The sequence below is a fragment of the Lagopus leucura genome, unplaced genomic scaffold (genome assembly GCF_019238085.1).
Source record: "Lagopus leucura isolate 7727_CA_CO unplaced genomic scaffold, USGS_WTPT01 Super-Scaffold_100004, whole genome shotgun sequence".
NCBI lineage: Eukaryota > Metazoa > Chordata > Aves > Galliformes > Phasianidae > Lagopus > Lagopus leucura.
In genome coordinates, this window is record NW_024962264.1 from 46,456,014 (window position 1) to 46,518,400 (window position 62,387).

The following is a 62,387-nucleotide window of genomic DNA, read 5'->3' on the forward strand; positions in this document are numbered from 1 at the left end:
TGTGTTTGTATCACTTTCTGTTCCAAAAAAACTCTTTTTTCCTATTTCCTTGATATGCTAAAAAAAAAAAAAAAAAAAAAGGATATTAGCTTGCAAGAAAGAACAATCTTTTTAGATCTATTTCTATAAGGAAAAATGTTGCCTCAGTTTTCTGTTTGTTTTGCTCCTCAGCTCCTTGCTTCCCTCTTTCTGTTAAGAAAACATTTGCAAATGGAAAAAAAAAAAAAAAAAAGCTGGAAAGAAAAACAAAGGTCAAGCAGTAGAATCTCTCCAATTCAGCTCCTATCAATGTTTATGATATCCTATAGTGTATGTCAGCCCAAGGTGGACCACGGACCACACCAGTTTGTCTGCGGGCCTCCAAATTGAACTGACAAACCTAATGTTCACCCTCAACATTGTCCACATATTTATATTGGATGCACATGATACTGAGAATTTGCTTGTTTTAAAAGGAATAGAGAGGGTGAAGACAAAGCAAGCAATAAATTATCTTGTCTGTGCTGTGTCCTTAAAACTGTTCTATGATACTATCTCCAAAGGATGTAAAAGTCCCCTGTAGATTGCAGTGACTTTTTGCATTGACAGTTCTGTTAAACCTTTGTCAGGTTTCATGCCATACACTATAACCAAGAACTAACATGCTAAATTTAAATGTATTCCTCCTCCTAATAATAAAGAATTTATAAAAAGAAGTCAGAACCCTTTGCTAAGCAGATAACTATACTTTCCCTCTCTTAAATCTAATGTAATAAAACTTTTTTTATTATTATTATTATTTTGTTTGCTTCTTAGTATTTCAATAAAATGTTGTTCGTTGTTGGAACCAAAGATATCCATTTTCTTGTGTCTCGTGTAGATTATCTGCTGCCCATGGATTGAGATCATAACACATTGTGTGGCTCAGCATTTGCTTCTCTCTCTCTCTCTGGTCATCTATAGTTACAGAACATAATGTCCTCTTGAAATTACTGAAAAAATACTGAGATATAATTATAGACATAAAAGTATCAGAATATTTTTAAGGTGTTAAAGACAAGATATATTTTACTGTCTTTATGGTATTGAAGACAGTACCTTCAAGTGTCTACCTCTTATATCTGTCTGATAAATGGCAGTGGTTTCAAAAGTCAAGAGAAAGAGACATAGGCAAATATATATATTCACACACAGGCTTGAGTCCCTAGTAAATTAAGACATAATTTCCTTGAGGCAATGACCAAGCATGGGTAATTTCAGTTTGTCAGTTAAGCATAGCAAAATCTGTGACACAGCTTAATACAACCTTTTTTAATTTCAGCACTGAGCCTGTAAGTTCATCTGAAAAGACAGAAAGGCATATCTTAAAGAAATAATAGAAATACATGTTTAGGGGCACTAAATTGCATTTGCCATTGTTAGTTAATTTTCAGCTTGGGCATGTGCTCAGTAAAATGCATTGTCAAAACATAAAGACATAGACACAACTTCAGAGGGGGAAGAAGTTACTATGTGTGCATACAGAGCCTGCGATGTCTTTAATCTTAGGAATTACTGATTTTTTGGGGGCATGCTATCAAGAGCTGTTCATTAAACAGTTGTAAATTTTAATTTCTTTTTTTTCCCCCCTCATCTCTGATATTTAATTGAATGACAGGTGGCAATAGAAGTGTAAGGTACAGACTTTCTTGGAAGTCTTTTAGGGTTGCTGGAAGCTATGGTGAGGTGGAAAGTGTTATTCACTGCCATGACACAGGAGGTTCCTGCCTCTCTTATTCACAGTGCTTCACTGAAAATCCTGTTTCTTCTCCCTCAGGGTTTGGGATTAGCTAGTCAAAGAGCCTTTTTGCTGTGGAGGCTTAATAAATTTCTGCCTTTCCTCAGGGAGAAAATAATGTCAGGTGTGGGTGAAGAGACAAACATGTGAAATGTGAAGTCTTGGAAAGAATAAAGTGATTAGTTCCTCATTAAAGGGCCAGAGAGAGATGCTGTAACTATAGCAACCACTGCTATATGAACCTCTACCCACCTCCCTGTAACCCACTTAGTTACAAAGAGAATTTCAATCTGTTGTTATTTGTTTGTAGAACTCTTTCCCTAATGAAATGGTCACAGTGTAAATGATGTATAATATGCAAATATATGCATTTATATGTATTTGTATACACACATATCTAGATGCAGAAAAAAAATGAATTTGCTTGTGATTAGCCAGACAGATGGGTAAATCCACCCATATAAATACCCATCACCCCTCATTTTAATCTTTTTTTCTTCATGACTAATGGAAAAGAAATGCCTTAATGACTCAGAAACTACATTAATATTTAAGAATACGTGTATCTCTTTGCATATTTCCATTCTCTGAAGCACTACCTGTTTTACTTCAGCTACTTCTTTCTAATAAAATACAAATAATATTTAAAATTTGAATAAATGGAGTCTGTCTCTGAAATCCTGTTGTCTTTGTTAGAGTCAGTTTGTGATCTTTCTCAGGTCAGCAATGCCATTAACCTGCTCCCCTGTACTTATTCACATCCACTTAGCTGCATTAATGCACAATACTATGTTGCTGCTTGGAATGAAATGACTTAATATTTAACTAGATGATATGATCAAGAAAAAAATTGACAGACAAAATACTGGCAAGTATTCTCTCTTCTAAGGTCATATTGAGTCCTACAATATTCAGCTATCCAAATTCTTCTGGTATGAACTAAAAAGAAAGAAAAAAGAGCTCTATATGAGTTACACCTAGTCAGTGGATATTTTAAGGTTCCACATTTTAAGGTCCTACAAATCCTGAGAGCTCTTAGTCAGCAGAACTGAACATTTTATTTTGTTCAGAAAAGTCTTATTGCAAAAAAAATCAAGGCCTCACATTTATTGCTAATATTGAGACTACTTCAACATTTCTATCAGCAGTAATGAGCTAAATTTCAGCTAAAGTCCATCCATAAAGGGCCTTTTGCTCATGTCAGTGAAATGGTGTTATAGCAGCTGAAATACTATTAAGGTTCAAACACATCTCCACACACTTTTTTTTACAGCAGAGTAGTTGTAAGACCTACGAAATCCTACAGTGATGCTCATAATTCCAGTAATAGAGATGTGTGGGTTTTATGGATCATGCAATCTATTCTGATAGTTTACTTCGACTTTTACATTGATTCAATTGAGAAGGTAGAATCGCATTTTTGTGCTCAAAAAAGATCCTTTGTGTACTCTGCTTGTCTTCAAGTTTTAGAGAGGAAAAAATTTCTGCTTTCAATAAAACATCTTTATGAAGCACTGTGAAAGAACATATGGGACCCAAGTCTACTTCTCATCCGTGTATAACAGAAACAATCAGAGAAGCCCTCAAAAGATATGTTGCTTTAGGCAGTTGCAGCCAGTAACATAGAAAATGGGATTTTGTGACACACAGCTTTATTTCTCAGAATAGTGTTGATTTGTAACCTGTCAAAATTAAAAATCCACCTCATCTCTTCATTATATCTGCAGCACAGGAGGTCATAAGCATCTGAGGACATTTTTGTTTCTTTGTCATTTTTTATATAGATGTATTTTGAAACATCTTATGATGCGCTGTTTTATTTGTTTTCTCTTTTACCTCTGAAATGGAACAATATTTTTGTTGTGTTTCAGAATAAATAAATGACAGACATCCCCTATTTTCTGTTTTATCTTTCAGAGAGAACTTTTCAATACTTTCTTTTTTTTATACAATATGCATTTACTATTTTTTTCTTCTTCAGACCAGTTAATGAACAATTGAGCAACTTCTGCTCTGGCCAAAATCATACTGAATGTCTTGTTCTCTGGACATGTGAAGTAGTGTGCTTTTGTACAGTATTCTGGCAGATCTTTACCTTTTGCATATTCAGCCTAGCACCAAGAAAATGTATGTATTTCTGCAGTTTCATTCTCTTGAAGCCGGGAGTGGGAATGGCTTTTATTGTGAGCATGTTCATGTATAAAAGGAATACTTTAAGCAATGCTGTTATGGATCATCTAGTCAGCCCTGACATTTATAGTTACACCTCTGGGGCTGAATCATGCCATCTTTTTTCCACTAAGAAGAGAAATCTGCTGAATTTCTAAACTAATTTTACTGCCTATATTCCACAACTTAAATAGATGTGAAGACTACAATGTAGCTTGGTATTTACATCATCAAATACTCTTCAAAAATAAAGTCTTAACATTTTTGTTTCCTGGTCTCATTTTCTTTGAATTCCTTTTTTTTGTTTACAGCCAGACCAGTGTACAGTATGCTTACTGGGTTAACAGAAGCTATGGGGATGGCCCTTGTGCCTCGTAAATGTGCACTCAAAAAAAAAAAAAAAATGCTCGACAGACTGGTTCTCTCAATCTCCAAAGGGCATGTGGCAATAATGACACAGTAAATAGGACCCTAATACTTTTTACACCAATATCTTAAAGCCTTTATCCATGATTCTCTAGTGTAAATGTTTCAACAACATGTAAATATAAGACCTATTTTTGGTTTCTCTTGAGTAAAAGCACTATTCAGTCTCTAGTTCTTTATTTCTTCTCACCTTTAACCTCTTCTTTCAGTACTCTTCCAAACAGCAGTCAGTAAACTCTCACTCTTAAACCACCACATTCAACAGGAACTTGATGCAGTCAAGAGTTTAAAATACTATTCAAGAGGCTCATTTTTCTCACCGAAAGCACATAAATTGCTAGATGCTAGAGTGAATCTTGGCCATCAATCTTTTCCAGTGTTAAAACATCCCTCCATAGCTATTCTCAGCCATATTTTATGCTAGTTTGTGACTACTGCTATTTCTTAAATCAGAACATTTTGTCTGTGCTTTTCTCCGATTGCAGTCAGAGATCTTGAACAGCTATGAAATGCTCCAATTCTGGGCAAAATCTTGCCAACTATTTCAAGCCTTGGTTGTTATTTGCAGTCCCTCTGCCGTGCTGGAGTGCTCCTGTGTTTGCTATCACTGCAGTTCAGCTGCCTTCTCTGACTGCAGCTAAACTCCACCCTCATTAGGCTTCTTCATGAAGCAGAAGGCAGTGAGGTAGCACACACTCAAACCCAGGACTTCTGCCCATAGGAAACCACACTTCATGAGATTTTCTGCACAGTAATACCTTTTTCTCCACTTCCTGCTTTTACTGTTAGATGCCATTGTCTAAAATCTAAAATAACGCCTGTGCTTTAACTAGTAGCTCCTTTGTCAGGTGTATTCCACAGTGAATTTTCTGATAACTGTTTTATGAAGTAATGAAAATGTTGAGCTCTGATTGGCAAAACAGTGAACAGGCAGGAGCAGCACAAAGGCAGTGTCTTTGGAAACATGGGTTTCACAGCATGAAATCAAGATGTACTGGGGGGAAAAAAGCATTATCATCTGAAAAGATGCTGTAATAGGCCAAAAGTGAGTTTAAATGAAAGTTTTGAAAACTGGGAGTTGGGACATGCCTATTTCGGAGAAAGAAGGAAAATGAAGCAGTTTTATGTTGAGGGCCTGTGAAGGTTGCACAGGTTTATTGAGGAATAGTTTCAGAGGCAGTTTCCCTAGGCTTTTAGTAGTGCAAGTAACGATGCTGCATGCTGTTGCAGCTACAACAGTGATGGAACACTTTAAAATATATGGGAAAATTCATGGAGTGTTGTTCCTGAGTAGCAGTAAATGATGGATTACTCAAAGCAGAAGAATGTTCACTGTTTACCTACCCTTATTTTTAACTAAACTTCATAAACACACAACAGTGGAAGAGAGCTAAGTAAATTATAGTAAAAAAAAGGAATTAAAATCCAAGATAGAATGTATATGGAGAGGGAAACTAGGATCTGCCATTTTATTCTTTACCCAAAATCATTTCTAGGGTCCTCATTTGGGGAGTTTCAAGTTGGGACTGTACTTATAGAACCCAGCTCATGGGTGTGTGTGGAAAGGTTAGCTATTCATTTTTGTGACAAGATACAACTGGAAATTAAAAGAGTAAGCAGAGACAAGTTGTTATGCACCATCCCACAAAAACAAAAGAAAGTTTTATCACTTTGGTTCTGCTTTGATGCCCTCTTTGTGTGGAATCTGGCTTGGTTTTAGGTACATATTTCTATGACACTTTCTATATTAGAAGACTTGCCTCATATTACACATTAAAATATTGGAAAATAATTTCAAACCACAATTCCCTCTATGCACAGACCCAGATGTGAATGATCCAAATTGTTTATTACAAGTTCTCACATCACTTACATGCATTCACAAGTTTCCTTTTTTTAGCTTTCCTATTTGCCCTTACAACTTTCCCATCCACTTTTACATGTTAACAGAGTATGCCATAAGCGCTCCAAAACCGTGTATATGGGTGCTTATCCAATCAGAGCCATGAGCCATTCCATTTGCTTTTTCTCTTCTTCTAGAAGTGTCCTCCAGCTGGTTCTCTTGCTGTGTATCGTGTTTCACAGCTGCTGCTCTGAATAGCTTTTTCTTATATCCCCACACTTTTCTTATTTTTTTACAATTATTTTTACAATTTTGTTTCATATGATATGATGTGAAGCATATATTGTTTTGCTTTCTCATGTAAAATATGTAATTAACACCTTAACAATCCAATGAGATCTGATTGAAAAAGTGAAGAATTTCAAAAGTTTTCTCTTTCGCCTTATAAAGGAAAAAAAAGTAGAAAGCATGCAAATCATCACATATCTTGGAAGAATGTTTGATGGAAATTCAGATAGGCTAAAACACAGAAAATATGAGAAAACAGATAAAGTTTAGGAAAAAATAAAATATTGTGTAGCAGAGTGTATGGGAATTATTGAGTCACGGTCTGAAACTCTGATTGATCATTTGAGGCAAGTACTGAGACAGTCATGGGAGCACAGGTGAAAGCAATTCACCTCTGTGACTGGAAAGGATGTAACCTGGCTGCACCTCTTCTAGACCCCATTTAAGGGCTGACTGCCATTGGGGAAGGATCTCTTTCTGGAGATCCCTGCTTTTGGAGTGTTCTACTGTGAGCCTGGGACACGGGTGAGCATTTCATTTTGATTGTTTCTTTCCACCGCAATGCTTCTTTTAACTATAAACCTGTAAAATACCATCCTAACCTCTTGTATTCATTAATTGTATACAGTACTAAGTATAAAAGGAAGAAGTGGAAAAACTGGCAGATAATAATAAGATAAAAATGTAAAGATTTGAAAAGTAGTAATTCTGTAAAGCTAATATTTACTCTCTTAACACTAAAACTTCTGTGCTGTAGGAGGTATACTACTAGAAAACTGTAATGATGTGAAGATAACAATATTATTTTTAATATTTACCAATATTAGAAATAAGTATGAAAAAAACCTATAAAACAGTTGAACATGAGTCTTGCAGGTTAATAACAACAATACGTTTTAATCTTACTTTGTTTTTATGTATTAAATATTTATAAAATACATGACAAGAACATTCAAGATTCAAGCATTCTTCTAGAATATGGGTAAAGTCAAGCCAGAATACTTTCAATTGCATGTTTGTCATCTTGTCTTTTTGGAAGTATCGCTGATATACAAAAGGAATAAGTTTTAAGGCATCTGCTGACTCCTTTAACTACAGTGAGTAGCACAATCAGTATAGCTTGCAGCAAAAATATGTATATTTGTTTGACAATTAAATAATATTAAAAATAGGAACTAACTTGTCTAAGGGCTTACACTGCAGTATAAGAGAACTCATTCAGACAAACAGTAAACTTTTAAATTTAATTTTATACATATAAAGGCTTTAAATAGGTATTTTATTTAAATAGCTATTTTGAATTATTTGTTGCGTTCAGTATTCAAACTTATATCTCAAGGAAAATCAAGACATATCTTGGGCACTTAGGAGAAGCATGTTTTCCTACATCTGTGTACTCTATCATGATGTATCAAGAGGTATGAGATGTATACATAGTACGTTTATTTTCTCTATATACTCTTCTTTAAAACTAGATCAGGAGTATTTCTTTCTCATCCATAAGTATAGATGTGTCAATCCTATTTTCTTGCCTCTTGATTGTGCTAAAATTGTCATTTTATTTTATGTAATTGTACCACAATATAAGATTAAACTTAACTACATCAGCTACATTTAAAGAGATATCCATTTGAAGTGATAAAAAAGAATAACTCTTCTTTGTCATTGCAGCTTCATAATCATAGTCATGAGTTTTAAAATATATGTCATCAACATGTTGCTGTGATGAAGCACAGTATTATAGCTCTTACCATACTTAGTTACAGATTTTACCTATGATTGGTGAGAAAGCCTAGACCACAAATGGTTCATCTGCTCCTGATCAAAACTGAGCTTTTCACAGCAGAGCTTTGTTTCTGTAGACCTTAAACTGTTGCCTTACCATGTGTTTATATGCATTTTGTTTGCAGCCACCAGTGATAGCAAACTGCTTATTGCCTGTTTCAGTCTGATTTAAAGCATGGCACGCAGAATGAGTCACAGCACGAGTGAGGATTATTTCCAGTGGATGAAGAATTAATATGTTAGTGTTTCAGAGCTCTCCTGTTATTTGCAGGTGAAAAGCAGAACTCTTACTTCAAGTCTAAATAATTGAAAGCAGAAAAAAAACAGTGGTTAAATGGTGCTTGCAGTTCTTGCCTTGACATGCTCTATATTGCATCCTCTTCCACAAACAACACTGTTTAGATTGCCCTAAAAAAAAAAAATAAAAAAAAAAATTAGAAAGCATCCCTAATTATCTTTTGCTCATAGACATTGCCTGGCATTGCAACTATCATGCAGGCATGGGAGACGTGTATTTGTTAATTATCAGCTTAATGAACTACTCTCTCAGAAAGTTAACTAGGTCAGTCTCCTAGGTTACAGTCATTATTTTTAAAGCAAACAAACTGTTAATATCTCTGTCTGTCAGGGTTTAGATTTTAGGTGATGTCAGACTCAGTGCTGTGCACTTTTGCGAATGATAGCACAGGGTAAATGAAGACATGAGCAATTGCGAAGTTATCAGAGGAAAGAAATCGGCTGAACCAATGCTTGCAACAGTAATTAAACTGAATCCTGGGGTTAAAAAGAAAATTGTTGCAAATGAAGCAAGAAATTGTTCATTGTCCTGTTCACTTCTTTTTGACAGCAACATTTGTAGTATTAAACAGTCATGGAAATTTTCTCCTGTTTCCAAGCGCAAAGTATTACAGCCATTATACATACAGGGCTTATCATAATGGGAAGGGCTGAAATTTGGGATGAGTGAATTGATGAGGAAAAACAGTATAGCTGGTAATTATTCTTACTTGTCTCTGGTCAGAGTAAATTTCTCCCTTTCAGCATTGTTTTTTTTTTTGTTTGTTTGTTTTCTTTATTTTTTTAGATATTTCTGCTATTGTTTGATGCCCTGTAGTTTGTGATTTTTATTTTTTGATTCTATGGTTTGGCTGGTTTGGGTGATGAAGGTCATTATTATGCTTTTTTTTTTTTTTCCTTTATGTTTTAGCATTAAAACAGATTGAATGATGTAAAAGTGAGGTACCTGTATGCTGAGTAGGCTAGGACTACTTCAGCTTTTTTTTTTTTTTTTTTTTAGTCTTATGAAAGTCAGTTACCTTGCTACTGTCCTGTAATTCTTAGCTTGATTGCCAGGCTCGAATTACACCAATGCTACATAATGAAATTCATTCTGGCAGCATGTGGAGCAACCTAGCTCTGAGCATGAGGCTGGTTGACATTGTGGCTTTCCACATGTGGCAGCAATGCCTGCCTACTGATCTCAGGCTTATGGACAGAACATGCTCCTTGCTATTGTTCAGCTTTTTTTCCTCTGTATTTGTCTCACTACTTTAGATTTAGCTGAAATAGCCCTCTTTTCTTATAGTTGCTTTAAAATGAATTGTATTTCTGTGTGGGGCATCTCAAAGTTATTTCCAGGCCTCCTGTATTTTTGTGCATTTAAGTTGAATGCGTTGAAAATCTGAAGGCAACGTTATTTTTACTTATAAGGAGTAAACCTAGATAAGCACCTATGAACAGCCACTGAAAATCTGTATAGTGTTGATGCTACAATTTTCTTGTTTTTACAAGAAAACATTTTCAGCTCCTTTGTTGTTTGTCAAAAGCTTTTTAGCACATTTTATCTGAAAATATCCCAATGTATAATTTCTGTGAGAATCAATTGCTGCAAGATTGGTGCTGGATACAAGATCTTAGTGACAAGAAGAACTGGTATTTTTAAATAATTTAGTTTTCGAGAAATAAAATTTACTGTAAAATGCTGAAGAGGAACACAGCAATTATTCTAGACTGCTAATAAGGCAGATTTTCTTTTTGCTTTTACAGATAAATCCATTGTTTTACTCTGCTTATTTAATACATTTCATAAAATGAATCATGATAAATGCAGCAGACTTTAAAAGTTCAGCTCATACTGTTTGTAATGTCATATTATCGTAGATTTCTAGTGATGAATGATGCTTATAATGGTACATTCTCCCTAACCACAAGTCCTCCAGCACAATTTTTTGTACTGACCTTGCTGAGATAGAATATAAGAGATCTAAACCTATTTAAGGAAGAGGTCATTACCACCTGTCAGCTGGACTGGCAAGATATCTTTATTACCAATTTGTCTGTTAAGAATATTAGATCCATTTTTTTTTTTTTCCCTTCACTTTCCTAGTCCTCCAAAAGTCCTCTATGAAACTTTAGAAAAGATTCCTGAGTGGTTGCAGTGACTATTTCCCGCAGCCACACAGTCACTCTTGCTTGATACAGCTTGAGGTTTTGTTAAAAGTCGGTGTTATTAGCCCTTACCAACAAAGTTTATTCCTTCTACTTTGGCCTAGAATTATCCTTTTTTCCCATTTACACTTTCTTAGGAAACTTGGGTCTCTTAAAAAAAAAAAAAAGAACAAAAAAAAAAAAAAAAAACTTCAAACTTACTTGAAGATGTGGAAAATTCTGGCCTCTTGATTTCTATTGCTAGGCAGAACATCTTAGTGTAGCTGAATGGTCATCTGATCGTGGCTGATGCATACTAGATGCACAAAAGTTTCTTTCAGCAGAAATGCACAGAAGAAAAGGGACGGTTTTGCTCTGAAGCAAGCAAAACTTAAACTTGAAGTCAATGAAACGCTTTGTGGTTCAATGGGCCAAAGGCAGTAGTTCAAAGAGACAAAATGAGCTCTGAGGCAATTACTGGATGATATCCAGTGGTCTATTTGTGCTACTACATGTCACTGCAGAGGCTAATGGTATCTTGACTGTGAAATTTTATTGAAACTAAGAAATTGCACAGTCAATTTTTGAATTGGATACTTAATATTAATCTATGCTGGATTTATGCTGTTCCAAAGACAAACAAATGCTGAGATTACGCTATAATTTGCCACATAACTATTGCTAGACTCTTTAAATTGGAGTGGTTCATAAAATAAAATCCTGTCATAATTGTGCTTTGTTTTCCTTAATCACTTTGACAATGTAATTTATATGCTAAGTGTCAAAGTCCGGGGGAAAAAATTGCTAATCTTTTTAGTTCTAAGGCTTAATTTGATGCTAAAAAATCATGCCTACAACTTGCTTAGATTTAGCGAAGACATGAATCACAGTGCAATTATATTTAGTAAATTGGGGAATTTGTAAGCAAGCCAAAGTACTTAGCAGTTCCTGCTGTAAAATGGTGTAAGAATATGGTACAGTGATTCCAGATGCAAATCTATTACAAGCTGCACCAAGAGAAGTCAAGAGGATTTTTTTTTTTTTTTTTTTTTTTTTTTTTTATTAAAGAAAATAAGTTCTTAATGTAAGGGTGGACTTAGACACAAAATGGATCAGGTTTATTGAAGAGGAATGTAGCAGGTGAGGAAAGCTGTTGAGGCAGCAGAGGGAAAATTTGCATCTGCACTGTGTAGCCTTTGGGGAGTGACTCTGCAGGAAGTTATATAAATACACCTGCATGAAACGTGCTTTAAACTGCCCTGTGGAAAAAAATTAAAATAAATACACAGAAGGTTTTTAAACCTTCAAAAAGTTATGCCAAACAGAATGCTTAAGGATTTCCTAAATCTGCTTAATCAAAATCAATTTGCTGATATTCAGTGAGACCTGGACAGGCTGGAGAGCTGGGCAGTAAAAAAATGGATGAGGTTTAACAAAAGCAAGTGTAGAGTCTTGCATCTGGGCAGGAATAACTGCATGCACCAGTACAGATTGGGGGGTGACCTGCTGGAGAGGAGCTCTGCAGAGAGGGACCTGGGTGCCCTGGTGGACAACAGGTTGGCCATGAGCCAGCAGTGTGCCCTTGTGGCCAAGAAGGCCAATGGCATCCTGGGATGCATTAAAAAGAGCGTGTCCAGCAGGTCAAGGGAGGTGATCCTCCCCCTCTATGCTGCCCTGGTGAGGCCTCATCTGGAGTACTGTGTCCAGTTCTGGGCTCCCCAGTACAAAAAAGACAGGGATCTCTTGGAAAGAGTCCAGCGGAGGTCCACAAAGATGGTGAAGGGCCTGGAGCATCTCTCTTATGAAGAAAGGCTGAGTGAACTGGGTCTGTTCAGCCTTGAGAAGAGAAGACTGAGAGTAGACCTGATCCAGGTCTATAAATATCTAAGGTGTGGGGGGCAGAATGGCGAGGCCGGTCTGTTTTCAGTGGTGAGTGGAGACAGGACAAGGGGAAACGGCTGGAAACTGCAGCATAGGAAGTTCCACACAAATATGCGCAAGAACTTCTTTACAGTGAGGTGACGGAGCACTGGAACAGGCTGCCCAGGGAGGTGGTGGAGTCTCCTTCTCTGGAGATGTTCAAGACCTGCCTGGATGCCTACCTGTGCGACCTGCTGTAGGGAACCTGCTTTGGCAGGGGGTTGGACTCGATGATCTCTGGAGGTCCCTTCCAACCCCTACAGTTCTGTGATTCTGTGCCTCCAGTTTCCCTTCATCTAAAAACTGCTGGAAATAAGGCTAAAGAACCCAAGGAGCTTGTTCAGTCTGGTGCAGCTAAAATAATTTAGCTGCCTAACTGATCAGTTCCTGCCTGACTTTCCAGGCTAAGGAAAGGATGGGATCTTGCTCTATGCTCAGATCTTAAGAAAGAAACAGAGAAACTCTGATTTAGCCAATTCCTTTCCCTCAGGCAGAACTGATTGCATATAAATACTATCTACAGACATTTGTATGAAGTGCTCTTAAAAACTGCAAGTGATCGAGATTTTACTACTTTCACTAGGAAATCTATCACAGTGCTTAATGCTGGAAATATTTCTCTCGATTTCTAGCTCAAAGCTCTTTAGTTGCAGTTCATTATTTCTTGATTTTCCTTAGATGGATGCAGAAAACATATGAATGGCTTCTCATTACAAGGAGCTTTTGTCTGTTGCAAGACTTTTTGGTCCCTATTGCTTTCCTATAGCTGTCTTCTCTACAAACCAAGTAACTGCCATTGATTCAACCCATCCCTATAGGACATTTTGTAGCCCTCTGATTATTCTTTTCCACTGGATTGCTTCCAACCAATTCAGGATATTCTGTGGGATGCTGATCCATTAGCTGTGCTGAGCAGAAAAAGCTGGATGCCATGTATTCAACCCTTCTTTTAATTCACTGGAACATGAGACAGTTTTTCAAGCTTAGTGTTGTTGGTTAGATGTTCATATTTCTTCTTGTGTTTGGGGGAGCTGATCCCCCTAAGCACCAATAATTTCTCCCAAGTAATCATCTAACAAGCATGTTATTTATTTTGAGTGCTTAAGCATTAATCTAAAACAGAACAGTAACACATAACAAGCTTTAAGGAGAATAAAGATGGAAAAATGCCAGTATTTTATACCTGCTTAATTAAAATTATAATATATGCCCTTCCCTCCAACTTCCCTTACAGATAAAGTAGCCTAAAGAATTGATAACTACACAGTATATTCATTTGCAATGAGGGCAACAATCTACACTACTGACTTTAGTCAGTACTGACAGTAGTAGTAGTATAATTAATTTTGCATAACAGATACTATATTATGTTCTGGTATTAAAAGAGTTTTAATAAAAATGTCATCTTGCAATCAATTTCTCAGATGGTAAATGTTGAAATGTACATATATAGAGAATCCAGGTGGGAACTAAATTATTTTGAATACTTCTTAAGAAGATAAGAATAATTTGAACAAAACTCTGCCACCTTTTTCTATGCAAGTCTTTGTTCTCATGTTTGTAGGTAAATTCCTCAAGCTATGACAGATGTGACCTTTTTCTTCCTCCATTCTCTGGGCAGTTATTTTACTTCAAATGTTAGACAAAACTTCCAGCAGTCATATCTTGCCTGTCACTTTCTCTTTATGAATATTCTTTCATAACTTCCTTGAGTTTGCTGCTCTGTTTACTTCTGTCTCTATAATTCATCACAATTTTTTTCTGATGTTCTTTCAAATTTCAGGAAGCATCAGCACACTTTCAATCCTTTGTTCAACAACAGTTTGTTTGCCACTGAATTCAGATGATGTCTCTTCATCTCTGGCAATATTTCCATTACGTTAATCTCTGTTGTCACTATTTCTTTCCAGGTAGACTGCTGGTTACCCTAAGACCCTAAGCATTAGTTAATCACACCTAATACAATAATAATGATGTTGGAATGCATTTTCATTGTATTGTGAATCAGAGGAATCTAGGGAGACTTTCAAGACTGCAAGCTATGTGTGTTGTTTGTTTTGCTTTGTATAATGATAAACAGAATAATATTATGCTAGGATGGTTATGCATTCTTTGTTTTTCTGTGTGAACTAACATGGTATCAGTATTTTCTGCACTTCATTGCCAAAGATTCCTTAGGGGGTGGAGTTTTTGCAAGCATTTGTGTTAGCAAATATTGCCCTTTGCTCACCTTTGTTGCATGATACCTGTGTAAGGAGAAAAGAAGAAGTTATGGGAGTGGAACATGACTTGAAGTTGTGTAAGAACAAACAAGTTTAATTATGTTTGAGTGCCTCATCACTTTGTAACAACAAATTTTAATCTCCACTGCTAAATACGTAGTTAAGAAGAGTAACTGTAATGCCTACCCACGTTACCAGTGAAATAATTCAACAGAATCTTCTTATGCTCTACTTAAAACATAGCATACTCTTTAAAAATATCTAGAAAGTCATCACGTGTTGTAGAAAATCCCAAGTAGTAAAGTAAAAATATGCATCACAGGCATAAATGAACAATGGCCTTTTTTTATCCCTAATCTTATGGGCCTGATCATAACAAAGATATAGGTGGCTAGGCAGGAAATATGATGGAGGTGCTTGCATCCATCTTACACTCTGAAGCCCCTGTAGGATCCTCAGGTCTTTCCACCCTCTATCAGAATCATGCTGGTGGGCACATACTCTAAGAGCCAAACTACTTCCATGGTCTCATTAAATGCCTTGAGTTGTATGGAAGCAGACTTTTTATCCATTTTCTGTATAACTTTTTTTCCAGAGATATTGTGCTTGTTTTAGTTATAATACACATTAGACTATGAAGAGGATGGGATGCAAGCCTTCCTGTGTTCTGTAAACAATAACTCTGACAATTGTGGCTTGCTCATATGGAGTATTTTCTCAGCTGTCTTAGTTGTTATTATGCATTCAGTGTCTCTATTCTGTCTTCCAGGCATAGCATGAAAAAAAAAAAAAAAAGATATCAGATGACCTATATAATTTACAGCAAGCAATACACAATTCGGATGCCAGAGTGAACAAACCCTGGTTTGCAGGCAGTGTATAGCTTTTTCTTTTTGTCCAAATTCAATGTCTTGTCTGATAATATAGCTGAAATAAAACAGGCACGAATAACATAAACTAGAAATACAATAAGGATATGTAAAGCAGAAACACTTCGCATTGTTTTCATTCTTTAAATTTTTCCCAAAGATATAATAAACCATTAGCCTTTGGCCATTTGTCTGATACGAAAATCTTTCGTTTCAACAACAACAAAAAAATGAAATGTTTCCATGGAGATCAGCCAGAGATAGCCAAATGACGAACTTCTTGGCTGTACTTTCAGTTTGGTTTCTATGGTTTCCAGACAAGGAGGTGGAAAAAGTTGCTGAAGTTCTTTTTTTTTTTTTTTTTTTAAGCTTTCCTGCATGTAAAATGTTAGCGTAAACCAAGTGATGAAATTGCTAATCTTTGCCACCTTGTTCCTTGAAAAACCTTGCATAGGTATTACTTTACAGCTTTAGCTTCCCTTTATTTATAGGGGGGAAACTAACAACTAAGGATTAAAACTTTCTTAGTACTCTGAATAGGGGAAATATTTTTTACGTGAGTTTCCTTGACACTGCACAATGCCAAAATGGTAACGGGGAGGTTGCCACTTCATGTTAAAAATTCAAAAGCTGAAATGAAAAAGATGTGAAGAGCTTCACTAAAGGCAGTGGCAGAGGTCTTTCTCATCAGATGGAAAATTTTAAGCATTATAGCAGTAAGTGGGGAAGTTTGTGGATTTCTGTACTGGGTAAATGTAAGTCTATTATGCAAAATGAAACTGTGTTCTTGGCGTCTAAATTCTCATCTTTCCTCTCATCCAACATCTTACATAAAACTGGCATGTGCTTATTTGAAAGGGGGGAATACAACCTTTCCATGCTACTTCACCAGATGTTGCAAAGACCACATTCCTGCTTCATTGTTTTTGCAGCTTTGTTTTCCTTTCCATCTCACTTCTTTGCTTCTTCCTTCCCCAAGAATAGTGGGGATGTACTTATTTCCACTTTTCCTTATGTTTATAGGGCTAATTTCATTCTCTTATCAATTCTTGTGTTTCTGAGAATCCAGCTTTAGTTTCTCATGCCATTGACTTCATTTTCTAGCTTCCTGGCAGAGATAAATTTATGATATTGTTGAAAGAGCCTGAGTTCCATCTCAGAGCAGAGTAAATACTATGTTATTGCTGTGTGAAAGTAGCTGAAGAACAAGCAGAGCTTGGTGACTTGTGAAGCCTATTATATCTACCTCGTGTGTACGACTACGGAAAGTTAAATTTTCACACAGTCTCTAGGCAAGAAACTGGTGGAAAAGAAAGCTGTGTATACCAAAGTAATCACTATGAAACTTAAAATATATTTTTAAAATAAATTAGTAAAAATCTAATTTACCAATCTAAACTTTCAATTGAAAATCATGATTAAAAATTGGAGAAGATGGACCCAAAAATTATTTTGACCACTGCCAAGTTTAAAAGGAGAAGGAAAAAGGCCTTTTTATCAAAACACAGAACAAGTGAAAATGAATACATAAATAAAATAATACCAAAGAATAAAGGAAGGCCATAAGAAAGGGGACAGAACCTTTAGCAGAGATTTTTATGATTGGACATGAGAAAATCCAGAAAGGTAGATAGTGATAGGACTAGGGGCAATGGTCTTTAACTGAGACAGGGAGGTTTAGGTCAAATATTAGGAGGAAGTTTTTCACACAGAGGGTGCTGACACACTGGAACATGTTGCCCGTGGAGGTTTTGGATGCTCCATCCCTGGAGGCATTCAAGGCCAGGCTGGATGTGGCTCTATGCAGTCTGGGCTAGTGGTTAGCAACCCTGCCCATGGCATGGGGATTCTTTTCAACCCAGGCCATTCTATGATTCTAAAAAGGTTTCAAACTGCAAGATAGGAGATTTAGACTACATGTCTGAAAAATAACGTACAATAAGGGTAGTGAAGCATTGGAACAGGTTGTCCAGAGGGGTGGTGGAAGCTCCATTCCTGGAGATATTCAAGGTCAAGCTGGACGAGGCTCTGAACAACCTGACTGAGCTGTAGGTGTCCCTGTTCAATGCAGAGGAATTGGACCACATGGCCTTAAAGGGTCCCTTCCATCTCAAACAATTCTGTGGTTCTATGAATCCTGATTTGGAATAAGCTCTATTATTTCCCTAAACCATAGAAAAATATTTGAAAACTCTGGAGAAAGTGGATATTTGGTGCTATGAAAGTAACAAGTCTAGTAGTTTTCACCAGCTTGACCACCAAGGAGTACTAAGAGTAGACATGGCTACTTGACATGTAAAATGGGAAATATATTTTAACACAGGCTGAACATTATAGGGAACATCTCAAAGAAAAACTACCTGAGACCTAAGGCATTATAAATAATGTGCAGCAACTCAGGCTTTCTAATTAACTGGTTCAGCCTGGAGAAGAGAAGGCTGCGGGGTGACCTCATTGCAGCCTATCAATACCTGAAGGGAACCTACACCCAGGAGGGGAGTAAACTCTTCAAAAGGGCTGACAATAGCAGGACTAGGGGAAATGGATCCAAGTTGAAGGAGGGAAGATTTAGGTTGGATGTTAGGGGGAAGTTCTTTACAAGGAGAGTGGTTAGGCCCTGGAACGGGCTGCCCAGGGAGGTTGTGGATGCCCTGTCCTTGGACGTGTTCAAGGCCAGGTTGGACGGGGTCCTGGGCAACCTGATCTAAATGTGTATGTTTGGTGGCCCTGCTAGGCAGGGGGGTTGGAACTACATGATCCTTGAGGTCCCTTCCAACCCGGGTGATTCTGTGATTCAGTTATGCAGAAATGCTGATTATCTTGTGGTTTGTTTTTAAACATGGCTTCCTGTTTTCATTTTATATTACTTAAACAGGACTCACCTGTATGCATGATTGACTCATAACTGATTTATTATTAAAAAAAATAGAAAAAAGCTGCATTTTATATCTACCATTACTAACTTATAAATATTTGCTTCTTATTGTTTAGACTTCTTTATATTTTTGAAAATAATTTCCTTGTCTGTTTTACTGATCACTTCCTTCAGCTGGGGAACAGTATAAGTTTACAATCCTGTATTCCCATGTACTGCAGGACGATGACTAACATTAACGAAAAATAGTAACTGAATTACTAGAATGTATTGCATTATTACAAATGTATATTTGATTATTACAGAAGCTGCCTTTTGTTCTGCAACACTGGGAAAATGTGATAGTTCAAATACTAGATAGCTTAATACTTAATTATGAAATGTCAAATAGGAAAATTCCTTCAAAATGCTTTGTCTGCCGTTGTTCTTTCTATTGTTTGAAGGAAAAAATTGCCATCTCTATTTGCATAGAATTCTTTATGAAGCTTTATAATTTGCTTTGCTTTAATACTATGTTCACTTTCTGTTATATTGTGTTTTGAAAGAGATGTATAATTGTTGTTTATGGTAATTCAGGGCTGATACAAAGCTTTTGGCCACTTTTTATTGCATGTTGTAGATGCTGGATTTTATTCCCGAACAGTAAATTAATTCAAGAAATTACCTTTCCTTTTCTCCATCTTTCAGGAAAAAAATGGTTTTTCCTTGCTTTTTTTTTTTTTTTTTCCTGCTGTCACAAAAAGGACTGGACAGTTGCTCATTTTCAAATGTCTTTTAAGGGTAATCCAAAACTATCCATCTTCAAGGTCATTAAAAATATCTGAGATATAGAAATTCACTGTGGGAGATAATTGCTAGTCACCTTTCCTTTTCCATTAAAAATAAAAACTTGTGGGTGCTTTTTGTGTGTAGGATGACTTAATTCCTTTTTTTCCTGTAATATTTTAGGTGGCATACTTCTTACCCTTAAGATGTACAATCTGTGTGCAGTAACTGCCAGTGTTTTTATTAGATAAGTGAGGAACTGCTACAGGGGAAAAACATGGTAAAGATATATGATGTCAAAAGCTGTCTGAGCTCCAAACCTACCCAATGAGTGTACTGGAGAGAAACAGCCCTAGTAGAGCACTGATGATGTCCTGAAGACATTATAATAGCCATTCTGTAAACATCAACCTAGTAGTTCAGCTTGGCTTGATGTAGCACAGCTGAACAACTTTGGCTTGGGTATACTGAGGAAATGCACCTAGTGAGTGATGCTGCCACAGAGCAAGGAGATGGCTGTACTCTGGCTGTGTGCAAATAATCCTGACAGGAGAAGGCGATGCAGATTCTAGTGTGGCAGAAATAGATCTATGGCCACCCTCTGGCTGAAAGTGTGGGTGTTACTTCTCTCCTCTGCACATCTTTCAGTTGAGATAAAATAGTGTACCAAAAATTAACTTAGAAAAAATCCCTGTCTCCTCAGCCAAATATCTACACAGTAATCCCTATGGCCTAGAAGAGAATACACTAGAAAGCACAAGGCTCTTACCTCTGCTTGAAACCTTGGGCTACTCCACAGTTATCTGAACTTTGCAGGTGGGATGGTGGCTTTCACCATCCCAGGGAAACCATTTTCACCCAGGCTTGTGACTGTGCTTTACCTCTTTTAGCATAGCAGAAAGGGCTTCTCATCTTGAATTTTCTTACTGTGCTTTGAGATGCCTGTGTAAATGTCTGTTGTGCTTGTGGGTCTGCCAACGGTGAAAAGAAGAAAAAATTCTTGTGGTAAATCCAAGGGTTTGGCTTTCAGGTGAAGAACTAGAAGTAAGAGTCTGCAGGTAAAAAACTGATCTCACATAGACTCTGTCTTAAATTTAAAGACAAGTTGATTTATCTATTTGGTTGGGCTTAAAATACCTAACATATTTTTGAGGAACTGATTGTGGGCTACAAAGTCATAAGAGCCCACAAAACTGGAAGATTAAAAATATCATTGTGTGGAAAAGGCTGGATTTCCTCAAATGAATTATTTTCTTGAACCTGGGAGAGCTGAAGGTATGTTGAGGCACTCAGCCTCACCAATACAACCAGCGATTCACCAGCCTTCACCATAAAATCCTTCCTCAGAAAGTAATACCCAATATTCTTTCTTTTTTAATTACTTAAATATATGTAGCATGATGCAGGAAACAAAAGATCTTGCAGGTGATGATCTGAACCATTTTATTATAAACACTGAACAATTTAAGATATTTATAGACTTTTGGCTGAATTGTTTCAAATGCAGTTTTTCATTGGATGCTTTCTTTTCAGGAAGTTATGTTGAAATATCCTCTGTATCATAAATTCTAATACTCTGCTTTAATAGTTTCAAAGCTCAAGTATTTATACTTATGAATAGGCACATCTAAACATAGCATAAACTTTGTCCCAAGCAGTTCTGACACAGCATCTCTTTTTCTTTGGCTATAGTAGGGTTCAGTCATACTCAGTCCCATTTTGTGTGAGTGCTTGGAGGTCAGTGCTTCACTTGCATGATTCTAATAACCTGTGGAAGCCAGTGAGTTCATACTATGTAGGACTGGAAAGAGATTTGTTGGTGTGAAGACTTCTCACTGCAAGAGCAGGAGGAATTCAGAGGGAGGGGGAAAAGGTTGCATATGTGTGCTGTGTAGAAAGTCTATTTGGGACTAAGGAGATTTCTCTGAGAACAGAAAAGGGATAAAAGGGGGAAATTATGAGTAGGAGACTTAACAGATTTGAAAGCTTGGTCCAGGAAAAATGTTGGTGCTCAAGAGGGAGGGATAGAGTAATATTTCAACAACATTGAAAGAATTATCCTCGCTGGAAAAGAGGTGGTTTTTTAATATGAATCTGGATTCTGTTGTGTGCCTCCTGCCTAAAAACACAGGGAGATCAAATTGTGTATCAAGTTGTTGTTAAGGTCTCCTTGTCCACAGTTAAAATCATCATTGTTCTGGTGGAGATGATGTCCTGACCTGGTTTGGCTTCCACTTTCAGTGCTTGTTACACTTGTTTCTAGGATTTTATCCCATACCAATTTAAGTATGAATAAACTTGAGCGGAAATTGTATTTTAATTCCTGTTGTTGATGCATTCTTCAAATGTGTTGGTATGTTTTACTAAAGGGTCAACCCCATGTTGCTGTGTGGTACACAGAATCCTTGCTGAACAAATCATAATAGCAGCTGTTAACATTGCAAATTTGAACTTTCCTGGTCCTGTGTGCTTATGAGGCTGTGTCTTTCCTCCCTGACACTCAGAAAGAAGGAGCTTCTTGCTGCCATCTATTGATAAACCTGCGAAAAGGACAGGCTGAGTCAGGCTGTCTTCTTGTGGCTTTCAGCCACTAATCCTGGTGCAAATTTGTTGGGTAATACTGTTAACACTATTCTTAAGCTTCATTTAAAGAGGTAATGAAGTGATTATCCTTATTAATTGGATAAACAAATGAACTGAATTTGAAGGATGAGTAAGACCTCATCTTAACCAGGTTAAGACTATAGATTAACTTCAGACACTCCTGAGGTGCAGAGAAAGTAAAGGCAAGTCTGGGACTTTTGACAGAATTCATAGACAGAAATTCATAGTAAACTGTAATAAAATAAATGATACAGAGATCATAGAGCTTGTGAAGCAATGGTGGTTATACGGTTTGAAAGATTGTAAAAGCTCAGCTGGAGCAAATAAAGAGTATTTTGTGTAGGAGAAATGGACCAGCCAGGCTCAATACTGAGCAAGTAACAGGCACCAGTTTGTGAATGGACTGCCATGAGCTTATCTGGAACTTGTAGAGTCATTCCAGGGTCTGAAATGTCCCTGACCACTATTGGTGCACCAGATGTTTCCAGGAAGTGGGAGGGGCCATGGGACCGGAGGTATTTAATATTATATACTCACATCAGTAGATAGGGGTTAAAATACTCCGACCACTTTAAGAATGTGTATGCCACATTTTCTCTGCAAATGCTTCTGTGAACGGTTAGGGTTTATTTCCCTGAGTTGATGTCAAATTTCTTTTTCTTTTTCATATAGCTTTTGTTTCATACAGTGACTTCACAGAAGTCACTTCTATACACAGAAATATGCTGATTGCAGGAGGTTTTTGAAACTTATCCTTACATTTCATGAACTGTCTAAAAGCTGTTGTCTCCTTTGTATTAGGAAGAATCAACAATTTTTGAACCTTGTTATGCTTTCTGTGAAAGACATTTAAATATGATAGGTGAATTTCTTGATATTAAGTTAATATCCATGTGAAAATAGTAAAACTATCAAGATAATATAGAATCACTAACGTGCAAGATTCTAGCTTTAAAAAAAATCTAAAAAGCTGTCTGTGTAGTTCAGCTAAGTACAGTTATCTCTCTAGCAGATATTTTTTTCAGTATTTTTTAATTATAATTAAAATATCCTCAGTAGCTGGAGTATTGTGCATCTGGAGAAGGAGAATGTTAATGTCATTTAATTCCTAATATGCAGATTGTTAGGGTAGAGATGTACTGGCTATTGCACAGATTGTTATCATAATCTATTTATTATCAACAGAGAATGCACATAGGAAAAGTTCTTTTTTTTAAAAAAATCTATATTTTATTTCTACAAAATTACAGTTAATAAAAGCATTGGCATCTGTTCTCCTGATTTTTCAGTAGCATTGTATTATTCCTCAGTCTGCGATCACCTCAGCAGATGAATCTTGTCCTGTTACCTATATATACAGTGACAACTGCTGGAAAAATAAAGTTGGGGTACTGAGAAGAGAGGCTCTTTTCTACAGACTTCTTAAGCATTATCACAGGTGTCTCCAGCCAACAAGAGTAGAGGCTGTTTTTCATTCAGGTCACAGATGCTGCATCTTTAGTCTCTACCACTAACGAAAGGAGTTTTGTCAAGGTGGAGGTAAGTTTGTTTTCCCAAGTAACATTGATAGGATGAGAAGTAATGGCTTTTAAATTGTTCTGGGGGAGGTTTTGGGCAGGTATTAGGAAAAATTATTTCTCAGAGAGAGTGGTAAGTATTGGAATAGATCTCCCAGGGAAGTGGTGGAGTCACAATCACAGTAAGTAGTATATGTGACACTGAAGGACATGGTCTAGTGGGCATGGTGATGATGGGCTGATGGTTGTACTAGAGGATCTTAGAGGTCTTTTTCAACCTTGATGATTCTATAACTGTATGGTTCTGTCTCTCCTAGGAGAGCAAAGATAAGGTTATGGATGCAATTTAGGTTTTGACTTGAGCTTTCATTTTAAAAATAAAGCTTTTTTGTGAATTTAGAAAGATATGGATTTTTCAGGTTGTGGCTGCCTCAGTGGACCCCTCAGGTGCTCATTTGCTGGCTGCCCTCACACCTGCTTTTACCACCCACAAAATCTTGCTGCTGCTGACTTGGCCCACTCTTGCACCAAACCTGGCATTGAGGCACAAGATGTCCTGTCTGCTAGGCTGCATCTAACCAGGTAAAATGAGCAAAGTGCTTCTGATGAATCTCCTTTCTTTGTGGCTTTGTCAGCCCAGGCAGCATTAAGTCACCCTTGACCACCTGCCTCCCATTCTCTGATCACTATGTCACCCCTCCCATCTGGCCTCAGAAATTTTCATAGCTTCTCATTCAAGTGGAGCATTCATTTCAGTTGAGCCCCTTTGATTCTAACCAGGTAGAGCAAGTGGGCAGCTGTATAGTAATGGAGGGAGAAGAGATTAGTTCTTGGATCATTTCATTTTGATCTCCACTAACCGCCTTCCTGAATATTAAGTTTTTCTGGAAAGATGAGAAGAATAATGGAAGTGGGAAAGAGTGCATGTGTGAAATGTGCTGTAGGGGATGTGAGTGACCACTTAAAGGACTGGGAGCCCCTTTATCAAGCGCAACAGTATGTGAAGATTTTGCTGGGAGAGATTCAGGACACATGGAGAGGGTAGCACAGTAAGAATGCTCTTTTTTTTTTTTCCCCCCTTTTTTCTGCATGGTATATCTTGCACTGGCAATCTGCATTTCAGTTTGAAGAGCAATGTCAAGATGATCATGTGTGATGCCAGCACTATGTTTTTGCTAATGTCTACGTTCCCTCCTCATTTGGTATTGGTGAGATCACTGAAGGAAGTCAGTGTTCAGTTCTAAAGTCTTTAATTTACAAAATAAATAATATTGGAAATGATTCAATGCAGAAACAGTGAAAGAGTGAAAAGTAGGCCCTCAGTGTGTTATAGAAGCAGGTCAGGCTATTTAAACTATCAGAGTGAAATTTAAGGGTTGAACTGTCTATCTGTAACAGTGAGAACAAACTGTGATAAGAGATGTTCAGTATCTGACTCGTGAAAGTAGAAATTCTGATTTGAAATAAGTGAATATCCTTATATAAAAAGCATATCTATTACAACACATTAAGCTATCTATTACAACAGATTTGTCAGAGAGTAGATTGTGTCCCTCAACTCTGAAAGGTCTGTGATGTCACTGACACTATTCTAAACAAGTTAGGTTTTTTCTTTCTCTTTCTTTTCATAACTATTAATGTTACCAGTTATCAGTTAGTATTATTTGGTCAATTCTAAATGGTTAAACAAATCTTTTGCAGATGGATGTTTGCTTTAAGGTATGCGATAGAAAACAGTATTTCTAGTGCACAGAATCAAGTGAAGTTGTACAGCCCTACTATTCTTTCTGCTGAATTTACAGAAACTTCTTGGAGGTGTTTTATATCGTAGCAGTAGTATTTGACACTACTCTTTTTGGTCATTTGATCTTCATTTATCTTTACAGTTTCTAAGTAGCTAGCACATACTAATGACTTTATCTTGCATAACCTGTAACACATGAAGGGGATGATCAGCAGTGTGTGACAGAATATTCCAGATGAAACAACTTGATATCTTATGACATTTATCTGAAGTCAGTGCAGGAAGAAGAGGGCAGGCCATAAAAATGCGCATTTGATGCTGCTAATGCAGTGAAGGTGTAATTATTTTCACCTTTGAAGTGTTCTTAATCCACATTTTTCTTAGGAAACAATTCTAATAATCAGAATGAAGAGGCTTTTCTTCTTCTCTCTCTTTCACAGTGCTTCATTTTGTGCTTTCACAAAACTTCATTTTGCTCTGAACAAAATAAATGCTTGTTCTCCCTCTTAGAAGTAATGTCAAACTCTTGAATCTGTGAATCATGGCACCACACTTTGTATATCTGTTTATTCAGAAATAAACTTGTTTAGAACCAGGATGTCAAGCAATGTAAAACCTATGGAAGTTCCTTCCAAAATCATTTGAGTTCTTTTAGAAAGAGTATACTTGTATTTACAGCTAAGTGTGGACTGCCTTTTGGTTCCATTAGAAGAAAGCAGATAACGAATTAAATAAATTAATATGTAGGCTTTCTCAGTGAAATAAAATTATCAAAATCTAAACACATGAAAAACTGCCCTTTGGGAGTTACACCCATGAAATTAGTTGGAAAGTTACTCACAACAGAATGTACAGAAAATACCAAGATAAAAACAGGAATTTTATGAATAATCACTTCTAGTACAATGTCGACGTCTATTGATTATATGCTTCTAGGAAATAATACATTATGTATTTAAGACTGAGTCCCTGGTTACTGTTTACTGTGTATACAGAATACAAAAGAATGGATGTTGTCAAACATGACAATCAAAGGATAAGAATTTAACTCAGCAAAGCACACTGTGTGTGTGTAGCACGTGTGTGCTACACTGTTATTTAAGCAGGAGAGTTTATTGCTTAATTTATGTGTACACAGGCATGGCTCTTGCTCCAGATCAAACATGTAGAATGAAGTGTGTGATATAAATGTCCTAAAGAGAATGTCTGAATTATTTTAAGTTAGTAATAAGCTATTCACAGTCCACAGTCATTGATGTGGATTCATGTGGATGGTACGTTTTTGTCATAAAAGTGAATACTTTTAGTTTTCTCATTTCATTGCTTGTGGACAGTTTAAAATTGAGGTGAAGGCTATTTCCTGAATGAATGAAGTTGTTCAGCCACTAACAAATACTTTTTTTTTTTTTGATGAAGCGCTTCTTATGTGAACCAAAAAGTTAATTGATTTATACAATTAAATACCAAATACCATCTTATAAGAAAAAATGAAGCTTTTACCTACAGATTTGTTGTTTCTACTTTTTTTTTTTTGTATGTATCTTTCATGATCTGCTTTCTGTTCAGCTTAGAGTTTTGATGTTTTGATTTTTGGAGGAAAAAAAAAAATGTCAGTGCTGGGTCTGGTAGCCTTATATGCCATGTATCACATTAGAAATAAATTCTCGCTGTAGAACAGCACTGACAGGAAGATGCAAATATGAGTGTCTCAGATAAGAGTTACAGGCATTAACCCCAGGTAGGTGTGGCATTTGTACCTGATGTGAGTTGAGCAGCTAGATAACTTGCCTCCTTATTGCATACTACGGTTTTGCAATAAATTTTTATCACAAGTTTCTTCATTACAGGCCCTAAAATTGAAGTTTTTCTATACAATGATACATCCTTTTGTTGAGACTTTACTTTAGAAAATAGAAGATGAAGTACAAAAACTGGGTACAGCAATGTTAGGCAGCCAAATAATCCTCTACTGAGGATAATACGAAGTTTTTTTTTAAACTTTTTTGCTGATAGTTTCCTTGATGGAATATCATTTCTTTATAAGTAAATGTCAGATATATCTCAGTGTATTTGAAGTTGATATGCCTGTCACACAGGACTCATTAAGCAGTTTGAAAGTCTGAGAGGAAACTATGAGAATTGCTCTTTATATTCTTTCTGACTACAAAGATTAACTTTATGAATACTTTATTCATTTCTTACAGTCATGCTTACAGTAAGATTGTGCGTTACATAGATTAGCAAAACATCAGTATCAGAGGCTTTGCTGGTGAATTTTAGGTGAAACATGCAATTGTTCTGTGTTACTGGTATCCTTCCTAGTCGTGAAATACTGAGGTGAAATGATTTCTGATGATTGTCTGATGCTGATTTAGGCCGCTCTTATTTTGATCCAGGAGATGCTGTTGCTTTTTGTTGTGTGTTTTTTTGTTTTTTGTTTTTTTTTTTTTTAATCTCGCAAAAACAGGGAAAATCCAAGTTAAGGAATATATGCTCTTCTTGTAGGGTCTGGTATGAAGTAGTCCAAGAGCTGTGAGGTGTCCGTGGTGACGCTCATGGGCTTAGACTAGTTTTCCAGGTTTTTCTAGGTTATTAACTTGGGTCCTTAAAAAAGGTGTGAATTTTTAAAGGACTGATTTACATGATATGTAAAAGAATATCAAGATACATGCAAATGGAATGGGGAAAGGAAAGTGATACTGGGTAACAATCCATTTCAATAAATCCTTTAAATGTGTTGTGCTGTGTTATTTTTCTATTATATATTTAAATACATAAATATAAAGGATGGGAAGCAAATGATTAATGCAACGGTCCATATAGTTAATGCTAAATGTGTAGATGGCCAATGAATTTGTACAGAGAAATAATTAATAAAATAACCTAATTAAAGGCCACCCAAAGGTTCTCTAATTCATCTGAGGAATAAAAAAGCCTTCAACAGATTTATAACCGTTATTAATCATTGATTGTAAATAATAGTACATAAGAAAAATATTCAGTAACTTATGCTATTTTGATGTAGGCCAGCATACTTGCTGTGATAGGTAGATCACCAATTGCAGTAAAGAAAACTGTGAAGCATTATTATCACTAGGCATTTTTAAACTTATTGGTTTTGACAGCATATACGTAGACTTTCTAAAAGAGCTCAAGAGTATATTTCTTATTCTAGAGTACATTTTTTCAGCTACAAACACACATGGTTATTTAAAAAAATTAAGTAGTTAATGTTTAAAATCAAAGAAACAAATCAGCAGCACAAAAACCTGCAACGTTCAGTAATGCCTGTGACCTGAGCACGAAGGTGCCTTCAAGACAGAATGTGCCTTCAAGACAGAAAATATTCCCTTTTTTCTGCTCCCATCTCCATCAAAATCCAGTTAGAAATCTTCAGTGTCAAAGACCCTGATTCTTTCACGTGAGTGTAACTCAGTGCTTCAGGAGTAGTACTGAATGTAGAATACTGCTTGAGTTTTTCAAACCTTGAAAAGGAGGCAAAGTATTTTATAAAAACCTTTCTTTTGCTACAGCTTCTGTGAAGTAAGTGTAGATTTTACGGTTAGTGGTGTTTCGGTTTGAAATCTGCATTTTTATGAATTAATTTTCCTCTTTTTCTGAAGATCAACAGCTTAAAAATGTAGTGCATTCAGCATGTATTTCATGATTAGAGTTCTGAGTAGAGCACTAAGCAGAACCGAATCTCTTGGTTCACTTTTCAGCTTATTGCCTAGAAAGATTTAGAGAAATTAATGTATTTGTATATAAACTAAAAAAGAAAAACTAAGCCAAGTGCTAGGGCTCTGTATATGTGTGTCTGTAGGAAATTACAGTAGTCCATGACAGTACGTATCCAATTTCTGAAAACACACTTGCCTCTGAAGCTCTAGATTTACTTGTACAAAATCTTTGACTTTCACATGAAGTACATTTCATTGTTCAGCGTGCTGTACATCAGCAGTAACCTGAACACTGCTCCATATAGGAAATGTAGTAGCTTCATCTTTGCTCAAGCTTTGTGAACTTGGTATGAAATTGGGAATTTTCTCTCTTTTGTTTATTTATTTAATTAGTTGGCTGTTCTTTACCCTTATTTTGTTACTTCTTTGTTACTTTCCATACCTACGTAGGCATCCAGACTGTCTGTGGTAAGAAAATTTGCTACTTGGGGGCATTCATTCCAATACACTTGTTATAATTCTTAGGGGGCCAAAAAGCTCACTGAGATTTCTTGAAACAAATTCATTTGGTTTCTTGACATCTTGTAGATGGTTCAGTATTATTTCTTCTTTGATCCTAAGAGTTCAGGTTTTACGTAGCTGATGAATGTGTGTGGGAAGGCACAGAAAATGTTTATTGCCTGAGAGATGAGAAAATGCAGCAGAACCTGTCATCTGATGCAGGAGTACAGAACATGAATCATGTTTTTCCTTTTTTCTTTTATTTTCTTCCTTTTTAAATCTAATAAAGAGAAACTATATAGTCTTGTTAGTTTTGTAATTTTTTTAAAAAAAAAAAAAAAAAAAAAAAAAAAAATTGCTACATCTTGAATGTGTGAAAACACTCCAAGAGTATTTATGTATTTTATCTAACACAGGATAGAAAGTTATCAGAATAATGTCACATCAAGTACTGCTTGAGACATTTTATTCTAATTGGAAACAAATGCATGCAAAAAAAATGTGCTTGCCATCTTAAAATATATAAAAATATGTTATTTCTCCTTTCTTTCACTATTCACTGATACCTGCAAAAGTTATGATTTTTTTTTCTGTTGAAGATGGTATTTGATATATTAAATTATGCTGCTGATCTTTAAATGATGTGATTGTGTTGTAAAAGTTAGTCTGCCAAGTATACAAGCATACTTTACCTCGCGTGCTCAATTCAAGTACATTTCAATTTAGGTATGGCCAAGGATAACTGCTTGACAACATAAATTCTAGTTGACTGATACATGTATATATTCTTGGATCACTGATCAAGAGTAGTTAATCATCAAAAAACAAATTCCTAATTCATCTGAGTCTGAGAGTCTAAAATATATTGTGATGGCAGCCCTGCCCTCTGCTGTGTCTGTACTGCCTGCAAGGCTGATGGAAGAATACTGCCATGGGGTCTGGTGCCAGAACTGTTTTGGTAATGTTAAAACCAGGGATCTGTTGCAGTCCTGATGCAATAGCCATTACAACATGGATCTTGTTCTTGGGTTATTGCTGAGTAATGCTGACTGTGCTAAACCAACTTACTTCTAAGAAAGCCTCATCTTTGGCAAAATGGTCACTGCTGCAGAACTGAAGGATGCTGGGGGAGATCAGAGCTTTGCTTTTTTGAGCTCCTTTAGAAGTTTACCCTGTATTCTTTGCATTAACATTTAGTGTTAAAGAAAATGTTAGAAATCTACCCAGCTGGGTAGTTGAGGGGAGAGTAGTTGTTGTGTATCTTGACTTCAGCAAGGCTTTTGATCCTGTCTCCCATAACATCCCTGTAGGTAAGCTTAAGGAAGTGTGGCGTAGATGAGTGGACAGTGAGATGGATTGAGAACTGGCTGATCAGCAGAACTCAAGGAGTTATTATCAGTGATGCAGTCTAGTTGGAGGCCTGTATTGGTGTACTCTGGAATTGGTGCTAGGCACAGTCTTCAGTGAAGTTTAACTTCTTCAATGATGACCTGGATGAAGGGAAAGAGTCCACCCTCAGCAGGTTTGCTGATGATCCAAAGCTGGGAGAAGTGGCTGACTCTAGGTGTGCTGCCATTCAATGTGATCTGCGTAGTCTGGAGAGTTGGGCAGAGAGGAACCTGATGTTGTGAAACAAGGACAAGTGCAGAATACTACACTAAGGAAGAATTGACTGCATGCGTCAGTACAGGTTAGGGGCTGAGCTTCTGGAAGGGAGTTCTGCAGAGAAGGACCTGGTTGTTCTTGTGGCCAACAGGTTAGTCGTGAGCCAGCAGTATTTCCTGGTGGCCAAGAAGGCCAATGGTATCCTGAGATGCATCAAAAAGAGCAAGGTCAGCAGGTGGTGGGAGGTCATCCTATTTATCTACTCTGCCCTGGTGAGGCCACGTCTGACTAATGTGTCTAGTTCTGGGCTCCCTAGCTCAAAACAGACAGGGAACTTCTAGGGAGAGTCTGTCAGACGGCTACAGAGATGAATAGGGCTCTGGAGCCATCTGCCTCATGGGGGAAGGCTGAGACATTTGAGGCTAGTGAACCAGGAGGAAAATATCTTATAAATATCTAAAGAGCAGGTGTCAGATGGGGCCAGCCTCTTTGCAGTAATGCCCAGTAACAGGACAACGGGCAACAGGAGCAAACTGGAACATGGGAAGTTTCATACAAACCTGAGGAAAAACTTCCTTACTTTGAGGGTGACAGAGCGCTTTAACAAGCTGATAAGAGAGATTGTGGATCTCCTGGAAATATTCAAGACACACCTGGATGCTTTTCCTGATGTACTGGTGTTGAACTGGATAATCTCCAGAGATCCTTTCCAATCCCTACTATTCTGTGATTCTGTGGAATTTCTACTCATCTTCTCTGCTTTCAAGCACCATAAGAGAAATCCAAATTTAAAATACATTAAACTGACAACATGAATCTGACTGAATTTGAGAAACATGAAGGTAAGATTCAATAAAACAATTCTCGTTTTTGTGTTAATATTCTTATATTGTTTAGTATGCAAGATTTCCCTCTCTCATAGGGCATAACAGCAACTTCTAATGAGGTAAAGACTATTTCAGCCTTGACTGTAAATGGTTTCTAACTCAGTTTATGCATCCTTGAGATGATTCGTTTCAAGTAAAAGAGTTATAGAGTGGAAAAAACTAAGAACACAAAAAAACACCAAACTATAAAATATACATAAAGTGAGGACCTTGCTTGACAAAGGCCTGTGGAATTCAGCCCAGTTACATTATTTTTGTGTCTTGCCATGCTGTGTGCTGTAAACTGGGATGAGGTAGTGTGACAATGAAAGTCCTAAAAAATTCATCTCTTTCAAGGGCAGGAAATTATTACTCTTGGCCATCATTAACCAGTAAGCAGCCACACCCGCTCAGTATTTTAATCACCACTGAATAGTTTGCTACATCTTACAACAGCCATTATAGCATGTTGGGATTAAAAGACTTCTTGTTGCTGACTGCGCAATTGTACAGCTGTCTGGCTATACATGGAGCAGTAATGTAGCTGGGGCACAGCTGTGGTGAAGTAAGTCATGCAAAAAATATAGACTTTTAAGGTTAGTTTGGTTTGTGATTGAGTGAGGATAATGTTTTCAGGAACACAGAGATTTTTGCCAATGTGCTAGTAATATAGTACTAGAGTTCATGAAAGACCTATGAAGTTTTTCTGTGATTAATGTTTTTAATCATTTCTGAATCTTGATGTGTTGTACCACTGGAAAGAGCAAATTTAGAGGTGTCTTGTATTGATTTGTCCATAGAACAGCTGAAAACTGTGCACTGGGTTCCAAATTCTACCAAAGATATGTGTGCTGCTGCTTGGTGAAGCAGTTTGTCAATTTGTGCTGAGACTAGCATGCCTTGCTGAGAGGATTTGAATGGTGGAAAGCAAGGATTTTTAGCATGAGGCTTATTGTAAAGAAAAAAGAATCCATCTATTTCTTAATAGAATTCTGTAATAGAAAAATATACAGTTTGCCTTAAATAACTTTGTATTTTCCAAAGCATGTAATAGTTTTGATAATTTAATGTTTCCATAGGATTTTATCTGAATAAATTAGCATGTTAGTTTTAATCTCTTAGATCTATTATATCAACTTAGTAACTAACTCATGATTCTGTCAGGGACTGTGTGGAAATATATCCAGATTTTGGAACAGAGAGAAGCTCCCACTAATTTCAGAAACAACTTGAAGATCTTAATCCGAACGAGGTCTTTTTTTTTTTTCTTTTTTTTTTTTTTGTATCTCATTTGGATGCTAAAAACTGTTGCAGATGACCTCAAAGGAGTAAAAATACAAGGAAGTCTGCTACAAGGATAATACACCCACCACCATGCTGAGGTTGACTTGCCAGTGAAATCTGGTTAGAAAGCGGAAAAATGCCTTGGACGGGTCTAAACAGGTAATAAAAGAAATATATTTTTTTTTAATGTGGAGAAAGATAAACTCAAAACAAATTCTACAGATGAAGTACTCCTGAAGCTTAAAAGCTTATTGCCTATATATGTATGCAGGTATATATGTACCCACATATACATATATTTATATTGCCTGTAGATAAGCTTCTATGGATATTAGAGATAGGTTAACTCCCTTAAACTACTTAATGCAGGTCCAATCAGAGTTGTTACCAATGTTTTTGCTTATACTTGGGAGATGATAAAGGGCTTTGGCTTAACATTTATTTAAAAAAAAAAAAATAAAAAAAATAAAAATTCCTAGTTGTAACTATCTCCATGTCAGAAAGCTGTAAGAGGAAAACACTGCATACAAATTCTGAGGTGCCAAGTAGCTCTAGAAGGCTGTGCTCACTAAATATTTCTGTAGCTCTCATGCTGGGGCATCATTACTCCTAGCTGTACCAACATAAAATTAAAGTGTCTTTCATAAATAGAGCAACAGGTTACCATGAAGGTTGCAGTGGGTGCAGTGCTAGTGAGCAGAGGAGAAAGGGAAACATCAAGAGGGTAAAGAAAGAGGAAGGAATTCAAATTAGGGTGCAATCAAAGAGTACATCCAGGGCTGGAATACATCTTAGCAATTTACTTCAAGGTTTGGATTTCATAGAATAATGGAGTTGTTTGGGCTGGAAGACATTTAAGATCATCTAGTTCTGACCCTCTGCTACAGCCAGGAACACCTCCCACTGGACCAGTTTGCTCAAAGCCCTGTCCAGCCTGGTCTTGAACACTTCCACAGTGAGAACATCATCAACCTCTCTGGGCAAAGCAGTGTCTCACCACCCTCACAGTAAAGAATTTCTTTCACATATCTAGTCTAAATCTACCCTCTTCTACTCTAAAGCCATTTTCCCTCATCCTGTTGGTATATGCTCTTCTAAAAAGTCCCTACCCAGCCTTCCTGTAGGCCACCTTCAGGCACTGGAAAAGGCTGCTATAAGGTCTCTCCAGAGCCTTTTTTTCTTCAAGCTGAAGAGGCCCAGCTCTCGGTCTGTCTTCTTAGGGAGGTGCTTCAGCCCTCTGTTCAGCTTCATGGCCTCCTCTGGACCTGCTCCAACAATTCCAAGACCTTTTTGTGTTGGGAGCACTAGAACTGGATGCAGTAATCCAGATGGGGTCTCAAGAAAGCAGAGGGGAAGAATCACCTTCCTTGACCTGCTCATCACATTTCTCTTGATGTGACCCAGGGCACAGTTGGCTTTCTGGGCTGCAAGCCCACATTGCTGGTTCATTTGAATCTTTCATCAACTGATACCCTCTACTCCTTCTCCTTAGGGCTGCTCTTGGGCTATTCTCTGTTCAACCTGTGTCTGCACTTGAGATAAAGCAGTTAGGATTTCTGCACTTTGATTTCTCATCAGCAATACATGATCCCCTATTTCTGTTGAAAACTGAGGACTCGAAAAGAACTTTTTTTCCTCTGTCTGTTCAGGCACCTGTTGTTCTTGCTGATTCTGAGTGCAGCTGGGAAATGCTCCTGCTCTGGCTACTGAGCACAAGGTTGTGGATCCTGCTTTCCAAACCTGCAAAAAGAAAAAAACAATCAAGATGTTGGAGACTCCTTACTTTTTTTTTTTTTTTTTTTTTTATTAAGCTTAGCTACTGTAATTATTACAATTACCTCTAATAGTCATCAATAATCTTCTGGCCAGAATGAAGGAAACCCTTCTTGGGCTTTCATACAGAGATATTAGCTCTGTAGGACAGATTTGATCGTTTTGTCTCTACTTCCTTGTCCTAACAAAGCACTGTACTTAGTTCAGCAGAGTTTATAAAGTGCTGGGATCTTGGGATGAATGCAGCCAAATATATGTTAAAGATATTTCAGAAGGAGGTACGTACTTCCACTTTGAATGGGTGGTGTTCTGTGCTTTGTATATCAGGGGGATGGTTGGGACAAATAATACAGTAAGGAGACAGCTTTGAGAAGAGTGCAAGGAACAGGCCTCAAGATAGTTAAGATTTTTCTCTTTTCTGCCTGACTTCACAAAAATGTTAGCCAGGGACTGTAATAATATTAATGTTTTCTGTCTGCGTCTTAATTGTAAGCCCTCACTAAAAAGCTTGTATATGTGATGTGAATGTTATCCATAATTTGCTTGCTTATCTGTGGCAAATAAGTCTTTTGTAGGCTAATGGAAATCAAGACACTGAATGCTACTGATGAGGAATAATTTCAGTATTAACTATATGGATTTATTAGTACAGATAATTCAACAGTATTAGATCTTGTTGTATAAAAAGTGATTAGTACCAAGAATTAATTATTAGAACATGAAAGTCTGAATTAGATTTACTAGGAGAGAAGCAGGATAATGTATCATTAATGTAGATGTGGTTCATACTTGTAGTGCAACTTTGTGCCTTTGCTGGATAAAGAGAGACACTTTGTCTCTACGGATGGAAAACTCCCTAATAAATTGATACTTTCACTTAGCAGTTATGTGCAAGCTTAAAGAAGTTAAGGGAGGAAGAATTTTCTTTCTACTCCGATGAAATAAAGCTCTTAAATAAGTGCTTGACATACTACTGGCTGAAATAATGTCCAGGAAGTGTAGAGCTAGCTTCCTGTATGTAGTAGGATTTAAGCTTTTTCTAATATATTATTTCTTAAAAGTTCTCTTCAAGAAAGAATTCAAATGATATTTGAACTTAAAATTGCATGTAGTTTTTTCCTTCCTCCCTTCCTCCCTTCCTTCCTTTTTCCTGAAGACATAAGTACTGCTTGTCTTAAGGAACTTAATCTCTAGGAAAATTGAAGTCTCTTACAAACAAATGCTTAGTAGTCTTAGCTAATTGTATATGCTTGAGTTTTGAAGAATATAGTGGATTATATGATATGAAAACAACCGAGAGGAAAGTTTGAAATTAAGTATAATACAAGTTGGGCATTTCTCTTAAGCTATGGCAAATTGTGCTTTAATACTTTCAGAAACCTAATTAGTTGACTATGTCCAACTATTGAAAGAATTGGCAGAATAAATGGAAGTAATGTTCTCTGTAAATTGCCTTTAGAACTCTGAAGCCATAAAAGACCATCAGTGACATTTTCAAAATATGACATGAAGCTTTATTCTAGTTACACAGCATGCATGCAGCTCCCAGAAGTGGTTCAAATAGTGATTGTGCGGTTTCAGCCTCTGTGTACCACTTTGCCATGAGAACAGGATGGGAAATTAGTTCTGTGTTTCTTCCACTATAATGTCTTGATTAGACACACATGAGGAATTGACTTCCACAAGGAATACACGAAATGATAACTTGTTCAAGTTATTATTTGGACTGCCAAGACTTCATATTTATGCATTTCATATTTTCAGATAAACTCATAACGTCTTTCAGAAATCCCTGTCGAATTTCCTAAACTGCTGTATGAGACAAAAATAAAAATCTTACTTCAGAGAACTGATAAAGCACTACTGTTTGGTTAACATTTGAATCTTTCAATCTAAGAACAATAAATTTTTTTTGGTGAACAAGCAATTGGACTTTGTTCTGATAGCAAATTGTACTTGGCAGGAAAATGCTACCATTATCCTAGAAATGTGTGATACACAAATGCTGTCCCTTCTTGCTGCTCTCTGAGGCAGTAAGTAGTAAATTGTTCTCACATCTGATGTTTTTGCTGCTAGGTCTACATAGCCTCTGGCCAGTGGCTATTTCCGTACCCTCTATATGCCCTAAAATGAAGATGACACTGTGTTACTTGCAATGGCCTCAGAAAATTTGAGGGACCTACAACAGATTACAAGGAAGGCAGTGTGTGAGTATCACATGAACAAGAATAGGAGAAAGGGTAGTTTCAGTTGCTTACTTTCATTTGAGATTTGAAATTTGAGAAGGCAGCCTGCTTGTGAGGTATTTCAAGTGCAAATCTAAAAATTTTAATGAAACCATATTAATTTTAGTTTAGTGAGAATGGATTCTAGACAATGGATTTTGATATTTGAGTGAGAACTCCAAAAGAAAGAAATATTTCTTAGCTTTTGACAGAAAATATTTTGATCTTCGGCCAAGGAAAAGATTGTGGGAACTAGAGAGAGTGTAATACTGACAACAGGACTGACTCTTTTCTGTCAAATGTATTTCTTCTGTTGGTGACTTGAATTACTACACATGTGAAAATGATATGCTGGAGTGGGAATTAATATTCTTGAGGTAATCTTTTAAGCCCGTGGCAGAAAAATATGCTTCATATTGTTGTTTGTTAGGAGGCTTGGCACTGCACAACTAATACTTGATGATAAAAATCTTATAGTACTTAATGTATCCAGAGATATGGGGAAGTTTTAGTTGCACATTTGATATGCAGAGAAATTTGGAAAGCATCAGTGACTCTGAATCAGTTAAATTTATTAAAAGACTATGATACAGGTGGCAAATGACATTGTTTTGTAACTGGCATTTTTAGGATTGGCAGTCTTGAATAATGCTTTTGCTAATCAGTGTCAGCTTTGCAGCTTGATTAATGCTGCTTGCATTTGAAATGACCATATATACAGTTCGTAATCTTAATTTAAGTTTGTTTCAGAATTCTTGCATATTAAATTTTTTTCCAATGTATCTGTTGTTATGAAAACCAACAAAAGTGCAGGGGTTTGGTGTCTAAATTCTTCAGATAGCACTAAAAGTTATGGAAAACAAAGTATTGCAACTTATGTCCTTGATTTTTCTATGGGAATGGGTACATGTTCCAAAGCAACTTGTTTCTTACATGTATCAAGTTCAACACCGATAACTATTTTTCTTTCAAATATATTAGCATAATGATTTCTTTGCTCTAGGCATATAAAATTAAAGACTTAATGGCAACTGTAAGTATGAACTGCCTCAGATCTTAATATAATTGTCATTTTGGATTTCAGGATCCAAAGTCTTCTTTCCTTATCAGTACTGTCTGTCATCCCTCCCTTACGTCTTGTGTTGTGTCTATGTATGGAAATACAATGTGTATCTTTGGGAATAACCCAATGAAAAAATCAACTTAAGCCATTTAAGTATGTTCTTACTTCACACTGTATATAGCTACAGCAGTATGCTTTTATGCATCTGATTCTAACTCTGATTCCAACATCACCTAGTCTCCCTATATTAATGTGTCAATTCAAGTACTCTTTACTCTTGTCCTACATTTGATTTAAAAAAAAAAAAAAGAAAAAAAAAAAGAAACAACTGGGCTACATAATTTTAGAATAGTCTCCATTAGGAATTACGACCTTGATTGACCTTATTTTTAGTTTGAGAAATGTGTATGCCACAGAATTGAGTAAGCTAGGGACCTATTTTTTAAATGAATGTAGAAATGAGAACATAATGTTAAGAAAAGAGAGTGAACATTATCTGAAATCCATTTGTTGTATTCAGTCACAGAAGAAGACAGACACAGGAGAGGTATGTGTAATCTGACTGCTGTGCCTAGAGACATGCCATATTCCAAGATCAGATCCTTGAAACACAGAGCTTACTATTTCAGGATAACAATGATCATGAATGATATTTGGTAATCAAATGCAAGCTTCCTTGGAAGATAATGCTAGATGCAGAAGTGGGAGGCACATCGTCAGAAGCTGTGAAAAGGTTTCTTCTGTGGATGATTATAGCATAATATTTTGTTTTCCATTCTTCTCCCCAACTCCTTCTGAGGGAGGAAGACTTAGAAAATTTAGAAAAATGCAAAGAGAAAATCCCAAATGAACGCCGACTCCAAACTTCTAAATCCTAAATGCATAGCTGTCGCTGTTCGTTGTTATTTGTGGATGCTTCTAGAGAGTTTTGGTGACCTGCTGTCTTATTTCCTACTGTGTGAGAAGCTATCATGCACTGAGTTTTTTCCTTTTGTAGTAACTTTAAACTTAACGAGAAATTAAATTGAGTTAATTATGAACTTAAAATTGAAAAAGATGGAGATTCCCTGTGAAATATTGTTATTGTATGTGCACATGCAAGTCAGAGAGAGGAAAGGTCATATGGAAATAATTTTGAGGGTGGAAGGAAAGTAGGGAGTATGTGAGGAAAAAACTTGCAGCAGCAGAGGCCAGGACAAATGCCATCAAGATTTCCTGCTGTGCAGTTTGAGGTGAAACAAATAACAAAATGCATGCATTGTGGGTTACTTATGAAGAGCCTCTGTTTAACTCTCCTTTCTCTCCTTCCTTCACGCCTTTATCTCTTGCAGCCTGCTGTGGGATGGTATGCCCCAAACCCATGGCCTCTCTGTGGCATATGGGTGTCAGAGTATGGCAAAGGAAGTAGCTCTGCAGCCCAGATAAGATTCTGCAGGCCCTGTCACTTGGCCAAAAATGGAAGCAAATACATTTAGCTCAACTGTTTTGCATGTTGGTAATGAAAAGGAAGGGTGGGGGAAAAAGTCATAGCAATATCTTATATTGAACTACTTCTAGAAGTAGAATAGTAAGGAAAAATGCCTAAGGACAAAAGAGGCTTAAAGCGAGAAGTATCATGTTTTTTAGAGAAGTTATTTTTCAACAGTGATTTTCCTATTGTTCTTTTATATTACATGTGCAATAGGAAATAGAAAAAAAGGCTGCAAAAACTGCTGCAAATGACATGTCTTAGGATTTCACTTCAGAGGTTTATCTCATCCTATAGATTCAGGTGCTCAAATTAATTCACATGTATTCAACAATAACATCAACTTTTCAAAAAACAAAATGGGGGGTGGGGGGGCGAGAAGCAGGGGAGAAGTCTGACAAGACTATTACATGTTTTAAAATAACAATATGTCAAATGAGGTAGGAGAATGTCTCATTATTTGTCAGTGGAAAAGATAAGTCTATCCATGAATTTCAAGAAAATAATGCAACTGATAAATAAAATTTTGGATTAGAGTCAGAAGAGTAGGAAAAAAAATCCCACAAGGAAAGATTAAAACAAGTGAAATAATTCTGTAGTTGCTTTAGTTGTGATGAAGTATAATTTACCCCTCTCAAGATTATTTCTGGAAGGGAATAAGTGCACAAGGGAATATTGCACAGAAGAAAACATGTTCAACAGTCGGTTTCTCTCTGTGCGATTTTGGCCTTAGGGAATGTGTGTTATTTATTATGCTAATTCCGCAGGATTTAGAGAGCTTTTTCCTAGAAATTGAATGTTTTGGCAAAATGTCTGTAGGGGAAAACTGAATTTCTCCTCCTCTGAACTATCTCGCCTACATTTTCATCGTGGAATCTGTCCTTACGTGGTTACAGATGAATCAGGCTTTACTGGGAAGTGAACTAGGAGATATGTAATCAGCTTGCAGGTGAAGAAAAGCAACAGAAATAGAAGAAATGACATATGGAGAAAGATAAAATAGCGTTAAAAATGCATAGCTTGGCTTAAGAAATAACTTAGGATGTGAAAGGCTTTGATAGCTTGCAGCTATTGAAAAAGTGTGAAATACAAAGGAGGAAAAGAAATTTTGTGATATTTGGAGTGTTTTTGTTTACACCAAGTTTGAATTCAGCCGTATGTTTTCTGTTGGGATGGCTGTACATTCTTTTCAGCCTATATCCATGGCGCTTTAAACCAGAGAGCTTGCACTGGGGAAATAAGGAAAATTACTAATATCTTACTAGTTCTCTGGCATTATATCTTTCTTCTGTTCCCAGCTTTATAGAATAGAGAAGATCATAATCTTCATTTCATAGACAGGAGTGCTTTTATTGTGAGTGTATGAATGCACATGCATCGCGCAGGCCTCTGCATCACCAACAGAGCCCAAATCCACTCCATGGTTCTCCAAAATATCGTCTTCCTGGGAGGAGTAGATTTTCTTAGTGCCTTACAAAAAAATGTTACTCCAGAAGCATGTGGCAATGCAGGGAACTGAACTTGCTTAGCTTCTCACACTAGAGAGATACAGTTTTATGGGTGTAATGGAAAATGATGTGAAGCTTGTGAATGGGACCCTGACCTATGAACAGAAATATTTATTTCTGGATCTTCCCTTCAGAATTTCTCTCTTGCTGCTTTTTCCACTCAATAATTCTAGTAGCTTAATTGGCATGAGCTACTAGCTGTTTATTTTCCCCAGTGGTATCAAGTGGTCATGTTTCCTTTTTGGTAATTTTATTCAATGCAATTGACTTCCTAATAGCTAGATATTTTTTTCCGCTTGTTGGCTGCCACCTGTTTACACAGCTCTCGGCTTGTCTCAGATGACATATCAGTAGAGTCCCTGACAACGTCAAGCCTCTCCTTTTGTTACCTCTTTTCTCTTCCACTTCTGCTTTTTGCTGTGCTTGTTATTCTACTTCTAGTTCAATACTGCCACTATTTGTGATAAAGAATAAGCATTCCCTTGGTTTTAATTCTGAATGTTTACTGATGTTGTGTTTCTCATTGTACTGTTGGTCTCAAACTCTATTTAGAATTCTTATGTTGTATATTTATTGTACCCACTGAGGCATCAGATAATTCTGAACAGGCTACGGTAGTTACCTTCTGTTCTGAAAGTTCACTGTGCATTTGTACACTTTGTTCATTTTTTTTGTTGCTCCTATTTCTAAATATTTGTTAAACACACAGTTTTGTGGTGTTGACAAAGATTTAAATTTGAGATGAGGTTTTATCACCTACTCCAGAAATTAATATAGGTATCATAATTATGCTGCTTGTTATGGAACCAAGATCTCCTTTTAATTGAAAGATATAGGTTAATTAGTGTGAAATGTGGATCAGGCAAACTGAATAGCAAGACTTGTTTTTCAAACTCTGGTCTTCAGAAGTCAGTGGATTTTTTTTTTTTTTTTAACTATGTAGATGGATGGATGGGATATTTTACACAAGCAGACTTCAAAGAAGCTTGTTAATAATAACACTAAGTGTTGGACAATAAGAAAAAATGTTGAGCCCAGAGTACTGATGTTAGTGTAGAGGATTGCTTATGCATTAATGTACTTCAACACTTTGTGTCTGTGTCATGTGGTTTTATTTTAGTTGAAAAGGGCTGAGACTGAGCTACTGCCTACTGACTGCCTACTCTGTTCGTGAGAAAGATGTCACTAAATTGTGCCTGCTTTATCTTTGCTTATAAAAATTTCCATTTAAAGAGGGATTTAATGAGTGTTCTTAAGCCACTAAACAGCTTTTACCTTTATATGCTTTGATCATGCTTGTGAGATACTAAGTATTTTACCTTATGCTTCTGTTCATAAATATTCTGGGATATACTACAAGTAAAAATTAAAACAAAAAAGAATTTCACAAATATCATATGCATACTTCCTTATATTGCCATTATTTATAGCACTGATATGCCAGCAATGGTTTATACTAAAAAATTACAAAACCCAGATCTGTGATGAGATCAGTGGTAGCAAATTGATGTGGAAGACAGCTCATTCTCCATTGCCTTCCAGATCACCATGTATGTCACTAAAAGGATTAAGGGCATAAATCATGTGACATAAAATATTCATAACGAGTGCAGCTGGTCAGACCTGGATGACAGTCATCTTTGAACAGCTGAGCCTCAATTTTGAATTATCTGCAAAGCCAGGAAGAGTTGTGCAGGTTAGCTAGTAGCAATGTTTTCTAACTGGAGTCAGTGGGAACTGGATGGTTGTGTCCCTCTTGTACCTTTCTATCCCTTCTCACATTCCAGACAGCTTAGCTCTTCCAGTCCTATGGAGGAAAAAAAAAAAATTCAGATATCCTTTTGTACTGTTTCACAGCTTTACCAGAATGCAGGAGCTGTCAGAGCTGTCTGCAGTCATTTGTGTGGGAGGGGTGTGAGGGGATGTATGCATTCACTGTGCTGAGATAATTACTGCATTTGATTTGACTAATAATGGAGTAGTATTTGTTGCAAAAAATAAATAAATAAATGGACAGAGGATAGAGGAATATTTTATTAAGCTCTGTACTCAGTAATGCCACAAAGATAAAAATATAAAATGCTTTGTAAAAAGCAATTACTTTTAAAAGGTGTAGGAAGCACTGTTTATGAACTAGATACCATTTGTTATGATTTTTTTTATTTTTTTTTGGTTCAGGTTTAAACTTGGAATATCAAAATCACTGGGGAATAAAATGTTAAGTAATTCTGTGATCTTAATTTTTTTTAGATGCTGCAGTTTCCCTTTGTTGTCATGGCAACACACTTCCTGTATAATTGCCAAGCTGCCTTACAGTGATGAAAATAAGTAAAGTTGTCATACAGCATGACCCAGCCTTATACTCTGAGTGGAGATTTATTACCCACTGTGCAGGAATACCACTAAGGATACCTGTCATCTGTGCAGTAAGAACTGTATGTTACTAAAGTGCTGCAGGAACACGTGGTGATGAATGCTGGACCTGGATGTTGTGCTGTTGGACAAAAAGCCCTCCCCAGGCCTACTCTTGCTGGGGTTATTTGTACTTATGTTTTAAATGAGTGGAGAATCAGTTTCTCCAGCTACCATCAGCCCTAAGTGAATTATTTAGGAATTTCATTTGTCTTGGAGATGAAAGAAATTTAGAGCAAGAGATGGCTGTCTGTGTGACCATCAACCTCCTCTCTTTGAAGCATATTTGTGAACAGAGTTATAACTAACACAGGGAAAATTTGTCCTCTTCTCCAGAGGCATTACTACTGGGAGTAGGAAAAATCTATTAAAAAAAACAAAATCAACAAAAAAATAACCACTATTTAAGTTTTCCATTATTTCTTGTGTGAGGAAGGCAGCTTTTATACCTTGCATGCTTCTTCAATACATTTTTTGTGTGAACTTAAGAAGACACATTACAGAAATCCTGTTGACTGTGTTTTGCCCCCAATATTCACTGTAGTGGTAGAGAAGAATGTGCCTTGGGTAATTTCCTCTTGACTATTTCTGGACACCTTCTGGGTAACATCTGGACACCTGAGAGCACTCATCACCAGACTCAGTTTGGGCTGAAAAGGATATAAATTTCTTGAATTATGAAGTTAAAGGCATAGAAACCAGACAAGCGTGTGGGGGGGGGTGAAATAAAGAATTTCTGCCTCAGTGCTGTCACTGCAGGGATTATCCTTAGTTGTTCCAAATAACACAGTCTGGGGACATGACAAACAGCTCAGCTGTCATGTATACAACTTCCTCTTCTATATGTCATCTTTTATCTTTTATTAAAGATGGATCCTGCTAAAGCTCCCTCTACTACTGTTCCAGAATCTCAGATGGCATGGGTGCTTGGAGGTGACTTTTTTTCTCATAATGCTTTTTTTTTATTCTTTCTAGCAGCTTCTTCTATAAGACCTTTTTTTCTTGGTTAAAATGAGTCTCTTTGCTGTCAGTAGACTTTGCTTCTTAAGCATGGCTGTTATTTCTTCTCTTCTGAGGATGGTTGGACACTTGTAGTAACCAGGAAGATGTTTCATCCATTCTTACATGGGGTTACTCCCTCCCCTTTTTTTTTTTTTTTTTCTTCCTGTTCCTCTAAAAATTCACTAAAAATTAATTAGAATTAAAACAATCTGTTAGATTTACAAAAAAAGGTTGCTTGTTATCACTGAATTAAAATGAACTATATACATATTAATTCTTTACTAATCTTGCTTTAAAGATCCTGTTGTTCTTCCTGCTGTTTTAGGATTAGAACAAAAAAATTGTTTTTTAATGATGACATATACAGTACTTTCAACTGCAAAAATCACTGCTGTTCAGAGTGATTCTCATTATAAAATTTTACATATCCCATTAAAAAGAACATGTACATTGTTTCCAGGAGCAGTGATTTTTGCTGTTGTCTGTATAATGGCATTTTGGTCTATTACTCCTACGCAATGCTAGTAATAAAAATAATAGACTATAATTGGGGTGTATAATAAAATGCGTTTAAATTGGAGCACATAAAATTATTGTGCGAAGACAATAACCTTGATAAGGTAGATGAATGAGTCTTATGCGAGTCTGCTGGGATGAAAAGGGGAGGATGTAGGATATATGTGATACAGGAATGTTAAATTACAAAGCAATTTATTTTCCTTTTATTTCTGATTATACTTTGTTCTGTCCTTTTTTACATTCCCTCCATCTTGTTTTCCATCCTCTGTTGCTCAAACGAAGGACTGATACTTTCAATAAAAAATTTTAAGGAGGAGAATGGGACAGTTTCATCTCATGTCAACTCTTGTCTCACTGAAAACATAAGGAAGCATTCTTTTCTCCTCACTATTTCTGAAAACAAAAGAATTTGTTACTCTTTTTACTTTGTTAAATCAAGCTACATTTCAATAGTAGCACTGAAAATAGTGCAGGAAAGCTATGCACTGTGAGCAGAACAGTTAAAAAAAAAATAAACCCTTTTAGATATAGTTTTATGGAACTAGTAGATCTACCTTACCAGGCTATAGAAATCCTGCACAGAAGAATTATTTTGTGCTTATCTCTCACATAAGTCTGGCTATGCTAATTTTGTTGATGTGGATGCAGATCAGAAATCCCATTCTTTGCTGATTCCAAATGCAGTTTTGGTTTGGGCATGTTACAGCTGTAGCCTGTTTGTGTTCCTATTATGCTTTCCGTAAACTGACCAGGAAACTATTTCTTATCAAGTTGTCTCCCTGGAGTGTCTTAAGAATTAATTACTGTAAACACAGTTCCTGGAATGCATAAAGTTCCCTGTAAATTGTTATAATTCCCTGAAGTACTTATTCACATCAGTTTTCTTTACTTCAGTAGCGCCAGTGGCATCTGTTTCTGTTAGTTACTATTTGCCGCTTTCTTAAGCACAAGCTGAATGGTTTGGCTATAGGAAGGCAAATTCACTGGACATCTGTCTTCTGTATTTAACATATGCATCATACTGCAGACATAGAATTTGTCTGTTCTGCAGCCCTTTAGAAGAGGGCTCAATTTCTTTCATTTTCCTCATTTCTTAATAGCATCTCTGGTGGGTATGCAAAGCTTTCTAAACATAATTAATAAAAATAGAGTTGACAAAAGCAAGTCGTCTCATCCTCTCTACCACTTTTCCAATGTACAAACGTAATAACTCCTTCCATCAAGTAAATAGAATTTAAGCTACTCATTCAGTTTAATCTACAAGAACAAATATGTAGGGAGATCTAATGTGATGACCTAAATGATTTCTTCACCGACTGGTAAGCTTTTTCCATGATGCTACCTTAGATTTAACTTATGGACATGAATAACAAATGCTTTCTAGGCGATCTTATTTACATGAGATACGTGAAAGGCAGAAGCGGTCTTTAATGCAGACAATATCCAGTGTGCTTTCACCTTTAGAGAAACTGTCTAAGCAGAACTTCTACTATCTGTATCTCTAGTGTACAATGCATATCATAGAATCACAAGGTTGGAAAGGACCTATGAGATCATCCCATTATTACCATTGCTATCGCAAGCCACTAAGCCATATCTCATAGCTCCTCATTCAGATGCCTCTTGAACACTGCCAGGAACAGAGATTCCACCATCTCCCTGGGCAAGCAAGCCGTTCCAGTTCCAGACAACTCTCTGAGACTAAGAGTTTTTCCTTATGTCTAATCTAAATATCCTCTGGCACAACTTGTGGCCGTTTCCTCAGGTCCTGTTTGTTGCCTGGGAGAAGAGGCATCCAGATGATGTGGATGAGTCCCTCAGGGGATGAGGAGGGACTTCTCCAGACTGAACAATCGCAGCTCCCTCAGCTGATCCTCCAGACCTCTCACCAGTTTAATTGCCCTTCTCTGGACACGTTCCAGGGCCTCAATGTCTTTCTTGTAGTGAGGGGCCCAAAACTGAACGCAATACTTGAGGTGCAGCCTCACCAATGCTGAGTACAGGGGGATGATCACCTCCCTGCTCCTGCTGGCCACACTATTTCTAATGCAGGCCAGGAGGCCGTTGGCTGTTTTGGCCACCTGGGCACACTGTTGGCTCATGTTCAGCTAAGCATCAGCCAATGCCCCCAGGTCCCTTTCCCCTTCACAGTTATCCAGCCACTCATCCCCAAGCCTATAGCACTGCATGGAGTTATTGTGGCTGAAGCACAGGACTTATTGTACATGCAGCCCCTTCTCTGGAGAGCTCATCAGAAATGCTAGTATGTGGAATAAGGGAATGTTTGTACTTAAATCTTTTCTTTCACAGGTTAAAGTGTGGATACTTGCTAGATCAATGCTGTTATCAATGATGTATAGGCACAAAACCCAGCATTTCTGCCTAACAGAAATCATGCTATGCCTGCATCACAGGTGCCTAATTAAAACATTCAAGCATTAAATTGTGGCTACCCTTTTTCTTGTGTCTATCACTGATCTTTGTGCCTATCCATTTTGCCTTCCTTCTATGCAGCCTTGAGAATCAGGTAAATACCTTGTAAATCATATACACTTTGAATGTATTTGAATATTCACTTCTGCCGGAATTGTTTCTGTAGCATGGAACTTGTGTAAGACTAGTAAATATGGCCTCTAAGGTTCATATTTTTTTCCTTGCTGGTAACTCCTGACAGCCTCTTTTTTTGTCTCATCTTCAAGGATGTTAGATCACTTGACTCCTTCTCTGCCTCCCATTAGTCTCAACCCAAGGATTACACTGATCTGGAAGCTGTACCAGTGCATTTATTTTTCTTGGCTCTTTCATGCATTTCTTGGCTTTGTTTTTCCTTACACATAATGTTATAGCAGTAATGGTGTCTGGGACCCTATAAAATGAGGGGTTGTATCTCCCTCCTCACTTAAAGTAGATACTCAAATAAGTGCCATCATGAACTTTTATCATGCCCAAATATGTTTTCTATTTGGGGAGCATACACGGTTCTACTGATGCAATGTAGTTATTAGTGTGCTTGAACATGATTACCTTGCTGAATTGGAACTTATTACAAAGAGACTAAAAGCAGGGGGAAAAGAAAAAGAAAAAGAAAAAAAAAAAAAAGGGTTTCTTTGCTCTAAATGAAAGAATATTAGAATATTGATTTAAGAAAAAATATGCAGCCCTCTCCCACTCTGTCGAAAAAAGCCCTAACATATTATACTTGCCATGTACCAAAGTAATATTAAGGTCTTAATACTTTCAAATTTAAAATCTACTTTTGACTTGTCTTAGTTCATAGCCCTGGAGCTGTAATAAATTTTTGAATGTTCTTATCTGGTTTCTGATGTGACAGTGATAAGGACAAACAGAGTTCAAATCTTAGATTGTTTTAAGAAGCACTCTTTTCTGCTGGAGATTCTCTTTTATGAGAACCTTGTATGGACATTTAAACTGTCCTAAACTCATCCATCAATCTGTTCATGTGCCAGATACGATACATTAAGCACATGAAGCTGCCTAGGAACTAATATATTATGTGTGTTTGTTACACTGGAGATAACAACTCACATTTTTTCTGATAAGCTGTTATGTCTAGAATCATATAATAGAATCATAGAATGGCCTGTATTGAAATGATCATAATGATCATCGAGTTTCAATCCCCCTGCTATGTGCAGGGTCACCAACCACCAGACCAGGCTGCTCAAAGCCACATCCAGCCTGGCCTTGAATGCCTTCAGGGATGGGGCATCCACAGCCTACTTGGGCAACTTGTTTCAGTGTGTCAGCACCCTCAGTGTGAAAAACTTCCTCCTAATATCTAACCTAAACCTCCCCTGTCTCAGTTTAAAACCATTCCTCCTTGTCCTATTATTATCCACCCTCATAAACAGCCATTCCCCTTCCTGTTTATACACTCCCTTCAAGTTGCAGTGAGGTCTCCCCAAAGATTTCCCTTCTCCAAGCTAAACAAGTCTAGTTCCCTCAACCTTTCTTCATTGGAGAGGTGCTCTCTCCCTCAGCCCTCTGATCATCCTCTGGATCTACTCCAAGAGCTCCATGTCCTTCCTGTACTGGGGGCCCCAGGTCTGGATGCAGTACTCCAGATGGGGCTTCATGAGAGCCAAGCAGGGGGGGACAATCACCTCCCTCTCCCTGCTGGCCTTATTGAACCACACTGGGTTTTCATGGGCCCACTTCTCCAGCCTATCCAGATCACTCTGGATGGCTTCCCTTCCTTCCAATGTATCAACTGCACTGCTCAGCTTGGTGTCATCTGTGAACTTACTGAGGGTGCACTGACATTGTCTATGTCATTGATGAAGATGCTGAAGAGCGCTGGTCCCAAGACCCATCCCCAAGGGACACTGATTCTGACCAGCCTCCACCCTGACACAGAAACAGTAATCTCAACCCTTTGGCTGCATCCAGCCAGCCAATTCCTAATCCCTCAAACAGTCCATCCTTCAAATCCACACCTCTCCAATTCTCTCCAAGAGAGAAAGATGTGGTGAGGGACCATGTCAAAGGCTACACAGCTAGTGCCTGAGGTTCAGTATTCTAAAGCAAAAGCAGAGCCTTCCCACAGAAAAAGCTTACAAAATTATCAGATATTTTCAAGAGTTTTCCCCACCCTTCATTTGCCACATAGCACCATTATGCATAATGCCTGCATTTACTTCCTTTTCTCCATGACCCATTCTTAGGTAAGGGCCGTCATTATCTGTCTCTCAGCAATAAAGAACACAAAGAAGATGGAAGCCAGCAAGTTATCATCGCCAACAAGCACTGATCTGGCTGAGAATAGGCATGGTATCTCATTTACTATATGCTAAGACAAGTCTGAAAAATAAAGTAAGCACTAATTACAGTTGTACAAGATGAAGAAAACCCTTGATGACAGTTGGAAATCTTGTGCTTTGCTTTGACCTAATGCTTGTCTTCCCCAGCCTAACGGGGACGCAAGGCTGATGCAAGACCCTGAATTTAATCTCTGAAATTCACTCCTAGTTATTCTATGAAAATTTTAAAATAGCCTCGTCCATGAAGTTTTACTGTTTGCAGGTCATCTTGTTTGGATGTAGATGTGATTCTTTTGTGATAAGCTAGAGCTAAGTCAGTTTACAAAATTAAAAAAAAAAAAAGAGTGAATGCCATGGTACCTTTGGTGCACAAAATCCCTTTGGGTTTTTGTTTTTGGTAATGCTGGAAGACATTCATTCCTGCAGCTTCTCTTGTGGCAATAGATAAAAGAAACACTGTTTGCTTTTTTTTTTTTTCCTTTTAGGTGAGTGAGAATGGGCATGCTGCCTGTATCTTGATGTACAGCTTTCCTCAGTCTTGGATGGTATTCACAAATGCATTCTCTGATCCCAATAAATTCAACACAAGATAAACAAAGCCAGCAATGCATTCATTCAGATTATGAATGAATGCTATTCCTGCAAGATATGGAGCCCTTTCTTCAAGCTGCCAGAAGTAAACATTGCCAGAATCAGTGGAAATATAGGATCTTCCTAGCTAAAACTATCCTGATCCTAAGTTCTTTTTTTTTTTAATCATTTGCAAGTGAAAGATCATTGTGGCTAACAGTTAGTTAAGAAGAAACACATTCTCCAGACAAAAAAGAAAAAAAATGTGATTGATATGTACTTGGAATATACTGGGTAGGTATGTTCTTTTTAGACATAAGTTTGTGAACACGTACATTTATTTGACTATGGTCTTGATTTATGGAAGACCAACTCAAGGATATATAATCAAATTGCAGCATTGCCTGTTTAATTGATTGATGGGAAAATAACTTGCTGGAATTTAATAAAACTGAAAGCGTCAAAGGTTTCCAGCATTGTTAATTATCTTGGGAAACTGATCATAAAATATGCAAGGCGACCCTTAGTACTTCATGGTTCCATAGGTATGAGCTGCTTTTTATGCTTTTTAGTTCTTTTTTCCACTTCGTATCTGAAGGCTTCGTGCTTTTTAATTCAGCACAGAGTTTTAACAGATTCATACCCAAAGTCTTATATACTGTGAGAGCTCAGGCTGCTTTAGTGTTGTTTTTTCAATTCACATTGCCTTCTCATGTTCCCCGAAGAAAATATGTATGTGCCTGCTCTATCTCTGAGAATCTGGTTTTGGAGTCCCCGACTGATTCACTGTTCTACTATTCACTGTTCTACCATTATCAGCAATTTTTTAATAGAAAAAAAAAATAAGGGTAAAATTGTTATTGTTCTTTATTTATTAAGACATTTGTAAACTTTAAGTTTAATCCTTTGTGAAAGCATTTGAAAATTTGTGTATGTAAAGTTATGACTAATGACGTTATTCAGTCAAAAAAAGCCTCAGAGTAGAAAGTATAGATTGTCTTCTGGCACAAAACTAATTCTGTTTCATAAGTGAACACAGCACTGTATCATCAGTTCGCTATAGGCAAGTGTTACTGTATGTACAGAAGGAATGTGAATATTGCATCTTGAGAGAACTTACTCATGGAAAAAGGTATGGAGAAGTAAGATTTTCATTGTCATTGCCTTCTGAAAGGGACTTGGTGCTGTGTTGTGTTCTTAGCAAATGCATTCCTTAGAACACTTTTTTTTTAATTAAAAACCATGGTGACAGAGGGCAGTCCTCATGCTGACAGCTTTCTCAGATCAGAAGGACAACGTGCCTTGCAGATTCTGGTGATGAGATTAGCCTGCAATATGGGCTAATGCTTGACAGAAAATGATCATCAGTAGCAATTGTAGTGGGAGGCAGTAGAAGCGGGAGGACTTGAGTAGGAAGATTCAACAACTCAATTTCCAGACAAAGTTAAAAGTCTGTTTAGGGAAAGATCCAAACACGGATGACAATAACATCTTCTCCATGACAATAGTGAGGATTAGCATTGCTCAGCAGCTATTTTTTTAAATATTATGGAGACATGGGAATTATAGCTGTGTGGCAAACTGTGCAGAAAACAATTAGTGCTGAATGATAAAAATAATGTAAATCCAAGAAGGTTGGTTGGAATATAATTTTACTTTAAAACTTATCTTCTTCTAATTTGATAAATTGAATCAATTATTAATAGTGACCTGCTGAACTACGCAGCCCATCTAAGGGATTTACTCTCAGAAAGCAATGTTCCAACAGAATAAGCAAACCATTCAAACTGTGGTTTTTTGGCTGCTTATGAACTCTTCACTGGAAGCAGGGAAAAGATATATGCTGGGATCTTACTTTGATATGATGTTCAGGGTAAGTTTGGTTATACATCAGATGCTGGAAAGTAGAAATGACTCAATTTTTGAACTGGTTCATGTGCCTGAGTTTATTTATTAATCATAATCTCCTTATAATTTGTTCAGAGAGCTGATCCAACAGAAATTAGTGTGCAGTTGTTTAGTACTCAGCACTCATTCAGTGCATATCAGATGAACAGTAGTGCTAGCATGAGGACAGTGGTGGGAGTAGTTGGCTGTACATTCGGGCTAGATTTTCTTAGCTGAGCTATGAAACTGCATCTTAATTATTTTATACACGTGTATGCATATACATTGATACAAAACTACTAACAACTTCTAAGCAAACAGCAGTATTGGGAGAACTGGACATTAGATGGTTATAGCTTCTTTGACTTTACAATCATCCTGTGTCATTTCCATTTTGTTTTTTTCTTCCTCTTCTCCCCTGTGCCTGGCATATTTCCTGGTGGTGTGGCTGAACCATTAATGTGATGTTCTAAGACAAGTATGAGGACAAAGAGATAGTTTTGTGCCAATGCCAGCAAGTGAAGTTGTTGAAGATAGGCAGGCATTTGAAGGCTGTATCTTTAAGAACAATGCTGTGCAGGTGATGGTACTAGGGAAGCCCTAGCATGCTTCTATATCTCTAAAAAGGAGGGTGAGGTCAGAACTCAAAAATCAACTAGTCATATTTCCTAGCAGCTATCTTGCTAACTGGTCTAATTTGGACCACTCCATCCCATTACTAATGCTATGTTAAATTGTCCTCAGTTGTGCTGGTACATGGCAATCCAGCATTTATTTAGCAATATAAACATATCTTCTGTGATTTAGAGAAAATCTGGGAAAAAACACTTGACATATCCCAAGGCATCAATTTAATCACCTCTCATGTTCTCCCTGGTGAGCCAGCCACACAGCTCAGTGTGGCATATGCTGGCATACAGACTCCCTTCCCAAAATCTGGGCATGGATGTGAATAAGTCTTGTCCTGCCCTGAGGGCATGAGATCTCAATTCTCCATCTACGAGGAGGATGGGTTCTTGGTGAGGATCCAAGCACAGCCAGGTCCAATTTATGTATGTAGAGAAAGAGGTTGTTGCTCAGCAATTAGTTAATATTCTTGGCATGCAAATGACATTTGCAATCAAACCAGTGAATCTAGCTGAAGTTTGGGATCAGATCATGGAATTTCTTTCAAAGACTTTCTTTCTTCAGTCAAATCAGCTACTGAAAAAAACTGAAATTTTACCAAATCTGTGCTGAAGCCTTGGGAGTGGGAGTCATAGTATGCATCCTTGAATACTAGGTACCTCTGTGCTTAACCAGCAATCCTGCCACACTTAGATCAGTAAGGAGGATATGACCCCAAGAAAATTAAAACATCAGAGTCCTCATTGGTCTTTGGAGACACAGATCTTTAAGATAAAGGCATCTCTAAGCAGTGAAAGTGCTAAAAATGTTGAAACATTATTAAAGTTTGTCTATTGTTTTTTGTTTCTTTTGTAAACCACTTGGATAGCGTTGCATGAAGAAGCTGACTTTGGTTTAACTGTTACATGGCAGAAGGCAGTATTCCTCTGATGTTACTTTAATTACAGCAAAAAGAAAAACAGCAGTAGCAGAAAGAACTTGAGCACTAATTTCAGCAGGTGCATCAGCAGTAATACGAAATTTAATTCTTGCTTATCACTGTTAGCAGGGGGGAGATTGTTCCTTCAGTTCTTTGCAGTGAATCACCAGACTATCACAAATCAGTCTCATAAGTGCTATTTTGTTAGCATGAATTTGGGAGACCGGCAATTTTCTTATGTGCTCTTTACCTCTTCTCTTAAAAATGGTTCTTTCCAGTGGATAGCTGGTGAAATTATCCTAAGCTCCCTTGGTCTTACCTAAGGCTTTATTTGTAGGGAGCAATATTTCCCTACATGCACAGTGCAGTGATGTTCAACCACTACATGTCATCAGGAAGACTATAATGGTAGCCATACTAATTGCTGTGCAATAACGAAAGGGGAACAAGAAACTTGAGATGACTTTAGAGGTCAGAAGTGTTAATTAGTTTTGCACGTTAAAAGGTTGTTCATTTAGAAGGGATAATAATTGTTTCTGATTGATAGATGCAAGAAAGACAGTATATTTTCAAAAGTCATTTGCCTTATTCTTTTTCTTTAGAAGCCGAACACTTATCCCTGGTGAGAAAAAGCACAGAATGTTCACCAGAGCTGAGCATTAAATAACGACGGCATGTTACAGGTTGGTACAGGCTTTAATAGTAAGTACAACTAAGGCTTGTAATGTTTTGATGGCTTTTCTGTTTCTTTTAAGATCTGGAATTAAAATTTCAGAAGTTTGAAGTAATTTTATGTTTCAAATTCTAGTAGTAAAAAAAGCAAAACAAAGCAAAATGCAAATCAAACTAAAATAGACCAACCACCCATCACAATTCTCATGTGAGAAAAAGAAAAACTCTGCTGTCCTTTAGAGTATTCTGGCAAAACTTACAGGCTAGAAAATACTAAAGCAATAGGCCTATATTCTCACATAGCATTTCCTATGTTAGAGTTGTCTAAAATTTGCCTTATTTTATGATAAACAATGTAATGAGTGTCTTTTTTTTTTTTTTTTTTTATATCATTTTGAAAACCTCAAGTCCCTTAAAAGACCGCTAAGCACTGAGATCCACTAAATCAGAAATTTTATCAGAGGTTTCTTTCTTTCTGAGATAAAGCAGTTTTTCTCAAGGCAAGAAATGGTAGCTAATACCAATAATTCCTATGTTCCTGTTTTCTGGTGTTGAAGATAACATCATATTTTAGAGAAAAGAAAAGGCTTATGAGTAGGCCAAGAACAGTGAATGAGCTATAGAGGAATTGCATAGAACAACGGATATTGCAGAAAAAAAGACAATCTCCTGATAATTCAAATGAATTTCTTCTTCTCCCTTCCTTTGTTTCAGCACCCCAATATGTAGGGACTCACACGTAATTATAATGTCACATCACTCAAAGATATTAAAATGAATTTATCGGAAATTTGCTTTTTGATCTCTAGGCTATTGGGCAAAATAAACCAGACTATTCCTTAATAACTTGATACAGTGTTAAAACTATTTTATCTGCAACTCAACTTTCTCTAACTTGTGTAATTAGTGTGATCTTTTCACCAAAAGCAGTGATATACTTATTTGGTGATACCTATGAGATGGAAATAACTTACATAGCAGGACTGAAATGTGCAGCCCATAACATAAAAGCTCACTGGCAAATTTACCTATTAGATGGAATAACTGTCATCTCTCTTGAAATCAAAGATATAAAAGCTTCCAGCTGGGCCACAGTAGCTAAAGGACTCACTCTACTTAAATGAATGACATTTAAATTTTGATGAAACTAACAAAATTTACCAACATACCACCTCTGAAATAGATATCCTTGTCTTAATGCAATTTAAGACTTGTCTTAATTCTTAATTGTTTAAGACTTTATTTGGTTGGATGCTCAAATGTAAAACTTATGAATTATGAAATTCTTATTTCTTTTTCTCCTTCCTTAAAAACACTGAATCACAAATGAGCCATAAAAAAATTAGAGGTTGATCAGGAAGTCATATATATAAGGCCAGAGGAACACAGCAATAACCTCTCTCATCTCTTCCCATTATGATTTTAAAGACTGGTTATTTAACACAGCCTGAACCACTGATTGATCACCTGAGGAAAGGGCTAAGTCAGCCATGGGAACACAAGTGAAGATGATTCAGCTCCTAGATCCCATTTAAGGGCTGACTGGCAGCAGGGAAGAATTTCTTTCTGGATATCCTTTGTCTGTGGAGTCCTTCTTGTGAACCTAGATCTTCAGATAGAGGTAAGCATTCCTTCCCTATTTGTTTCTTTCCCCATTTTCACCATGACAATCTTTCCAGCTGTAACACCAACTGTAACGTTTAACACACCCATTCAACATCATTAGGCATATTAAAACTTTATGTAAAATCATAGGCATGGAAGCTTAATTTGATATATTGAATTAACAGGGGATTAGATCTGCTTGAGTTGACTGGGGAGACATTTGCTTTATGTACTAAAACAAATGTTTGTGAAAGTCTTACTTTAAAATGAGAATTTGGGTTAATGGCTCTTTTAAGTGCTATAGTGAACTAGTTCAAAAAAAACTAGTGCTTACTTTGCAATTGCCTCTGCATAGCATAACTTGTTTTTTCATACAACAATCTCCCATGTCATGTTGCATAAGGCATTAGATTTTGCAGTATTTTTCCAAAAATGTTTTGTGTGACTTGTGTACTATGCTTTTTCGGTAATAGAGAGAGGATAATCTCTCCCTGTAGCATGAGAGATCTAGACATAAATGCCTTATTTTATAGCATACGTTAACTTGAAGTAATGCATTGATCAAAAAGATTTGCAGCAATGGGGAACAAAGTTTGTCACTTGTAGGCAGAAGTTTAGAGGTTAAGTTCAGTTAAGCACTTTTTTTTAAAGCAATTTTCTCAGGAATATGAGTGAGATTTAAGGAGAATAAAAGATTTTTTTTTTTTCGTTTTTCTTCAGATTACATATTTTGGAGATAACCTGTATAACTTTGTCCAAGCTGACTTCCAAACTTGTCTTCATGGCAGTAGTCAGGAACTTTCTCATGCTTTTCATCCCCGTGTGTACATTCCTTCTATTTCTACATAACAGGATGGGATTCTATAGCTGGTATGAGGTTTGTTCTCTTGTTATATGGTGACTGACAACTTTCTCTGGCATCATATGATAAAAGCATAGCAACTAATGTGACATCAAGAAAGAGGTGGATCAGAATATATTTGGCAGATAAATATCTGCTCTGTGGATAGGATTCAAATGTCACAGTGACAGTAATAAATTCAGAGAGAGGAATCTGATCTCTGGGGTTTGTCCATAAGTATTCCCTTTCCTGATAGGAATGTAACCTAAGACCTTAAATGATCGAAGGAAGAATTTCTGTATAGGCATAACCCTCTAAAATGAATTACCATTGACAAAGCTCTGATGATGAAATAAACATTTCTGTGCATGTAACCCAGTTTCACCAATTTTAGGCTTTTAAAGTGGGATTTATGTCCTTCTGCCTCTGGGCACACCTGTGAAATTAAGCAGTGCAACTAGAGCTACAGAACGCATTCACTGGCGGGTTATTTATAATCAAGATAAAGCTTGGATTCTATGGTTTTCAGATTGTAAAGTCTGTGGATCACTTGCCTAAGGATCTGAGAAATGGAATCATAAGAAGTATTTTTTTTTTTTTTTTTTAGTAGGTTTAAATTCACCTTGTATCTCCACTGGGAGATCTATAGAGGTCTGTAAATTAAAAAAAGGCTGAAAATAAACTGCACTAGTTTAGTATATAAAAGGAGGGGAAGAAGGATGATAAAAGGATGTATTTCAAAGCGTTAGTTGTAAAACTTGTCCTTTATTGGAAACCGAAAAGTATGCAGTTTGGAAAGAGGATGGTTGTGTTTTCATGGGTATCAGAAGACCTCCTGGCCCAACTTTTTTTTTTTTTTTTTTTTTTTTTTTAATGAAGTTTTTGGAAAGAACACAAGGCTGCCTGGAGGATAAGAAAGGGAGAGAAAGACTGATTGCTGGCCATTGTAGGACCACCTAAGGAATAACTGCTGAGATTCAACCTGGTACATGGTAGTTGCAGTATAATTAATTCATTCAAGCCTTGGAGAAGTGCCTTTGTTATTTTTAATCTAAATGAATCCCTTCAACCATTAGGTTACAATGTGGAATTTTGGGAATGTGTTTTTATTTTTTTTGCTTTTATTTTTTAACATCTTGCACAATTTCTTGAACCCCTAGGTGCATGGCTTCATTGCTGTGGTTTAGTGGTGAATGAAACCTGTTAACCTGGCAGTAGCATTGCCTTGGAGGTGCCTGAACTAAGGTAGAGTTAAGGCTGCTCCCACCGGGCAGAGCAGGGCTCACTCAGCATCCTGCGGTCCCTCTTCTGGTGAACGTATGAACAACTATTTCAGGAGCTGAGGAGACATTCCTTTTGTCTTGTCCTGATACTCTTTGCAAGTTGTTCTGTTTTCTGCATTTCGTCTTCTTGCTACGTGCTTTAGTGAATCGGGATTTAAAAGGCTCTTGATTTAAGATCTCCTTTTAAGAAAGGAAGGGGGGGGGGAATTCCTGAATATTGAGAATAGCCTTGTCAGATTATCACAATGTAGGAAATATTTAAATATTAAATACAGTAGAACAACAGTATTCTACCAAGCTAGTAGACAAACTTTTTAAATGAATTAAATACTTCTATTCTTCCATACATGTACAAATGTTTTCTCTGTACTAGAAAACATTTGTTCTACACTTTCTTGTTTCAGTGACATAGAGCTCTATATCCAGGTATCTCTGAACCTCTGTTTTCTACTTTTAGCTTTAGATATCAACATTACTATTTGAATTTCTGGGAGAATTTTCTAATCATATTATGCTCTTCTATTAACCTTTCTCATTTTTCTGTGATGTATTATCTGTTCTTTGCTTGCCAGTGGCTGAAATATTTTTTCCCACTTACTCTTGAGAGGTCTGGGTACAGAAGGGTATGGATTCCAATAACATTAATAAAGTGCTTGAAGTATTAACTTTTTTCTTTCACTTTACTTTTTGATCCTTTTCCAGATGGAGGTGAACAATGCATATCTGCTTAATCAATCATGGCTTTGTAGTTTCTATATATACACACAAAAAAGCCTATTTCAATCACTGCGATGGAGAAAGAAAAATCTTAGGGAGTAGTGTTTTAAACAGTTTGTAACAATGTCGGAACTGAAATTCATACTACACAGAAAAACTGTAATAAGTTGTTATACTATTAAAATATTGCCTTAAAAATTCTCTGGCACTAATAATGCATCCTGCTTGGGAGAAAATCTTAATCTTGACCCACGAAACTTGAATCTCAATTACATTTGATTTATGTAAGCACTTAATTTATCCTTTCTGAGGCACTCAGAACACATACATATATATTTAGAAGATATAAACTGCAGTGTCACTGAATTCATATTGAACGCTAAGGGAAAAATCCTAAACTTATTAAATAAAAGACTGAGCTGTACTCTGTTCCCTATGTGGAGGAAGATAGAATTCATCTCAACCAACTAACAAATTCTGAAAATAAAAAGCCATTGTACATGTAAAAGCTCTAGAGTAGACAAGGTAAGTGTTTAGCACAATAAAAATTCTTACCTAAGACATTTAAATATTTCTTAACCATAACCATCTGACAGACTGAGGCTGTAGGGTTTATATGTGAGTTGAAATCAATACGCTGATATACAAATATGATAGTCTGCCATGATAGCTGTGCTCAAAAAATGGACAAATGGTATTTAAGTACTTGTGCAATAGAAGTTGTTATTGGCAAAGACTGGCATCAAAAGGTCTTGCCTTTCTGTGAAAACAAGGAAAGATCTTCATTTTTCTTTCCTATTACTTTGTACATATGAATTTGTACTCTCTCCTTGTGCTTTTGATGTTTTGTGCATTCAAAAAAAAAAAAAAAAAGTAGTTATTCACAAGGTCTTAACTACTCAAGGCCATAAACACTGCATTTTAGACTGTTACCCGTCAAGTCTTTGAACTACCTCCGACTCAACATTAATTTTTCTGGGTTACTCGCCTTGAGTTAATTAGTTCTCTTCACTGTCTGCCCACATTTTTGATTTGTTTTAGAGATTTCCTTACTTGTACAGAAAAAGATTTCTTCTTGCTGCATGCAAGAGAAGTGAAATAATGGCCTGCAATATTCTGCAAGTTTATAAATTCAGGAAGTTGGAAATCATATTGTCATTCTCCACAGGGAAACCTATTATTATTATCACCATTAAGAACTGATTAAATATACGTTGTCCTTGTACAAATATATTATGCTAATAATCTTCCATGATCTTATAATACTTCAGGACAATTCCAAAACCAACATATGTAGAAGTTCTCGTTTTTTTTTTTTTTTTTTTTTTTCTCCAATTAACTGTGTACTGATTTTCCTCTATATAGGTCATCAGATCACAAATATAGGAAAGAGATTGTGAAGCCAAGGCCAAGATTTGGATTTGCAGTATGTTTCTTTAAAACCATACAAACATTTAGCAGTTTTTAGGGGTACTCGCATCAATACATCTAGTATGGTATAATCTGTAGACAAACATGAATTAATAGCACTTAAACTAGGGCTAACTACTGTTATCAGCTGCCACACTTTCACCCAACCATCTAAAAACTGCCAGCTTCATTGACCAATTTCTGTAGCTCATATTGACGAAGAATGCTTTTTTTTTTTTTTTTTTTTTTTTTTTTTTTTTTAACAGATCCTGAGCTACTTGAAAGCTTTTTTCACATTTCTCTGTACCTCCCAAATAACTGCAAGGTAGAGATGTTTACACTCAAGTGTAATGTATTCAAGTATGGTACAGGTATTTGTATGGAATAATGTCCATGTGTAACAAATCCAGAAGATTTGCCTTGAAATCAGTCTCTGGAAAGATAACAGTCATGGAAAGAGTAATGAGCCTTGTGGGAGTCAAGAACATTAATTTTTAAAGTAGTTATTGAGGTTTTTAACACTACATCTTGGTTTTCTGGATGACTGGAATTCGGTGATGCAAACAACTTGAGGAGGATGTATTAACTATGCACAATTAAGGTTAACATTTAAAATAAAGACAAAAGTGTGTGTTGCGTGTTTTATGAAAGTTCAAATGAAAAACATTTATGACAAATGCAGGCGAGCAGAGATTATGTAAATAGTATCAGGATCAATTTACATCTACTCTTTCAGCAAAATAAAATGATGTTGTATCAGTTGAGAAAAGTTAAACAACTTTGCATGTATTATTCACTCCTGTTGAGATGTATGTTTTCAACACTAATGCATTAGAGAAGTGCAAAACTCTTCCCTGCAAGAATATTTTTTCAGTTTTTATTTTCAGTGGTAGACTACTGAAGACTCATTTTCATAATGTTCACAGGATGGCATGAAAAGCATAGAGTAACATTTAATTTTGAAATATTCATTTTTCTGTAGTATTTCTGCTGTAACGGAGAATCATCTTGAGACCCATGCCATTATTTTTTTTTTCTTAAGATGAAACAGATTGATGGAAAGATCAGGAAGCTGAGAATAAAACTGGTTTGAAGAATGAAGGCAGTTGCATAAAATATTTAAAGAAATAATTCTTTATGGTCCCTTTGTGCAACTTATCCAATTTGATTTTTTTTTTTTTTTTTTTCTGCTAAGAAGGAATTTGAGGAAACCCTTTGTTTTCACCTGAATTAAGGGCAGACCTGCAGCAAGGCAAAAAAAAAAAAAAAAAAAAAATTAATATCCTGAATATGATGATGTGAACCTGTATTAAGCAACACAAACACAGGAAAACAACCTGTTCTCTGCAATGGAAACTATTCCAGTGAGGTGGTGAGAATGCTACAGGTGTGACAAACTTGGCTGCAGGTAAGCCTCTAATGGAGTTGTACAAACAGTGCACAAAGGGTACTATTTATACTATTTATATTTTCTTTGTTTTTTTTTTGTTTTGTTTGTTTTTATTCATATTTGTTGGTATTTTTAGCAGTTGGAATTTTTGGTCCAGTACTTATCTGTAGTCTTGGTGCAAGCAGAACCCTGTAGTAGTCCTTTAAAATTTTGAAAATTTAATAAGTCGTCAGTGAGCTCTGGTTTGTGGTTTTTTTTTTTTTTTTTTTTTTTTTTAAGATAAACTGTGATTGAGAATCATACCAACCTTCCTCACATCTCTATGGAAGAATTTCTGATGGACAAATACCTCATTTAAAAAAAAACAAAAAACAAAAAAAAAAAAAAAACAACCAAAAACAGTCAAGGATTTGATAATTTCAGTTTTCTGTTAAACAGCTGCTTGTAAGAAATGGGAAGCATATGAAAGAAAGGAAGGGAATTCTGTGAAGAGGTAAAAATTGGATCTATGTGGCTTAAATTTAAAGGAAAAAAAAAAAAAAACCCACCAAAAATCTATGGTCTCTGCC

At 36.6% G+C, this 62,387-nt stretch overlaps 1 long non-coding RNA gene across 2 annotated transcripts; it reads left to right on the forward strand.

The window, feature by feature from the left end:
• Window positions 1–16,305: 16,305 nt before the first annotated feature.
• LOC122180230 lies at window positions 16,306–58,627 on the forward strand. 2 transcript variants are annotated; one of them, XR_006178959.1, is made up of 5 exons: window positions 16,306–16,421; window positions 54,503–54,583; window positions 56,001–56,193; window positions 56,898–57,047; window positions 58,179–58,627. It is a non-coding gene; the product is annotated as an uncharacterized LOC122180230 (long non-coding RNA). The 2 variants fall into 2 exon arrangements; XR_006178958.1 differs by having other exon boundaries at window positions 56,019–56,193.
• The last annotated feature ends 3,760 nt before the right edge of the window (window positions 58,628–62,387 follow it).